General features: G+C 46.2%; 2 protein-coding genes across 2 annotated transcripts; one reads left to right on the plus strand and one right to left on the minus strand.

The window, feature by feature from the left end:
- Positions 1-35,773: 35,773 nt before the first annotated feature.
- LOC125943434 (uncharacterized) lies at positions 35,774-42,177 on the minus strand. The gene is made up of 4 exons (XM_049662747.1): positions 41,894-42,177; positions 40,487-40,634; positions 39,198-39,570; positions 35,774-35,839 (listed from the first exon to the last, which is right to left on the minus strand). The coding sequence occupies exons 1-4, from the start codon at positions 42,084-42,086 to the stop codon at positions 35,774-35,776; spliced, it is 780 nt and encodes a 259-aa protein (XP_049518704.1). The 5' UTR covers positions 42,087-42,177.
- Positions 42,178-47,386: 5,209 nt separating this feature from the next.
- On the plus strand, positions 47,387-56,283 carry LOC119440964 (uncharacterized). Its single transcript, XM_049661372.1, has 8 exons — positions 47,387-47,483; positions 48,472-48,728; positions 49,505-49,542; positions 50,370-50,460; positions 52,183-52,260; positions 52,392-52,439; positions 54,181-54,403; positions 54,489-56,283. The coding sequence occupies exons 2-8, from the start codon at positions 48,630-48,632 to the stop codon at positions 54,590-54,592; spliced, it is 681 nt and encodes a 226-aa protein (XP_049517329.1). The 5' UTR covers positions 47,387-47,483; positions 48,472-48,629; the 3' UTR covers positions 54,593-56,283.
- The last annotated feature ends 15,806 nt before the right edge of the window (positions 56,284-72,089 follow it).

Raw genomic sequence — 72,089 nt, forward strand, 5'->3', positions numbered from 1 at the left:
CCGAGCAATGATATTGTGGCAAAACTACTTAATTTGTACTGCCAGGGCTCGGAGCATATTGCTGTCTATGCCTTGCTTCTAGACGTTCTACAGTACGGAAAACATGCTTTGCATGTGTCACTTTTACTGAAATCGAATTATCTGATACGGTCAGCCTGCAGGGGTGTCTTTTGCGCTCTACTTTGGGGAACTTGCACACGATGCCATTATTTGTGGTACTCAGTCCAAATAACATGCAGCCAGACACATGCATAAAACCACCGAACATCGAGCAGCTGCAGTGAAGAGCTAGGGAAGAGAACAGAGAATAAGCGCAGGGAATTTTTTCTCAGAAGCGGAAAAAAAAACATGACAAAGATGCAAGGCGGGTGACCACTTTCAATACTTGGATCAGATTCCCATCGGTGGCAATCACTTGCGCCACCTAAGGAACTAGGGAAAGGAGAGGCTATTTAAGCGCAGGTTTTAGGCCCTGATAATCAGTCTAGCAGCTGAACCTGTAATCTGCTGAGAAGCAGTCGGGGGGGGGGGGGGGGGGGGGCTGGGCCGCCTAGCCATGTCGAGCTCCGCATAACTAGTTGACGTACGAGATGACAAACCATCTGCAACGAAGCTCGCGGTAGTTCGCCGCAAGTTAGCTCAACCTACTTGCAGAGAAGTCGCCAGATCTAGACTTCACGGTTTATGGACTTGCTGCTGCTGCCCAGCCACACATATGACATCGTTGGTTTTCATTTGACCTTTGTTTTAGTGAAGTACTGTTAAGTGTATTCTTGTGTGTTTGATCCGCGCCTGGTTCGACTTTTATATCTACTGTTAATTGCTCGTCATATTTCTTTGTCGTCAGCATTGAGTATATTAAGTTTAGGTGTGTTAGTTTGTCTTGTGTCATTTTTTTATTATTTTGTTTTAATACTTTGTGTATCGTTGGCAGTCGATAAATATAGTTTCTGTTTAGTTTACTCCCGACTGACTCTTTCACTGTGTTCGCTTGAGTACGGAACGGCCAAACAGCTTGTATGCCCCGTTGATCGACTTTACGCCGACGGCGAAATGGGTACAGCGGTGACAAGTACAAATCGCCATGGTGACAAGTCACCATAATTTCGCCACGATATCATCGTTCGGGCACTTCCACTGTGACTGCAAAAGTGACACCTTTCACTCTGTCCCGCGTTCTGGTGCGCATACGGTTGAAGCGAGCGAACGAGCAAGCTGTCAGGTAAAAAAGGACGTGCTATCGAACTTATGTGTGAAGCCCTCAGAAGGCGCAGTGGTGCATATTCGATGCAGCTCGCGTGGCCTCTAGACTTTTGCACGCGACTGCACATGTCTTCCGCGCTGTGCTCGTGTTGCCATGAATTACAGGCTTGCGAAGCTCTTGTCAGCTTTATTAAATAAGTGATTTAATTCAGTTGAATCTAACCGTGCCTTTCAAGTGCCTGACTGTAACTTAGCAAGCATTAAACCATAATATTTTTATTGCACCTAAAATGCCTGCCAGGGAATTTTCATTAAAACAGCCAGGGAAACTTGGAAAAAGATCAGGGAACTTGGTGATATAAATATAGGTATACTGTTTTGTTATTTGTCTTACAAGGTTTCCAGAAAGTCTGCCTCAAACATATCTTTGAAGCATTTCACCTCAGAAAAAAAAATTGAGACAATGAAAGTGAAGCACACTGACATGACATTTTTACTCATTTTTTGCTATTAACTAAATGTCCTGAACCTTGAAACCCTAGAAAGAATAGCATTAATTATAACTGTAGTTTTAGTTTTGTTTCCCAGGAGATGCATATGTGTCGTGCTATGACACAGGAAATGCTCACATGGTATCAATGGTGCTCATATGGTATGCCTAACTTGCAACCGTGTCAGCATGCATGCCCAAGAGATCTCATTAACGTTAAGAAACATATCAACACAATCCATCTGCCTTCTATTGAAGTTATGGCCAATGATGTATCATTCAAGAGTATGAGAAAGCCATTGAAATGTGTATTAAGAAAAATAAATTACAATCGTTGGCTTGCTATACTGTCAATACTCAAGTCACTCTTCTGAGCATATCATTCTGCACGGGCATACTTAATTACGAGCCAAAAAATGTAAAGACAGTCCAACTGGTAACTAAGCTTGTTTCAGCAATTAACATAAGATCATTTGGGATAATTAAGTACATTAATGTGTCATATGAATTTGTCATAAAAGGTAACATACTGTTGGGTGCCAGCAGCAATTGTTACAGTTTAATTTTTCATCGTACCATAGAATGAAACATTGTATAATGGTACTGATTTGTATTTATAAGCACTCATTAGTCATATTAGAACCACATTAAGGATTTACTTAAATGGTTAATGAGTTTACAAAGAATACACATTTGTTATTTTTGCCTCACATTGTTAATTGCATCCACTTATTTGCAGCATACACCTGCAGCATCTTCAAAAACTCGGACACAAAAGTCAAGGCCAGCCTGGCGACCATGCTTGCCAAGGGGAAGTAACCAAATTTGTAGTTTCTTGAAGCATAAGACATGCATTTTAACAAATTAATATATTGCTTAATAAAAACAGTTAATTCAATATCGGTGCACTTGTTTTCATTTTCGCACTGCATGATTCAGCACTAGTGGAATTGCTTCAAGTATTTGCTTATGCTACATATGAGAGTGCAGCTGACTCAGGAGCAATACTCATCTGTCAACATTATAACATAAGTGCAGATGGGAAGCAACAGGTGCACAGGCATAATATATTCAATTTTTTTGCCGCCATATATATGTAAACAACACTGTGTAGATAGCAGTTTCACTCAAGCTGATTCATTGCATGTTACTAATATTAAATGTGCAGGTGCTCAAATGCTCATGCAGCCTTAGATAAAGATTCATGGCTACATGCATTTTAGATTTTTCGACTGAACTCCATCTGCATGCATGCTTTTCTATGTACAGTTCCCTATGTATGTTCCAATATGCATACTGGATACAATAAATTTTTATAGAAATTTCCAATAAACTCCTTATTAGCAAACCCCAGCAGCGAGTGTTTATAGAATAACAATGCCTGCCGAAACATAGTTGGGAAAATGTGGTGTATTATCTAGTATATATGGTGTCCCAGTAATTTTAGCCAAGCTGGTCAATGAAAATAAAAGGTTAAAGAACAACACGGTGCAAGATTTATGATCATAAAAAGACCTACAGGTCAGACCTCTGAATTCAAGGCCGAATGCACGCCATAGGTCTTAAAATCGGATCTTATTGCAACGTCTTTTCTTGATATTATTTTTCACTGAACAGCTTCACTAAATTTAAGTTAGCTGGGACACCCTGTAAAACTGTAAGGATGAAGTCTATAGATTAGCTATAGACTGATCTACAGGAACTCTCTGTATATAGCAGACTGTGCCACATTCTACAAAAAGTGTAAGTCCAGAAGTCCATAGACTGGTCTATAGGAATAGTTTATAGTCTAGAGACATTTCATAGACTTATGTCTACAAAATTAAAACTATATAAGCCTATAGACCTCTGTCTATAGACACTCTGCAGACATTTGTTTACAAAAGTGAATTTTTATTGATCTATGGACCGTCTATATAGTCAGTCTATAGAATCAGACATTTTGTAGACTAGTCTAGAAAAAGTGTATGGCCATAAGTCCATAGACTGTTTATAGACTGGTCTATAATTATAGTCTATAAATAGTCTATAGACTTCTGTCTGCAGACATTTTATAGACTTATTTCTACAAAAGCAGAATTATATAAGCCTATAGATTTTTGTCTGTAGACATTCTGCAGACATTTGTCTACAAAAGTGAAATTTTATTGATCTATAGACAGTCATTGATCTATAGACAGTTCTATAGAAAGTCAGTCTATAGACTCAGACATTTTGTAGACTAGTCTAGAAAAAGTGTATGGCCATAAGTCCATATACTGTCTGTAGACTAGTCTAAAGAAGTGTCTACAAAAAGTCTGTTGACTTCATAGACAGATGTCTATACACTTTATATAGACTTTCTACAAAAATTTTTGTAAGGTCGGGAGCCGAGTCGGAGTTCTTGGGTGCTTCCTTGCTGCGTTGTTTGCGCCTTTTGACTGTCAGCCAGTCACCTGCGCAGTCGGTGGATTCTTCTTGTGGTTGCGAGGGAGAAGCATCAATATCCATGGTGGCTTTTATAAGCTTCGAGTGCCGGGGTGGGGCTCAGCCCCTTACTCCTGGCTAGGCCTAGCGGAGCGGTCTCCGCTTGGGAACTTTCGAGGTTCCACAACACCGATAAATGTGAATCACAGCCTGGATCTTGGTCTCTACGGACGTAATCCATCTCGCTGCGTCCAATGGCACTATTTTCAAAGGTCTGGTACGACTTCGCCTGGAGATAGCGTTTCTTGAATCGGGAGCCCATGCAAGCACGGCCGCTCCTCGCTGACTTCGTCTTCCTCCACATCACGGGCGTTCACACGCAAAAAAAGAAAGTTATTGTGAAAAAGTGAAGCGCCACCTCGTCGGCGATGGGTACAGGGTAACTGCACCGTTGCTGGAATCCCACCTGGTCTGGATGTGGTGGCACTCAACGGCCACGTGCGCTGCAAAGACCCTCTCTTGTGTTTGTTAGAAACCACGGATCGCTCGGGCTACCCAGTATAAAGAGACTTTCCTGCGGTTTTTAGAAGCCATCGCAAGAGGCTTGCCAGTATGAAGGTGCATCGCAAAGTACAAGAAAATAAAGCGTAGTTTTCTGACCCTTGTATGAGTGCTTTCGGGCATTCCTGAGTGCTTACACGTTAAGCGCGCGGCAAACCACTTAGGCGCTAGCCGACGCTCACTTCGTCTCGCTGCTGGGGCAGCTGGGGTTCCTCGATGCGCGCGCGCGCATCATACTCGCAGCCTTTCTTTAGCGCGAGCAACGAGCGATGTGTTAAAAGCCCAGTGTGAAAACCAGGTGCACACCAATCTGTGCTCGGAAATGGGAGCGCGAGCATGTAGCGAGCCGCACCAATCCAATCCAGAGGAAAGAGAAAGAGCAACGAGAGATCTGTTGAAACCCCAGGGAGAAAACCAAGCGCACACCAATCGGTGCTCGGAAATGCTAGCGCAAGTACGTAGCGAGCCGCGCCCATCGAATCCAGTGAAAAAATAAGGAGGACGAGCGTCCCCTCGTGGTATAACGCGAAACGTATTAAACTACAAATTAGTCTAATACACATTCAGTGTACATCTTGTAAATTTTAAAATGCTTATAACCCACGTAATTTGACTAATATTATTGTACTAAATGAATTTATTTTATAACTTGCTTGTGCCTGCAATGCACTCGGTCGAACGACAAACAAGAAGGCGCGACCATGCACAGACCGTATGATCGCGTGAGTCCCAGTGTGTCGACCGCCCACATGGCAACGCCCAAGGGTTGATAGCCACCCAGAGTGAATCTAGATCAACCAATGAAACTGGAGGCGTGCGGACAGACAAACTTTGTCTTGTTACCATTTGTTCTTTCATCTTGGGGTGTCGCCAGAGCTCGTGAAGACCCCGAGTTTCGCCAAACTCGGCGCATCCTGCATAGCACCCGTGGGCTATATCGCTGTTTGAAGCTACGTCGCTACCTGCGAACTTTGCCAACGCCGCAAGACGCCTCCATTGTCTCCCGCTGGGCACCTTCAGCCTACAGATATCCCCAGTGAGCCATTTTCCTGCATCGGCCTGGACCTCCTTAGCCCATTTCCAACCTCATCCTTTGGCAACTAGTGGGTGGCCGTTGCGACGGACTGTACCACGCGTTATGCCATAACGCGAGCCCTCCCTACGAGCTGCGCAACTGATGTGGCTTATTTTCTCCTCCATGAAGTGATCCTACATCATGGTGCCCCACATCGGCTACGCACTGATAGAGGCCGCTGTTTTCTTTCTAAGGTTATCGACGACCTTCTTCGCTCTTGCTCAACGTCCCACAAGTTCAATACGGCTTACTACCCACAGACAAACGGACTTATCGAGCGTCTCAAGCGTACACTCACGGACATGCTCTCCATGTACGTGTCTGATGATCACCGGGATTGCGACTGCACTTTACCCTTCGTAACGTTTACATACAATTCGTCGCGTCACGATATTACTGGTTATTCCTTGTTCTAACTACTGTATGGCCGTGACCCATTCGGGCCTCTTGACTCGCTGCTCCCTCCTGATGCCGACACTACCACGTTCTATTCTCACAACACCATTGTTCGCGCGGCCACAGCACGTCACATTATCCGTGACCGTCTTCTGGCGTCTCAGACTGTCCAAAAGCACCGTTACGACAGTCGTCGTCGGGATACTCATTTCCACCCTGGGGCCCTTGTCCTCCTTTAGTTACCCTACCGTCGCGAAAAACGGCTGCCGTGATGCGTCGGGTCATAGAACGTGGTAGTTTCGGCATCAGAAGGGAGCAGCGGGTCATACCGAGTTCTTCGCGAAGTCACCAGCCATATATCACCTGCCCGATAACACATGTGACTTCGAAGTCTTTAACCCACCAGGAACTGATATCGTGCACGTTTCGCGACTAAAGCCCCATAACTCGCACACTGATTCGACACCCAAAGAAGCATCGAGTCGATGCTTCTACCGCCGGGGCTTAATGTCACGTACGAGTTTCTGCAGCGGTGGGCAAAATGGCGTTGGGAGGTGAAGAGGAGGTTGAAGTCTCTCGGAGACCGGTAGATGGTGTTATCCTGGCCACTGAGCTTCTGCCTTGTAACTGTATATATTGTAAATACTGTACTGACGGCACTGAGCCATGGTGCTGGTGAAGGAAGAAGACAAGCAAGGCTTGCTCGTCCGCTTCGCCATAGCTCCCGTTGAGTTGTTTTGGTCTACCGTTGAAACGCTAGATCGAGTGCTTCTAGGCAAACATCCCCGTTGCATCTGGTGGAGGTGCGGGGTTTCTCTTCCACATCCTGGAATTTCGCAGTCGGACGCTACCACCAGCTCCTGCGATGAATGATCCCGGACCATCCCAGGCTGCTGCTCCCATACCCACGACCATTTTCTGCCCTGGCGTCATCCGGCAGCGCGATCCTGCTATATTTAGCGGAGCAGACGACTTCGACGTCATGGACTGGCTCGCCGAATACGACCGTGTAAGCGCATATAATAAGTGGGCCGAGCGCGACAAGCTCACTAATGTAGGCTTTTATTTGACGGGCTGTCGAGCCAATGGTTGAGAAATCATGAATCCAGCTTTACCACCTCGTCCGCTTTCACGAGCACTTTGACTGAGGTCTTCGGCCGTCCCGCCACTCGCCGCCTCCGTTCTGAGCAGCGATTGCGTGGTCGCGCTCAACACAATGACGAGAGCTTTACCAACTACATTGAAGACGTCCTCTCGCTCTGCCGGCGCGTCAACTCATCCATGAACGAAGCTCACAAGATCAAGCACGTCATGAAAGGCATCGATGACCATGCCTTCCAGATGCTTGTCGCCCAGAGTCCCCAGACGGTTGCCGAGGTAATTCAGCTCTGTCAGCAGTACGACGAGCTGCGCAAGCAGCGTGCCTGATTACGTTGTGCTGCTCAGCAGGATACCGCGGATCTCGCTACCTTGGATTTCAGCCGCGACGCTGCCGACATTTCTGCTTTATTGCCGCAAATAAAGCAGTTCATCCGCCAGGAAGTCGCGCGGCAACTGTCTCTGTGGTGACTAGCCCTCCTGAGCCGGTGACATCCTTGGCTCCTTCGCTTCGTCAGGTGCTTCAAACGCAAGTAGCTGAGGCACTGCCACCTGCCCCTCATCCACAGCCCGTTGTTGGACCACTGACGTACGCTAACGTTGTCGCCCGGCATTTTGTTCCTCCGGCTCCTGATGCCTACCAGACCGCCGGAACTTTCCATGTGCCGCCACCACCTTCACGTCCGGTTCCCGTTCCTTACTCGGCCGCTGGAGCCCCTGTTGTCAACCCGTGGCGCACACCTCATAACCGGCCAATATGCTATTCCTGTGGTTTTCCGAGCCACGTAGCACGATTCTGCCGCCGTCGCAACTTCCATTTCCCTGACAATGGGGGCGTCTCCGGCTACATGCCTGCTCGACTTCCGCGTCATGACGTGTCTAATCTTCCTGCGGACTCATATTCTAGTCCCCGCCCCTTCGATTCACGCCAGTCGCCCTCCCCACGTCGCCGATACATTTCCCCCATGGTTCGTCGACTCAGTCCAGCCCGCGAGGAAGACTAACAGTCGCAGTTCCCGAGGCAAGAACTGCGTTAACGACGAACATTTCAAGGCCTCATTTTTCTCCAGCAAACGAAATTAAACTGTCCGTATATGGCGCCACCGTACACGCACTTATTGATACCGGAGCCGCCATTTCTATTATTAGTGAAAAACTTAGCCGCAATTTGAACAAAGTGACCATTCCACTTACCTATCTATCGCTGCGTACGGCAACCTCGAAGCGCATTCAGCCTTCAGCATCATGCACAGCTCGGGTCGTCATTCAAGGCGTTTTGTATGTTGTCGAATGTGTCATCCTATCCCGTTCCTCGCACGACGTCATCCTTGGATGGAATTTCCTATCTGTAAATCAAGCTGTTGTCGACTGCGCTCGTGCCGAACTTACGTTATCATTGCCGTGCTTTGACCCTGAAGGGCCGTTTATAGTCCGACGGTACCGGCGCGCGGGCCAGCGTCGTTTGCGGCCGGTCACGCTACACAGGTTGCGCTAAAGCCCCTATATATTTAGGTTGCGCTGCGCCAGCCAAAACGCTATCTCCTCTATACTCCGACACGCGCGCCGTTGGCTGTTATCTTCGGAGCATGCGCAGAACGATCCCAATTAAGCCCGCGCGCGCTTTCAACGGCTGTCTGCGACCGTCGGCGAAGTGGCGTGGGCGCCTTTATTTCTTCGCGCGAAATGCATTGTGGGTCAGCGCAGTCGGCGCGACCAACGCGCGAATGAGTCAGGAGAAAGGAGGTTTAAAAATTTGTTTAAACCTCCTTGGTCAGGAGCACGGTGTAAGATATATACTCTTTAGGTGGGGACACTCGCGAGGCACGATCGACCAGATAAAGTAGCAACAGCTTGCGCCAATCGGCCCGGTGCCCGCAGCGGATACCTATCGGCGGTACGAGGCAACTTCAGGACAAAAAAGGTTTTATCTACCGTTGGTATAGCAACCGGACGATTCGCGCGAAATCCGAAATTGTTGCGCGACGCGCGAAAGGTCACCGTGGTGAGGGGCGCGAGGGAAGAGGGCATCGCCTCGACGGAGCAGATACGGCGGCGCGATCTCTGGTTGCTCGTGTTATCCGCGCGCTCCTTGTCCGCGCAAACTTTGGCCTGCGCTCTAAATGCGCCTCGGTAAGGCCCACCGTGACGAGGCCAAATCAAAACGCGCCAAGCGGCGTTCAAACTCGTAAGACGCGATTCACAGCATGGGACGGATCGTCGGTTTACTTTTCGGACTAGCGTGACGTGGCTCAGTGCAGCCGAATCAGGTCGCACGAAAGGAAGCCGCTGACGAAATGCTCGCGGCATGATTTGTTGAAGCTTAGACATGTCTCTGATTAAGCGGTCTAACCCGTCGTGTGAATCCGGCTTAAGAAATGCTTAGAGGCACTCGGATTTTGTGCTGTTGAAATCTTTGTAGCTGTTCTTCGCTCGCCTTCCGTCACATTGTTAGTTGCTTGCATGCTGAGCCGCCGTTCGCTGACCAGAAAATTAACATATTTTCAACATTGCCGTCTGCAAAATGAACTTTAGGTGGTCAGCAGTCATGTGCAAAATCTGACCAAACAACGGGACTACACAGCAAGCGACGATGGGCAGGAAATGCATCGTTAGAGGTTGCAAGTCTGGTTACTAGACTTGCAAAGAAAAATCAATTTTGTTGGATGTTCCTTCTGATCGCCTCAAAGAACGCCTCAAAGCCTGGGCTCAAGCGATTCCTAGGAAGGACCGTATGCTCAGCACAAAGGATGCAGTTTGCAGCAAACATTTCACAGACGATATGGTTTGTTACTTCTCAGAGCTCGGAAGAGAGCTCCTGCTTGACGAGCCAAAAGTGAGCGTTCTTTCGGAAGATGCAATTTCTTGCGTTTTCCCGTTTTCTCCCACACATCCTTTGCCGGACCACCTTGCACAGCACGCTGTTCGTCCCACTGTTCTGCCCACAGTGCTGAACTTTCTGCCATGTATTAATCATTTGAACCACAAAAATGTAATTCGGGACAACGCGAAACGGTACCTAATTGATCTACGCACAGCAATTGGTACCGGTACCGTAAGTGGTTGCTTCGCAACAGAGGTGCAATGCTTCTCGTTTACGAACAGTCACGCGCTCTCGTTGAAACTTCTGCGTTGCTGCCAATCCAAAGCATGCGTGTCCCCCTCCCTGTTAGAGCACTCGGAGAGCCCGCAGCGAGATCGCCGATGCGAGAGCACCGAGTATCGTCAGCGAGCGCGCGTAAACCAAACTCCTTAAGAAATAAAGCCGCAAAACAGGAAATTTTGAAAAAGCTTCGGATCAAGCACGTGTCTGTTACACGCGAATAGTAAGCTGGCAGGAATGGCGAGAAGCAGCTTCTAATGCCAGTATGTTTCCCATAAAGAAGCAGAGAGACCGCGCCTGCCGCATGCCTCAGAGTCATGCATGCCCCATAGATATGAGTAATCCGTAGCACTAAGAGCGCCCGTCATTGAATCCAAGTTTCCAGCGAAGCGCCGGTTGCTATAGCAACATTAGATAAAGCCTTTTCCGTCTTGAAGTTGCATCGTACCGCCGATAGGTATCCACTGCCGGAACCGGGCCGATCGGCGCGCACCTTTGCTACTTTATCTGGTAGATCTCGCCTCGCAAGCTTCGGTTGCTCAATACGTGCTACATAAAAGTGTTTTTCCGAGCGTGAAAGAAGCCCTCGAATACACGCAAAGTGCCTCGAGCGGCCAGTCGCGCGGCAATTTTGCGTGTATTCGCTGGCTTCTTTCACACTCGAAAAAACACATTTATGTAGCACCTATTGAGCAACCGAAAGCTGTATCGGGAGTTTTTCATGTTGCTCTACAACTTCTTCATTGACACTTTGATAATTTGGACAGTACTTCTCGAGTTAGATAAATAATTACAATTACCTAATTAAATCTCACTAACGAAAAAATTACTGGCGGCTACTCCACTGTACTGGAAACAATACGCAGTAGGTTTGCCTCGCGTAACGCCGTTCCTCTTTTTTTAAATCGTGCTGCATGGTAGCTGGGACACCCTGACAATGTTCACACCTGCACTTCAGTTTTGACTCTGGAATAGCCTCCTCGACCTTAACGGCACTTACATAATCATCTCTGCTTTAACCGAATAGATGTAAAAACTCAACCATTCAATTCATCTGCATTGTCTAAAGCAATTAAGCACTGGAACGAGCTTCCTAACAACTTAATCTCTTTTTCTCAGCCTGGAGAGTTCGAAAAACACCTCTGCCAACATTTATCGCTTTAGTATTGCTCTAAATACTGTTTTCTGTTGTACTATCTTTCAGTTGCTCGAAATGTTGTTTTGTTTTGAAATACTGTTTCACTTGTACTAGGTTATAATATTTTGCCATTTCGCGTTTTTTTGTAAATCGTCGCGTTAATATGTCATATTTATGCCCTTTTTGAAGCAACGTTGTATTCCTTTTGTGCATTTGTCTTGCACCGCGTCTGTTGTGTCGTTACTCCGGCTTATTTTTTCTGTACTGTATTTCATTTGATATGCCCCCCTCACCTGAATCTCTTCAGGGCCTGTGATGCATAAATAATTAAATAAATGAATAATTATCTAATAAAATGGCACGTAAAAAGGTTGAGAGCACTGCCCATATATTCAACGCTCCCCTAGTAAAACAATATGACCGAGTGGTTGTAGGTCACGTGCAGGATCTTACAATTCAATTTTTCTATGGACTTTGCTAATAGAATGAACGCTGAAACAGCAAATATAAGCTGGACAGCAAACTCATGCACCACCCGCTGTAGTGAAATGCAAGACCATTGCGTTTTCCAAAGAATTTATGGCCTCTATTAGACACTGCAGGTCCGCATAGCAGCCTCCATGCAGCCCACCTTTCACCTAAACATATCAGCAGTGTCGTCATACGCTTCGCGGAAATTCCATAAGATCTCACACAAGAAAAAACAGCCAAGTCATTTTATTCATATGCATCATTTATCTCAGTCAACGACAGCGGATGCACGAATGCTCACGCGGTGGGCTCCTGGTCTGCAGCGCCCTTTTTCCATTGAAAACTTCACATACATCGGACGCGCCTTTTATCTACGACGGCGGAAGCCATGGTGACCAGCGGCTAATCTGCTGTAGCCAGCTGGACCATACTGACCCGCCGCATAGCCAGCGACACCGTAGCCGGAAGCAGTGCGTCCTCCGATGGCGTAACCACCCACAGCAGCTCCACTAGGGCCGTAGCCCAAGCGTCCATAACCACCGTAGCCGGCTCCAGCTCCGCGGCCGTAAGGGTCGTATCCGTATCCACCATATCCGCTCAATGCGTTGTAACCAGGGGCTGCCCTTGTGCCGTACGCAGCAGGTGTTACCGTCCCAGCAGGAACGGGCGGCACAACGGGCGCGGCGTTGAACACAACGTCGGCGCTGGCTCCCGGCGCGGTGCCCGGTTCGTTGGTGTCTACAGTGGCTCGGAAGCCATTGGCATCGGCGACGTAGCTGACGCGCCGGTAGAGACCGTTGACGTCCGTGTACCCATACGAGCCAGTTTTTACGTTATTCGCGTTACCTTGTTCGCTGCGGAACTGCCGGTTGCCGAACTCGTCAGCCGTGTCGTAGCCAAAGCTGTATGGCTGCGGTGGCTGCTTCGAAAAAGAGAATAAAGAGAATATCACAACACCTGTCGAAATGTTACAGCTTAGTCTAAGCGGAGCTTAATGGACTTGTCTGATGCGCATTTCAAAGGAAAATAATTTCGCTACAGGGTAATATAATAATACTGAGTAGTTTTCAAAGCAGAACAATAGCGAGTGAATAAATCCACAACTTATAGTGTTAATAGGGTCACAGAGATAGTGGATTGGTGTCACGGGATAATGCGCTTAACGGAATATCGTATCCCCAGTTGGGTACAGCACAACGCAATTTGCGGCTTTGTGTACTGTGAACGCCACGTATGCATTCTGTAGTTCTCGTGGCATCACAGCGACACATAAAAAAACGTTTCATATAGAATTCCGCGTAACTCTCCGGCCTTCGGTGAGGTAAGAGAAATAAAATTGCCATAAATATAAAACTGGTATTTCTTTAGTCTCATGTCAATTTGGCAAGGTATTAGGTACACAATTTCGACAACTTCTGCTATAAGTTCTTTGCTTTAAACCTATCTCGCTGAACGGTGAGCGCTACTACTGACGTGGGAGTGTTATAAGTTTCCGTCTACGATTCATTGCCACTGCCCATGGCATCACTCCAGATTTACTAAACGTCCATACTTAAGAGGAAGCTTTTACTCGGCGCCCACTCCGACTCCGCCTATTCAAATGTAAGTAAAACACAGAAATGTTTTGATGAGACATCCGCGATTGACTGATTTGAATCAAGCTTGTTCCATTTGAGAAAGTTAAATTCTACTGACTCTAGAAAGCAGAACTTTGATTTAGTGTTTGAAATGTTTCACAAGAATTCTCGAAAACTGGCAAGGTTTTATTGACGAAGCTTGCAAACGAAATAAAGAAAAAAAATTGTTTCCTACAGTCACTAGATTATTAATTTTTTGTTTAAGTGCAACAAACCTCATCAAAGTCGCTGCCGTAGTTGCCCAGAAAACGTTTCCTCCCTTTCCATGTCTATGGAGAGGAGGTCGGGACTTCCGAGCTACAGTTTCTTCTTGAAGGCACATTAAGTTAACGAGAGTCGCAGCCGCTCTACTTGCTCGCCTTGCAAACGGTCGCATTGTGGCCTGAGTCCAATGTTAATGGAGACACTATAAGTATTGCACAGCGAACAAAATGGCCTTCCGGCTGAGTGTCATCAATCTGCTGTTGTCATCGAGCCGTGATGCTTCCCGTGAGGAGTGCTTATATATTGTAGGAGGAACGATGACGACTTTACCATATACTGTATGTGATTGCATGTATTTTGCGTTAAAAGGATTACGTGCATTGATTTAGGAAGAAAGCTGTCCTCACATCGATAGAAGCCGATACTTAAATTATTGTGCAAAAGACAATTCCGTTTGGATGTCCTCCAAGAATGGCACCAGTCTAAAACGATTATGTGAGCCATTTTCAGTTTTATCTTCGAAGCCTCAAATGTTACCCTAATGTCGACTGCCTTCTGCCGAGGGGTGGTAGGATAACAACAGCTGAATGCAGGTCAACGCAGCAAAAAGCTATGTTAGTGACGTAAACACTGCGCATTCCGCATTTTAATCTCATTTTCTGTTTCATGCTTATGCAGCACATTTTGGCAGAGAGCGATTGATGTAGTAACTTCACTTTCTCCTTCATCACACTGGGCGATGGGTAGTGCTAAGAGTACAACAGCTACTTTCTCAACTTCAGTAAAGACAGTTGTGCTGAAAAGTATTGAGCGAGCGCTTAATTTTATGGTTATAAAAACAAAGAAAGCTGAATTCCGCAGAATTACAGTGCAGTGATTACTTACGGATGAGTAATCAGCGTAGCCTTGGTAAGGTGGGCCTGCTGGAGGACCGCTATAGCCACCGTAACCACTGTAGCCGGGACCCTGGTATCCAGGTGCGGACTGGAGGTGATGCAGCGCGCACGCCTTTGCGATAAAGCAAAGCACGAGCAGTTTCACCTGCAGAGAAGAAAAAAGAGCACCGGTGACAATTTTTCTAGATAGCGGCACTAGGCGCTAAATCTAGCAAAACCCTCAAATGTCTCGGTGGTAAGGAATAAAACCACCTCAGAAACACCTAATGATAGCAATGAAAACACAAGTGTTAAAAGACCACTGAGACAGAATTACTCCCGGCATGTAGTCCATATTAGAAAGATTTTAACTGCGCTATGAACAGGGACAAAGAAGGACGAAAAAGACAACACGTGCGCCTGCGCAAAGTCCTGCGCAAAGTGAATCTGAAAAAAAAGTGGCCAGCTTTAAATGCATATAACTTTCAGTGTAACCATTCTGAAAACATGCGGACCATGCATGATAAGATCTTCTGCATTGATAAAGCAAAGCACGTGAAGTTATCTCTGGTAACGGGGCCCTATTTTAGGATAAAATTTCAATATGTCCTTTGTATAGCGACGTCCGAAATTCTATAGAACAGTTTTTTCAATAAACAAATTCTGCAACCCAATTCGTAAAACTTATGCGGCGAGCATTATCAATTGTGGGACTTGCGTGGCATGAAATAATCGTCAGAACGTCCGACGGAAAAATACTGTGCGATAATTTACCTTCGAGAACATTTCGATTTTCTCCCGGTGCCTTTACGACGTATGTTTCTTCTAATTGCTGTCTGAGATAGGATCTGAATAACGGAGACGTGGTTGGTATTTTGCACTGGGACCTTGCCCACCGCAACGAGCTTTTATATCATGTCAAGCGGCCGCTCAGACCAGACCTTGCGAAATGTAGAAAGAGTGTACGCTGAGTTTTTCGTGCGGCGAGCCGGTTGCATGAAAGTTCTTCAGTAAAAACGCAATACCTCTGACATGCTTGTTGGTTACATGCAATGTCAACAACCGTGAAAATTTCGTGGTTTGCGCCATGACAGCGCTCGAAAGAGAGAAGTCGTGACGTGCCTGTCTCACGCTTTGTTACTTCCTAAAACTCCTGAAGCAGCCACTGACTGATGTCTGAAGTTTGAAGTTGCTTGTAGTCTTTAGGGTACATTGTATTTAAAAATTTTTTGGACTCTACAAAATTGTTAAATTGTCCCGAACCATACTAGTACCATGAAGAAACACATTAAACGGCAACAATGGGTAACAAGCATACTTGAAGATTATTATTAAAATCGCAAGTATGGACAGACATCAAATGTGGTAAAACATCACATGGTCTCTGTTATCGAACAATATAAGCATAAGGGATGAGACAAGTTGATGAAATTAATACAGACGTTCGTTATATATTTATAGGTTGGGAATCAGTCAAGCGTTGTATGAAAAGTAAACTGCAAGTTATTATGCAATGAATTAATTTATATAGAGTGCATTCTTTATATATGCCAGGAAATAGTGAAGAGACAGGGCTACCTTTACATTAGTAGAAATGCGATTCCAAAATATATTTCCTCTGAATTCCAAAGTTTGGTGACCGTAATTAGTAATAATTTAAGTAGCAAAAGTCGATGGCGTAAAGTACACTTGTCAGCGCGAGGTGACTGAAGAAGAGACATTGACAATAAGTTGAGATTACCTTTAAATATCGTTTATATTATAGAAGCAATGTTATAAGTAACTAGACTGTGTACACATAATACATTAAAGTATGTAAACAGATCATTGCTTCTGATATTTATATTACTAGGTGTTATTGAGCGAAGAGACATTTTCTCGAGAGTTACAAGGGACTTAAGGTGAGATTTGTACGTGCAACTCCATATAGCAATGCAGTAGTTTATGTGTGAATGAATAAACGCATAATAAAAATTAATTATCATTTCTGTTGGAAAAACGGGTCGGCATTTACAAAGAACATGCAATCCGTAAGAGGCTTTCCAAACAACGCTGTGTGGATGCAAATGAAATTTTAGGTGAGAGTCTCTAACTACTCCCAGAAATTTTGTGTGATTGGCATGCTTTATTAAACAGTTGTCGTACGTGACGTCATTATGCGCCTTTCGGAGTGAAGAAGAATGAAGACAGTCTTCGTAGGATTAAGTGTGACGGCGTTAGTTGTGCATCGGCGATGAGGATTCTGGAGTTCAGCATTAACTTTGCTAATTAAGGAGCTTTAGTTACGATCTGGTAATTGATGATTAGTGTCATCCGCGTGAAGTATCGCAAAGGCAAATTAATAACAAACAAATGAAAAATAATGGTCCAAAATGGAACCTTGAGGCACCCCGATAATCATTGATTTAGCAGATGATTCTGACTTAAAGACATTAACGATTTGTGTTGTATGTTTTAAACAGCTGCTGATAAGCGCTAAAGGTTTTCCCATAATTCTGATCAAGTTTGCGTTTAAGGATATCATGATTTAGAGAGTCAAACGGCCCTTCCAAGTCAATAAAGACTCCTGCTACTATTAAACCGAAATCGGTAGATTTCCTGATAATGTGAACAAACGTTTAAATTGATTTTGTTGCCGAGATCTTTTTTTCTGGAGTCAAACTGATGAGGAGAAATAATTTTGTATTTCGCTAAGTAACTTGTTAGGCGAGTGCAGATTATTTTTTCGGGGATGTTATGGCAAAATGGAAGCACCGAGATAGGTTTATAATTTTCTATCCTCTCTTTTTTCTTTGATTCGTACAATGGTGATACTTTAGCACTTTTCATCTTTGAGGGGAATATGCCCGTTCTAAATATGGTGTTTATTATATGAGTTAGCACTGATGAAATAATGTCGTTAACATGTTTGTCGGAGTAAGCTTATATTATCACGTACCAGTTTCTGCCGCTGTGGACAAAATGTCGTTGGGAGGTTAAGAGGAGGTTGAAGTGTCTGGGAGATCGGTAGATGGTGTTACCCTGGCCACTCAGCTACAACCTTGCAGCTGTATATATTGTTAATACATATATTTTCTCCTCGTAACATTTCGGTGCACGTGCTGGGTAACTGCGCCACAAGCCGGACCTGGATCTTCACAGCGGGGTTCACATCGGTCCCCTGTTGTGGCTAGTGAGGCTACCCCCGCCGCTCAGACACCAGCGGAAGTAGTGCTAACCCAGCTACGTCACCCGGGAATCTTCGTCGGCTATGGCAAGGTCGAAGTCGAAGACTGGCTGACGTCGTATGAGCGCGTCGCTAAGCACAACAAGTGGGATGCCACACTTTTGCTGGCCAACGTGATCTTTTACTTGGAAGGAACTGCGAAGGTATGTTTCGATATGTATGAAGCCGACATTACAAGCTGCGACTCCTGCATGGAAAAGCTCCGCGATCTTTTCGGAAGACCTGTGGGACGTCAAATGGAGGCCAAGCAAGAGGTAGCGTCTCGTGCTCAGACATAAACCGAATCGTACGTCCCGTATATTGAAGACATTCTGGCTCCCTGCCGTAAAGCGGACACGGACATGCTGGAGGACGATATGGTTGGAGACATCTTGAAGGGCATCGCGGACGATTCGTACAACCTCATGCTTTGCAGGAACTGCTCAAGGTTCAGTCCACCATTAAGGAATGCCGGAATTTTGAGCAAGCGAAGAGCAAACACATTGCACAACGCTTCGACCGACTTTCGAATACGGCTGCCACTTCCTCCTGCAACGAGCCTCCGGCATCACATCCGCCAACAACGCCAAGCTTGACACAGGTCATCCATCGCGAACTTGAGGCTTTGGTTCGAAGTTCTCACTCCCCATACGCACGACAACATGAGCATCTCGCTCATTCAAGCTGTTGTCCGCCAAGAAATTGCAAACATGGCCATCCAGTCTGCCGTCCACCCTCGTCCCACCCCGTCCGCTCCTGTCATTGCTTCTGCTGCACCTTGACAGTCGTTCCCGAATCGATATCCGAACCCCTCGGAGTGACGAACACTGGGTGACAGGCCAAGTTGCTTCGCTACTCCTGGGTCAGTCACATCCCCCGCCACTGCCGTAGTAGACTCTGATACTCCTCGCCTCGACCATATGCTGATCGCCGCACCGACCGAGACCCTCGGCCTCTGTCGCCCCTCATCATCGAGAAAGAAGACCGACAATGCCGGTCTTCTTTCTCGATGAAACACCACTAGGCGCTTGCCATCATCGCAACGCCGTCTGTCCCGTTTGCCTACTCCTCGACCTCCCTCGTCCCCGTGCTACGCGGGCCTCTTCCCGGGAAACTAAGTAATGCAGCCCCCGGAGATGAGGGTGCATTGGCGACTCAGACTCCAAAACCCCTGCTGACCCCTGCTGCTCGAACAAACCTTGTTTGAAATTTCTGTGGATGATGTACCCGTTAAAGCCCTCACCGATACTGGCGCTCAGGTGTCTGTTATGCGATCAGATCTTCGTAGCCGTCTCCGAAAAGTCCTGACATCTGCTGAGTCGCTTGCCGTCCAAGTAACTAATGGCAGTACAGCAGCCGTGATGGGAATGTGCGCCGTCCGTGTTACCATTGCTGACCGTCCAGTGTTAGTCCTGTTCACCGTACTGGCCGAGTGTCCCCACGAAGTGCTTCTTGGAGTCGACTTTCTGACTGCCAAATCCGCAGTTATTGACTGTGCAACCGGCACCCTTCGCCTTGAACTGCCCCATTACTTTGCCGGCTCGACCAACGACCACAAGTCCCGACTTCGTTCTACTGAATTTGTTCTACTCCAACGTGATGCTGCGACCGACGTCCTCATGTCGCCTTGTGCACCACTTTGAGATGGTCCTTACGTGGTGTCCCCACTTTGCGATGTCCTCTTGGCACGCCAAATAGCACTACCAAGCTCAATTGTAACTCTTGACACCAATCGAGCGTGGCTTCCTCTTCTGAACATTGGTTCGCGTCTGCAAGTGTTTCTTGAGGGCGTATCTCTCGCTGTGCTGTCCTCTTTGGAAGACTGTGGAGTAGCTGCTCTAACACCCGAACCACGATTCAACACTGCTGCAGCTTACGACCCTCCTACTCCACGCAACGACAAGTTTACGACAATGATAGCTACTGACCTACGACCTGCTTACGCCGACGCCCTTCGCCGCATTCTGATGTCCTATGAAGACATCTTTGATTTCGTAAATCGCCCGCTAGGTTGAACCAGTGTCGTCACCCATCCAATCCACGCTGGTGACGCTCCTCCTATACACAGGAGGCCATACCGTGTGTCAACGGCTGAACGCCAAGTGATCCAAACGGAGGTGTACAAAATTCTATCTTAAGGTATTATCGAGCCTTCCTGCAGTCCGTGGGCGTCACCTGTCGTTTTGGTTAAAAAGAAGGACAATGCCTACATATTTTGTATCGGTTATCGTAACCCCAATAATATTACCAAAAAGGACGTGTATCCGCTTCCGCGTATTCATGACGCGCTGGACTTGCACGGTGCCAGTAATTTTTCGTCTGTCGATTTGCGCTCTCGCTAGATGAACGAGATCGTGAAAAGACCGCCTTCGCCACCCCAGATGGTCTCAAAGTCGTCAAGTCAAATTTATTGCAACAGTCATGCTGGAGTTACATTGTTACAGTATTACAAGGAGGTCCCAGAGTTTTGAAAAAACTTTCAGGGGGTCCTCCTATGATTACATAAATAGGGTTATTATACAAAAAAGAGCAAAGGAGTATGGTCACGTGAGCAATAATAATAATAATTAGGTAATGTTGATCATATATAACAGGTAATTGGATACATAGGTTAATTGCAATGGTAATTATTTAAAAATATGAAAAATAATCGAAAGCGTGGGAACAAACAGACTAACAACAAATATTAACAATTATAATCAATTCCACATAGGAGACCAAACTCGTATTATCAATAATCAATTTCCTCTACAAAAACAAAAGGCAGCAGCAACAAAAATTGATAATTAATTAGGGAATTCAGATGAGTCGGTAAATTCCTGAATGAAATATTTCTTGGTGCGCGTGATTAATGTATGGATGTTGTGTGATGATTTTGTTCCGAGAGGTAATGAATTCCATATTGCTATGCCAGAGAAGAGGGCGTGAACTTGCCGTAATTCGTCTTTAACGACAGGGAAAAGAAGATTATTGCGCAAGGATGTTGTTAGTAAAGTGTTCAGGGTCAATACATTCAATGATGATGTCATGTGTGATGAGTCTATATGTAATTATGGGTAGTTTCTGACGGAATAATTTTCGTAACGGGAGAATGTTAAGTTTAGGGAACAGTGACCTGCAGGACAACTCAAATGGTGTGAAAGTCATTAGTCTTACAGCTGGATTCTGAAGTCGCTGCAGACGTTCAATAGGGGTAAAATACGTATTGGTCCATGACGATGCGCAGTACGAAAGATGGCTGTGAATATAAGCAAAATACAAAGATCGTACGATGTAAGGGGGAAAATAAGTTCTTGTCTTGACGATAATGTGGATGCCAAATGCAATCTTTTTCACAAGTGATCGGGTGTGTTCATAAAATTTTAGTTCAGTAGCTAATATGACACCGAGAAACCGCGCTTCGTTCGAAACATGAATGACGTGATCATCAATGTTAACAGAAGGTGGGACGTCCATTGAAATTCCCGGGGAATAGAACACCATAAATGTTTTAGTGGGAATAATGTGCAGATGATTATTATGACGCCATAAATAATATCATTTAAGTCGGTGTTAAGGTTAGACTGGACTTTGGCAATTGTTTTACTGGATATAAGGACGGTAGTGTCATCAGCGTAAAATATGCACTTGCCCTCAGCAAGAATAGTGGGTAGGTCATTAATAAACATCAAAAATAAAAGTGGGCCTAAAATTGATTCCTTTGGGACTCCTACGTTAATTAGCTTTAAAGATGACAGATGGTCGTTTACCTGTACGTACCATTTGAGACCAGTTACTCAAGTAGTCTTTAATATAGTTTAGTGGAGGACCAGATATACCGAATGATTCGAGTTTAATAAGTAGTATGCGATGGTTTCTTGTGTTGAAGGCCCTCGTCAGATCAATGAATACACAGCCCACAATTAGACCTCTGTCAATTGCTTGCCTAATTTCTTCAGTTAATGAAACAAGTGCCAGTTCGGTTGAATGTTATTTTCCAAAATCGAATTGCTGAGCAGACAAAAGGTTGAATTCCATTAAGCAGCGCATCAATCGAGTGTGTAATAGCTTTTCAATCACTTTATCAAAGAAAGGAAGGATACAAATTGGCATGTAATTTCCTACTGAAGTCTGATCACCTTTCTTGAAAAGAGGAACTATTCTACCAGCTTTAACACAGCTTGGAAACACCCCTGCTGAGAACAGTGTGTTGATGATTGGCGCCAAAACTGAAGATATTTTTTCGAAATTAGTTTTACTTTACATGGATCAATATGGTCTAATCCAGCGCTTGTAGTCTGCAAGGATGTGATGGCCTGGTGAACTTCATCTGCAGTCGTCGCATGTAGGTAAAAGGAATCACTACATCGAGGTATATCAGATCAAAGACACGCCAGCTGGTGCGTATACATAGATGCGCAAAAATGCTCACTGAATGCGTCAGCTATTCTGAGAGGGTCAGTATGCGTTTCGTCGCTTTGCTTTATTTTTATTGTGGTCTCTGAGCAATTATTTTTGTTCAGAAACTCTTTTATGATTTTCCAGCAGCGCGCCGTGTTGCTTGTGTTTTTAAGAATAAGGTCCTGGTAATAATTGCGCTTAGCGCGCCTTAATAAAGAAGATAACGTTGCAGAATATAAGTGAAAGCGGGATTTTCATGTAGAGTTAAAGGGCTGCGACTTTAATTTCTTCTGGAGGTTATTCTTTTTATTAAAGGACCTAGCAGTGAGTTACTAATCCATGGATTTCCAGGTGAGCGAAACAACTTCGTCACAGTAGTGTAAGTGGTGCAGTTTTCTATACACATAGCTATTGTTTCCTACAAAGACGCAAAAGCCTTTTCTGCGCAATCCTCCTTAATCACCGATGTCCAATCTACTGAACGAATTACCTGCACAAATTTGATGGAATCAAATCGCCGCTTTGTCAATGTATTATAACTCTTGATATTTTTAAAGCCTAAGGTGAAAAACATAGGATTATGGTCTGTAATGCAATGATCTAGCACTCCTGCAATTTGATCAGAAGAAGTGTTGGAGATAATATGATCTATTAGTGTACTGAAGCCCAGTAAATCATTCCTACGCTGTTAGCAAATACCGGCTTAAAAGAACGCATATATGGCGATAAGTAGATCAAAATTTCGACGCTTATAAATGGCTCACTGTAAGCGGCCTACTGCGTATGCAGCTCTTGCATATGCGGCCCATAGTAAGGCCGCTTGGTGGACGTCACGCATAGCCCCAAATTTTTATGCGGTATTTCGGATCACATCGGTCCGGCTTACTAAGCGGCTCAAATCTTATGCGGCTCAAAATCATGCGGCCCAATGGGTATTTCTTTACGAAAAAGTTATTTAATGACAGGTGCTGTCCAGAGCGGTTTCGCATGCTGTTTCATACAGCATAGCATAGAACCACATTATAAGAAATTGATAACACAGGACACACAAACAAGGCAGCACGATAAACGGAACACTGGGAATCGAACCCGGGTACACCGCGTGAGAGCCAAACATGCTAACCACTACTCCACATCACTACGCGGTCGCGGGGAACTCGCATAACTCTTTGTAGAGACAGTTGTGTTTCCGAGGCTGTCGTATTATGTCGGTCGTTCACCGTGGGCGATCGTGCGTGATATACATACAGTTTGTGTAGCTGTTACCAATGCATAGGTGGATGGTGATAATAGGTGTATTTAAATGAGTAGCAGTATACGAAAAGCGCTTTCAACAGCTGTGATGTGGGGCGGAAAGACTAAATGGGTAGGATTACGGATGTGATGAAAATAATGTGTAGTGCTGTTAGATTGTGATGAAAATGTAATGAGGTTTGGGCCCAGGAACACTCACCAAGGAACGCGATCGACCACTCGAGTGCACACAGACACAGAATATGTATTAAAAGCACAAAGACGTACAGACTTCACGATGGACATGTAATTAAGTTATGCTAGCGCATGCAGTCCCGAAGCTGCTACTCTAGAGTGTCCTGTTGTATAATATAAAGTCTCTCGCCGTGCGTTCCCTATGCGTGGAGCCCGTTGAGGCGTCGAGGCCGATGTCGGTCCCGAAGGGTCGGCTGACGGCTGGACTACGTCACCATGGGTCTACCCACGGTATCATGGGATCTGCAGCTGCAGCAGCGACGGTAGCAGACACCGCCATGGTAGCCGTGCAACAGCTCTCGCTAGTGCTCTCGCCTCCGGCAGCCGGCTGGTTGTGGCAGTGGCCCGGGAAAGCGACCACCTCGCCTGGCTCCCTGGACCGGTTGTCCAGCAGGAACATAGGCCCTTCAGGCTCCCTGGACCGGTTGCCCCGCTCGCCTGGCTCTCTCGAACGGTTGACCCGCTCGCCTGGCTCCCTGGACCGGTTGCCCAGCAGGAACACAGGTCCTTTGCGTCCGAGGACGGCGTAGTGGGCGATCTGGGTTCTCTGGACCGGGCGTCCAGCGAGAACCAGCTGGCCTTCAACGCCGAGCAGCTCAGAACACTCGCACGCACCACGCGCCACGCACCACACGATCGCACCACTTCGTCATCGCCCCCGCACGGCCAACACGGCAATGTCTTTTTGTTTTTCGAGCGCTTCCGTTCATATCATGACAACCCCCGGTCTTAAGAAAGTTGTGTACAACTTTTCTAATGGGGAAGAAGGCGGAAAACAAAGGTCAACGTGTTGTGCGAAGGTCGACTTTCAAAACCAGTTTACTGCACACGTATACAACTATTGTTTTAAAATGAAACGTCTTCTTGTCCTTCAGCACACCAAAGTTTAAAATTTTCAACTCTATGGTAGTATACACTTGTTAGTTCAGCGATTTAAACACGGCTCAGGTAATCCGCTCTGACGTTATCCGACCCTTTGATGTAATCAACGGCAAATGAATACTCTTGCAAGAGTAAGCTCCATTGCAAAACTCTGTTGTTAAGGTGTTTGGCGGACTGCAAGTATTGCAAAGGCTGATGACCGGATTGTATGACAAATTGTTTGCCGTACAAGTACAAGTGCAATTTTTGTACTGCCCATACAAGTGCCAAGCATTCCCGTTCAATGGTGGAATACCTTGTTTCTCGAGGCAACAGGTTGCGGCTAGCGTAGGCAACAGGATGTAAGACCTGATCCTCTCCTAGCTGGAGCAGTACGGCACCAAGACTAGTGCTTGAGGCATCGGTGCGGAGGACAAATTCCTTTCTCATATTGGGTGCTTGTAGAATGGGAGCGTCGTCAAGCTTATTCTTCAGAATGGTGAAAGCTTGCTCTTGAGCCGGTCCCCAAGCGAGACTGCTGTTTGGTCCTTTCCGTGTGAGGTCTGTCAAAGGCTTGGTGATCTCTGTTTATGGCAGAGACCTGCTGCACTTGTAAATGTTCGCGTTCCTCATATTTCTTGAGCGTATTGATGCGGAATATTTTTACCCTTCCATTGCATTAGCAACTTGTTGGAATCAGTCGTCAGTAGAAGTACTTTATCGACAACATTTAACTTGAGAGGACGGCTCTTCCGGTCAAAGTAGGTTTTCTGCTTTGCGCGTGCCTTCTCCAACTCGTCATGGGCGAGTTTGCATGTCTCCTCAAGGCGATTTCGAAGATCGACAAGATAGGTGTAGGTTGTACGAGTTTCGCCGTCGATATCATCATTGGTCCACAGCTCCTTGAGCACCGTGAGTGGTCCTCGTACGTGTCGACCATAAATCAACTGAAAAGGCGAGAAGCCCAGGCATGCTTCCGGCACCTCTCTGTAGGCGAAAGCAGTGGAGCAAAGTACCTGTCCCATGATCGAGGTTTGTCCTGGCACATCCACTTCAGCATGGTCTTCAGGGTCCCGTTGAACTTCTCCACGAGCCCATTCGCCATGGCATGATAGGGAGTTGTTCGTAGAAACCTGATGGCAAGTAGACGGCCCACCTCTTCCATGAGTTCCGATGTGAAACTTGTTCCTTGGTCGCTTACAATCTCTTTTGGTAGACCAATGCGAGAGAAAATCTCAATCATTCCCTCTGCCACATGCACAGCATCAATTACAGGGAGAGCAATGGCATTCGCATATCGAGCGGCAAAATCTATGAGGGTGAGAATATAAAGGTTGCCACGGTCCGATTTCGGTGAGATAGGGCCGATTAAATCGACCGCAACGCGCTCAAAAGGTGTACGTATGATAGGCATGTTGCCCAGAGGCGCTACACCAATTTTGCCTTTTGGTGTTGTTTGCTGGCACTTATCTCAGGACTTGACGAAACGTTTCACGTCGCCATGCCGATCCGGCCAGTAAAAATCCGCCAAGACTCAATCTGTCGTGCGCCGAATGCCTTGATGTCCGGCCATAAGACCTTCGTGGGCGACTTCAAGTATAGGTCTTCTAAACACCTTCGGCACGACGAGCTGGTTAAATGTCCTGCCGGTAGCAAGACAGTACTGTCGGTAGAGAAGCCCACCTTTTTGAAGGAACGAGTTGCAGTGGCCTTTTGTTGACTTGAACTTTCTGTCGACTTTAGCAAACAGAGATTTCAACGTTTTGTCTTTCTGCTGTTCTTCTGCTAACTCATCTTTGGTAGCGTCGCACCACTTTATCTTTGGTACATACAAGGGAGTCGTTTTATGCTCTTGTGGCTTGACCATGGCGGAAACATAGTGAAGGTGCTCCACAGGTATCACTTGCACACATGGAGTTTAGCGACGCAGTGTCTCTTTGGTTGACTGAAGCGTGCTTCCAGTTAATATCTAGCTCGTGAGGTCCTCTCACACCCGGTAGATTTCCGAGCACAAGATCATAAAGCGGCTTGTTCATGCATAAGGCTGTGATTTCTCCAGTAAAGTACGGTGTATGTAGGTGGAGTTTGGCCTCTAGTACATCAATTACAGAGCCATCAATAAGCAGGACTCTGCTACCCTTTCCGGTCAAACGCTGATCGGGAACTAAGTCTCTTCGGATAATTGCAGTATTGCTTCCCGTATCACGAAGAACCCGAATTGTTCGACCGAGCACTTGCCCTTCAACTACTGGCATTCCTTCCACCAGAAAAATGGGTTTTATTTGATCCCGTTTTTTATCAAAAGTGTCACGATTTTTTCCTTTCTTGTGTTTTCCAGTTGGGTGACACAAGGAAAAATCATCGCGGTTCTCGTTGACCACGCAGGCTGAACTTTTCTCTTTATGCGCCTTCGTGCTCCAGCAGTCGTCGCTCTTGTGACCAACCTTCCCACAGAACTTGCACATCGTCACTTCTTTAGCTGGGTTGCGACATTCATGAGCTTGATGCCCCAGGCGCTTGCAAAGCATACACCTTGGTGGTGGTTTCCTTGGAGCGTCGGTGGGATTTGTAGTGATGTCTCTTGCGTCCTCCGGAACTTTCCCGAGATTCGATAGGTGCTGAGCTTCAATGAACCGATCAGCCGCATCAGCTAGCTCTCGGAGTGACTTGCATTCTCGTTCTTTCAGGAATATAGTAAGCTATGGATGACAATACCGGATAAACTGTTCGGCGACCATGTGATCTCGAAGGCTGTCGATCGTTCTGGACACGTTAGCCATGTCAATCCAGTGGTCGAAGTACCCTGAAAGCCTAGCAGCTAACTGTCTCCCGGTTTCTCCATCCTCTGCCCTTGCCTTGCGAAATTTTTCCTGGTAACCTTACGCAGTGAATCGAAACCTCTGCAGCAAAGCTTTCTTTACTTTCTCATAGTTTAATGAATCAGCGGCAGTCATTCGGCCTATTACTGTTAGCGCTTCACCACTCAAACACATGCTCACAGCTAATGCCCACTTCTCTTGTGGCCATTCTTGTCCTGTTGCCACGCGCTCGAACCTTTGCAAGTACGCATGCAAATCATCGCGTCGCTCATCAAACAACGGAAGTAACTTTTCCGGGTTGAGAACTGAAGAGGGGGCACTCGGAAGAGGCATCGAATCAGTGTTGATTCTTGCGGATTCACTCTGAGCTCCTTCTTGGAGCTTCAATTTGATCTTAACAATTTGTCGAGTTCTTTCAACGGCTTCCTTACTTGCTTCTCTCTCCGCAGCTCGTTCCGCTCTTTGTTTTGCCTGTTCATTCTCAATCCACGTACGCAATTCCACACCTGACAATCCTAGCTGTGATCCAATAGTGGCTAATCTTTCGGTATCCATCATTTAGCTTTCTGTGAGCGTGCACTCGAAGGAGGATAATTTCCTTCGATGATTTTACGAGCGGTATCCTGGCAGGCTCGCCAGATTGTGATAAAAACAATGTGTAGTGCTGTTAGATTGTGATGAAAATGTAATGAGGTTTGGGCCCAGGACCACTCACCAAGGAACGCAATCGACCACTAGAGTGCACACAGACACAGAATTTAAACAGCACAAAGACGTACAGACTTCACGATGTACATGTAATTAAGTTATGCTAGCGCATGCAGTCCCGAAGCTGCTATTCTAGAGTGTCCTGTTATATAATATAAAGTCTCTCGCCGTGCGTTCCCTTTGCGTGGAGCCCGTTGACGCGTAGAGGCCAATGTTGGTCCCGAAGGGTCAGGTGATGGCTGGACGACGTCACCATGGGCCTACCCACGGTATCATGGGATCTGCAGCTGCAGCAGCGACGGTAGAAGACACAGCCATGGTAGCCGTGCAATAGCTCTCGCTACTGCTCTCGCCTCCGGCAGCCGGCTGGTCGTGGCAGTGGCCCGGGAAAGCGACCACCTCGCCTGGCTTCCTGGTCCGGTTGTCCAGCAGGAACACAGGCCATTCAGGCTCCCTGGACCGGTTGCCCCGCTCGCCTGGCTTCTGGACCGGTTTCCCATCAGGAACGCTGGTCACTGGCATCCAAGAACGAGCTGTCCCGTTCGCCTGGCTCCCTGGACCGGTTGCCCAGAAGGAACACAGGTCCTTTGCGTCCGAGGACGGCGTAGTGGGCGATCTGGGTTCTCTGGACCGGGCGTCCAGCGAGAACCAGCTGGCCTTCAACGCCGAGCAGTTCAGAACACTCGCACGCACCACGCGCAACGCGCCACACGATCACACCACTTCGTCATCGCCCCAGCACGGTGAACACGGCAATGTCTTTTTGTATTTCGCACGCTTCCGTCCATATCATAACAACGGAGCATGGGAGCTGCAGGAAAAGAAAAACTGCTTCGCCAGGCAAATGTTGTTCTTTAATGTTTTATCTCTATTCGCTATGATGCGGCTGCAGTCGCCGTTTAACAGGGAACTCGGCTTTGTCTCAGAAACTTTCAACCTCGTTCAGAAGGTTCAGGTAAAACTGATCCGCGGTTGCGCTGCCTCGATGGTGTAGCGGCAATACGGCTCCGATATTCTGACACGTCAAATAAGCGGGCGGGATTTCACCGGCCCGTCTAATACCCGTGTCACACGGGCATTTCGAAGGCCTTCCAACCGATAGTCAGTTGACTCAAAGGTCAAGTTCGAACTGCGACACGAGCGGTTTCGAAGGCCGTCGAGTCAATAGTATATCGAGTCAACGGAGCACTCCACAACTCTATCGAAATCTCGATGACCTTTGAGCTACGGAAGCGGAAACAGCGCGAACATGCCCTCTCGTTCACAGTGTGCTCGTACTCATGGTTAGAAAGAACAAATCGAACCAAAATGCTCTAAAATACTATATATGAGTGCTATTAATTATTCAATAAAGTATTTTTACCACTTGACATGTGCAAACTGTACATACTCTCGACAACAGCGACGTGCTTGTGTTCATTCCTTTCTCCATGTTGTCTAGTAGACTCTCCCTCTACTCAATGTGCTGCCGGCTGCCGTCATATCGCCGCCATTTCGCCGTATAAACAAACATAAAAGAAATTATAGTGCTTTTAAGTGGTTTTAATGTTGTTTAACTTTTGGTGACATGAAAACGAAAATAAAGATGCGCAGCGCCACACAATTTTGCGAGAAACGCTTCAACCGCTCAACGGCCTTTCAAATGTGCCGTGTAGCAGCGCGACAACTCCTTTGAGTCGATAGAGTTGTGGCGTTTCGAAGGCCGTTGACTGGAAGGCCTTCCAAATATGCCCGTGTGACACAGGTATAAGTTTCTTGAACCGACAAATATTTCCATTCACCTCCGCTGGCTTTAACAGGGATGCCCTGTCCGAAAGACAAACATATATAGCTTTTGTGAGTATCAAGATGAAGGCTCTCGAACCGATCCTGTTATGCTGCTCCGTTGTAGTTAATGAATCAGTGTTTATTTTGAAGCAACAAGGCGCGTCGGTATCTCCGCCCATGAGCCTACCGTAACAGCATTGCAACTATCGGAAGCTTCACTGCTTTGCACGCGCTAGCTTGTTTTCACCTCTTCACCTGCCAGGCGCATGCAGGCGACGTTCCAATGAGCTACCGTGGCCATACCTGCAGTTGCATCGAGCTTAAAGGAACGAAGGGAGGTAATAAATCGAGGCGTGGTTAAAGAATTTATATTATGGGGCTTAGCGTCCCGAAACTGCTGTGGATTACGAGGGACGCAGTAATGGAGAGCTACGGATTATTTGTGGCCACCTGGAGTTATTTAACGCGCACCGAAAGAACGACACAAGCGTTTTTGCATTTCTGTCGGAGTGCGACGGGTGCGGTCGAAACGCTAATGTCACCTTGTTACTGCGGTGATTGTCGTTGAAAGAACGAATCAGCTGTTTGAAATTTCGTATAACAAAGCGGGATTTTGCCGGCGTGTGGAAGCTTACAACGGCTCCATTCCTACCCTTGCAAGTCGATGGCTTCGACGCAAAATGAACGTGGAATAAACGCAATTTGCCCATTGTATCTTGTGCTGCATTTGTATGATTAGCACCACCGCAATGAGCACTCTTCTATCTGGATGCAAGTGAATCTCCGTGCGCAAGACGAGCCGCATTCCTGCACAAACTACTTTTAGTTATCTCAAAAAAAGAAAAAAGAAAGCGCCGTGCAGACTGTATAAAAGTGCACGCGCTGTATTAAGTGGGCATGCACAATTGTGCTGTGTCCGGCAAAGGAAGGTGGGCCATGATTGGTTGCAAGCAGGTGAGATAGACTGCCCGCTAGCATACCTAATTATCTCGAAGGAGAGATCGAATTTAGGTATCGTGTACATTAGCTGAGTGCCCTCTGCCTTCGTTATATCAACTGTGCCCTACATGCACAGTTATTAGGAGCATACGTTTTACTCCTACAACGTTAAGTATGCTTTTGCGGAATGCCCACTTCATCCATGTACGCCATCTGAAAGCATGCTGTACATTCACGCAGACACGTACGTTCATGCAGACACAGACAAAGAACATATTTTTCAAAGGAGAATGATTTGTTTATGATACAACAAAGTGAAAAGTGCCCAGCATAGTTTCACTGTAGGTTTTTAACACAGAATGTGGACTTAAGTACCAAGCTCTGACAGTAACAAGTAAAAGGCAAACTGCAACAGGAAATACAAAAGCAGACGGGCAATGTTAATGTCTGCAGCTTTTAAAATGTGAAACAAGCATAACGCATTAACTTGTATGAACTTCATGCAGTTTCGACCAACAAGAGTTGGGCGTCTGAGTTGACCGTTTTCTCGTTCATTTAAGTTTTGTTCTAAACAAAACTACGTAAACTAGCAGATAACTACAACGTGACGAACAGAACACACATATCTACTAAACTTACTGTAAGGTCAGATTTTCTATGGATCAGTTATATAATGAGGAATTTAGACAGCTAAGTGCTCGCAGCTTTAATGAAAAAATAGTTATCCATGACTAGCATCAAAAAAAGAAAGAATGAAAGTGCTGCATGAAAATGTCGCTTCCGTGCTATGGGTGAGTAGTTTGAGCATTTTGAACAAGGCAGAATGTCTGTTGGTGACGATCTCAAGCCTGGCCGACCTTCCACATCAACAGATGATGACCATGTCGAGAGTGCGTGCTGTGATTCGTGGAAATCGTCGTTTAACTGTTCGAGAACTAGCTGACGAAGTGGGCATCAGCATAGGATCATGGCATCCTATTGTGAGTGACAATGTTGAAATGCATCGTGTCAGTGCAAACTTCGTGCCGCATTTGTTGACTGTCAATCAGAAACACCTGTGTTGAGATAAGCGAGGAACTGCTTACCACTGGCAATGATAATGAAAACTTCCGTAACAACATCACAAGAGGCAATGAGACGTGGGTTTATGGCTCTGATATTGAATCAAAAGTGCAGTCATCGCAGCGGGTGGCCGAACAGTCTTCTCGTCCAAAAAAGCACGCATGAGTCGGCAAAAAATCAAGGCAATGGTGGTGTTTCCTGACTGCAACGACATTGTCCATCAGGAATTTGTACCACGTGGTCAGATGGTAAACAAGGCAGTCTACCAAGGAATTCTACCAAGGATACTGTGTTTAGTAAGAAGCCTGAATTGTGGGAAACCCATACTTAATTGTTGCAACATGGCAATGTGCTACTTCATGCGTCGCTCCTTTTCTGCACCTATCTAGCAAAACATCACACTCTCGTGCCTCATCTACCTTACTTTCCAGACCTAGCCCAAGAATCCTTTTTCCTGTTTCCCGAACTTAAAACCACGTTGAAAGGACGTCGTTTCCAAGCCATTAAAGAAATTTCAAGAGAATGCGACACGAGGCCTACGCGTCATCCCGGGAAAAGCATTTCAGGAGGCTTTCCAAAAATGGATGAGATTATAGGAACAATGTATCGCCAGAAGAGGGGACTACTTTGAAGGGCACATGCCTAAAATGTTGTACAATAAACAATAAAGATGTTAAAGCAAACGTTTGCTTTCTTTTCGAACAAACCTTCTACATACTTGAATTGAACAACTCTTTTGGGAGCCAAGCAACATAAAAAATGTTTGTCCTCTGGAGCACACTCTGTATACATGCCGCAGTGGTTGGGTGAATGCAGAGAGACCCAAGTGAAGTTTTTTATGTATAGATTTTGACAAGAGCAAAAAAACATTTTCAATATGGGTTTCATTTTGACATAATTGCTCCGTCATCACAAACACATTAGATATTGCTACGCGAAGGACGAGTCAGTAAGACTACCAACTATTTTATTTACAGGTTGTATTTACAACAGTGGTTGCAGCGCTGACCGGGTAGATTCCCCTATCGAAAAATCTCGTATGAAATTATACGAGCCTCGTATCTGTTCTTACGTGCCTCGTATCCGTTCATACGAGCCTCGCATCCATCCTTACGTGCCTCGTATCCGTCCTTACGAGCCTCGTATCCGTCCTTACGAGCCTCGTATCCGTCCTTGCGAGCCTCGTATCCCTTCTTGCGAGGCTCGTATCCCTTCTTGCGAGCCTCGTATCCCTTCTTGCGAGCCTCGTATCCCTTCTTAGGAGCCACGCAAACGTTCTTACGAGCCATCTATCTATTCAATATGTGCCACGTATCGAAGCATATTTGCTACGTGTGGATCCAAATGTGCCTCGTAAACATGTCTTTGTGCCTTAATTGTAGATCGATTCATGTGTACCTGGTATGCACTTCTGTGCTGTATGTCTGGCCCCAAGCGGATGACTTGCCAATTGTTTGTGCTTTGTAAGAGCTTTCATGCATATCTGCATGGTACAAATTGTTACAATTGCATGGTACAATATGTTCAAGTGATACATATCACTTAAATATCTGTGTCTGCGAACTATTTACACAGCTAGCCAATTAAAGCATACAGTAAGCTTATATTGGCGATAGCAGCTAGTGCACAGTAAGGTTTTATGAGAAGCATATAGTTACAAACGAAGTTTATCTCCAGTCAAAAATTCCAAAAGTGTATTGTTGCATCATTCTTATTCTGCACTAGTTTTTGGAAGGTATGACAGCAAACACTGAGTAAATACACAGATCAAAAAATTTATTAACATATCACTGTTGACAGACAGCTATATATAATTGGCCAAAAGAATATCACAGTACAGGCCGGTAACAATGAATTTGTGCCAACAATAGTATACATATCTAAAGATACCAAAATGCACTATTTGATCATGATACATCTACATTACAAACAAAATTAAAAATTGTTGCACGGTGTAAATGTTTGGCATATATTGACAAAACTGTGCAGTACATATATCACAAAAATCAACACCTGATATGCAAACAAAATGCGACATTTCATCCAAGACGATCAAAAAGCTCCATTCTGTGATAATTAGCTTTTCAAAATGTGAAACTTCATATTACCTGCACACAGAAAGCTTGGCTTAGGACAAGGTTCTTTGTCTACAAGGTCTTTCTTTGTGGGGTTTTCACGTGCCGAAACCAGTTCTGATTATGAGGCACGCCATCGTCTCCAAACAAAAAAGTGAGGAGAAGCTGTAATACTGGAAAACCGTGAGAGGGAACTTTGAGAAGTGTAATATATGAAATCACATTTGAAACACACCATGTGGACATGTAGTTCACATTAAAAGGCACTATACTGAATATCTTCAGTATTCATCTCTTCATATTACAATGTACATTGAGAAACAACAAAATATTTGATGGTCGTCTAGTTAATAATAACTACACGATAACTAGAATACTGGTAATATTACCAGTATTCTGTTGAAAGGAAATAGAGGCATTATTCTTAGTAACACGCAACTGCATGTACCATCTCTGAAGTCATAAAAACAGAAGCCCAGGGAAAAGCAGTGATTCAAGAGAATGAATTGCTGAAGGAAACCATGAAAAGAATGCATTTGCTACGTCTTCCAGTGAACCGCTGGCATACGGACGAGCCGCATGGAGAACGACCCTCAGCAGACGATTAAAAATTTGTTAGAGTGAATAAATGTTCATTCGTTGAGTGGAGTACTGTATGCTGCTGTAAGCTTTGTACCCATGATGCAACAGAAAATCACTACAGTGAAAATACATGCTTGAAACGTTGTGCAATGGCTCATTTTGTGATTTACACCAACATTTACATATAAAATAACAGATGCAGATGTTTGCCCTTTCCACACCCAGACACCGATGACACGAGTGCAGCACTGAAGCATGCACTCTACACACAAGTTTTAGAAAGCTGTCCCCCCAGCACTAAAGAATTGGTGGGTTTGATGCTGGTGGACGACGACTTGTTTAAGGTCAAGAGCTGGATCCAGTATGGCTGACCTTAATATATGGAAAAGCAAGACGAACAAATTGGCCATATTTTCATTAAGAAAATCGAAATGTCCATGTGTCGTGACTTGGTAGGCTGGAGCCGACTACCAGTGCTGGCAGCAGCAATATGTCACGTGTACCACACGTCTTGGATGAGCACGTACACTCCGGCACATGGCGGCAACAAAGAACTTAGCCTGAACATTGCTCTCGTACCCAGGAATAGACTGCCATTGAATGATTCATATGGGGCTGTGTGACATATATATGCACACAAGCCAGCACAATGTCACCAGCACAGGCACCAAATATATGTCCAGGAACTGGAGATAAATGGCCATGACTCTTCATAGACTGCGCAGGTTCAATTAAGGAAGCATGTTGCTTATCATAATAGATGCTGAAATAAATGTTGTGAATTCAGACAATAATGCACGCCACAACTGCTGAAGCAATGTGACAAGTCCTTACGTACGTAGTTTGGTTTACCTTGCACTGCAAAGACAATTGGCAGCAATTCACAGCACCAGTTTCTCAAGATTTTATGAAGGGAAAGAACATCAGACATCCCGCTACAATACCTTATCACCCTCAATCAAATGGCCTGGTTGAGAGGGATGTGTGCACAGTAAAAGATGGAGTGAAGATGGTATCTGGCAATAACTTACCAATGCGGTTTTGGTAAGCTATTGGTAAGCTTTGGTTTGGCGCAGTTTTGTTTGCTGATACTGTCACAAGTGTATAGTCAAAGGTGGCTAATCCCTGTCAGATATATGTTACTGAGTTTTCTGATTAGAACAAAGAACTGCCGTCCACCAAATGAGAACCAAGAATGCAATGGAGAGCTTAATTAAGCTCTCATGCATGCATTCACATGCAAAGAAATCCAACATCTGCTGGACTGCCAGTGCAGAGCCCGACAACCCAAACGGGCGCCTGGAATTGTGAGGTCAACCCAGAGAGCACGAATGTCAACAGTAGCGATTGAGCAGGGGGTTGAAGGCAACATGCAAATCACGTGCAAACTCACATTTACAAGCGACAGGATATGAACAAACCACCATCCACGCCAATAACTGAAGTGGAATAACCAGAAGCGGCAGAGCATCCTACACCAGAGAGACCTGCAGAAGATCAAAGCACCTGTAGTGCCCACAGATGCCCCAGATCTGCCCTTACGAAGGTTCTAAAGAACTAGAGGACATTTGCAACAGTTTCACCCATAAGGAGTGAAACTGTTGCGGCTTCCAAGATGCCATCAGCATTATGACAAGCCCCGCGTACAAGAACAACCATCAGCAGACAGTTAAGAATGTGTTCGAGTGAATACAGGTTCATTCATTGAATGGGATCTGTATGTTGCTGTGTGCTTTGTACGCATGATGCAACAGATAATCCCTACAGTGAAAATAGACGCTTGAAATGTGCAATGGCTCATTTTCTGATTTATACCAACATTTACATATAAAATACACCCCTAGCAAGTTCACATAAACTGTTCAGTTGCATCAATAACATGTTTGACCGAAATCATGTTTAACCCCTGAACCGTACGTTTCAAACGAGCCCAGCTCGTCTTTGCCGAACTGTCCCAAAACTGTCTTGGGCGAGCTCGTCTGCAGGAGGCATTACCTCCTTTCGAGTGTTTTGAACAAGACACGCTCGTTGGCGGGCTAGCTGGTGTGGCGCTTCGCAAATGGCAGCACTGCGCAGGTAATTTCTTTTTTGTTCAACCTCCCTTTCACATTTATTTGCGGCACAACTCGTGCTTCAAAAAATGCCGTCCTGTGGAAACGACGCATACATTGGAGGTCTGTCATCACGAAAAAGAAGCCTTTCCCCATGATCTAGCTCTTCGCACAATAGTAATTCAGAAACGGAAGTTCGCTTCGTTTCTGGAAGCGAAAGCGATGACTAGGAAATTAGCAGTTCATCAGCTGAGGAAGACTACCCAGAAGACACTATTGCCAGTGCACGTCATTAATGGCGCATCGACATGAATGACATCCCCATGAAGTGTCCTCACGAATGCATGGTACGGCATTCAATATAACATTGCCTGACAACTTGATAAAGCTTCCCGAACTGAGCTTCTGCTGTTTTTTTATTAAATACCAGCAGATAACTGGCCTCCTTTATCATGAGCAATTATAAAGTCAAATATTAGAAGGAAAGTATTCAAAATAAAAACTTCTTTAAATAAGCAGTTTAGGCATGCAATTGTCAAAATAATAAAACGGTTAAGGGGTTAATCAGACTATTAGGTGCACTTGTTAAAACACTGTTTAAAGGGGCCCTGAACCATCCCTCCTGCTTGGAGAAATAACATCGAGCAGGCGTACCATACGCTGTTGTGAACATCTCGGCCAAGTTCTGCTGTCGTGCGCGGTCCGTGGCGCTCGCAAGCAGAGGGCGAAGTCACCTCAAGTAGCTAGCAACCACTTATTCGTCACATTATGGTTATTCGCCTGATACTGTATTCTTTGTTTCACTCACACCTCATTTTCTTTCATTCATGGCATGGCTAGTGAGAAGCAGTTTGCATCTGCATGGGCAAAACCAGCGATGACATCTCTAAAATGGCATTTGAAGGAATGAAAGGACGAAGGCATTGGAACAAACAGCAGACTCTCGGTGAGGTGCGGTTATTGCTTGAAGCATATAAATCACCTCAACAAGGAATGGTATGGTAGAAACAATATTCAGGAGTATGAGGCTATGTAACTTGATAAAAGCAAAAATACAGAAGCAGCAAATTCAGGAAGAAGGGAAGACCTTCAAGATGCTTTTCCAAAGACAGAACATCGCCAGTGCGAATTCAACAATGATCTTGTGAAGGCCCTTGTGTCTGCAAATATTCCATTTACCAAGCTTGGTTACTCAGCCATTAAGAAGGTCACCTTTAAGTGGTTTCGACAAAACTGTCCTGACACGACTTGAAGTAATTTACAAGAAAAACGTTGACCACATTCGCGCACATGCAGGTGTCTCGGCCATGCATTTTCAAATGGATGGAACAGTTTATCCCTGCCACCACTTTGTGACCACCATGCTTGGTGTATCCACTCAATAGATGCTGTTCCCAACCTTCAGTCCTCTGTGTTAGCTTTGTGGAAGAAACCAGCTGCCCGTACGAAAGAACGATTGCCATAACAACCAAGTTTCATATATAAAAGCTGCATTCCAAAATCTCAAATGCATGTTTTGAAATTTCAAGCATTTCACTTGCATTCCTCACACTCTTCTTTGCATTTGAGAAGGTTCACAATATGCACCCAACCGTAAATGTGTTTGCTTCAGTGAATCAATATCTTTCTTACAATATGTGTCTCTACAGCAAACCTTCTCTTGCCTCCTGAGCCTGTGGTAACGCACTGGGCACGTTCTTACAAGCAGCAATGTACGAGGCAGAAAGCCTGCAAAAAAAAAAGATGAAGCTGACAAATGCTGTCGCGAAAGCACTTCAAGAAAGTGTGACCAGTGATACCCTTTCCAGGAGGCTTTACAGCATTGAGCAGTATGGATTTCTACCAAACGCAATTGCGAAGTTGGAAACAGCAAGGCTGCACATACAGGTGCAGTTTTACACCTTGGATTCTATATGAGGAAAGTTGGACAGTGCTGCTATAAAGAAAAGCTTTTCAAGTCGCTCAAGAAAAACCCTGACGTTGAGTTTGCTAGGACATGTTTCTGGGCTTGCTGCTGCTTGCTTTGGACATAACACAGCTAGCACACACACAGTTCACAGTATGCACAGAACTCGTTGCAGTGCCGAGTGCATTACAGTTCACAAATCTAGTACCTTAAGAATGGCAATCAAATGCATAATATACATCTATTAGTAAAAAAATTGTATAAAATGCTAACAAGGTGCCTTTTCGTAAAGACCTAATGCACCATCACGAAAACATGTGAATTAGTCCCGTTCAATGAGGTTGGGGACTTTACACACAAATTTCTCGTCATCACTAAATGATATCAAAATACAGGGCTTTGAAACACTGCTGAGTTTGAGAGCTACGAGCGGGTACTGCAAAGAAAAAAAACATGGCATTATGTGACTTGGCATACCGACTTCAGGTTCCTCACAAACAACTTTTCGGCAAAGCAAAAGAACTTCGCCATTGCTTGGAAACCTGTCATCAACAACTTTCAAAATTCTTTTAACAATAAAAAACTCGCCACCATCTGACTCGAAAATGCTGCTATCACTTTTGCTGCTTCTTTTGTATTCCCTGCTATGAAATATCGTTCCCCGATACAAAAATCGAAAATGTTCTTGTACATGAGGTACATGGTTCAGGGCTATCTTCAGACAATCTCTTTCTGCAGGCAACACCACAGGCACATCATTGGGTGCACCAAACATGCAAGCACCTTGTATGTGCTGAGCCTTTTCTACATTTGGATAGTGCAGGAAATCATGGCACAACTGCTTAGTTGTCAACGGTATTGCTGTTGAACAAAGCAACAGCTTCAACTCCTGGGAGAGAATCACACGCTCCAGGATTTGTTCAGGCACACCATTTGCTGCTGTAACTAACTTGACAAGCTGGCCATTCCCACTCTCAAACCCAAATGCTGAATGAGCCCACAGTGGGCCAAAGTTGCGGGCAGCCCGTGCTAAGTGCAGGAGTTGACGCACGTTGAATGTCATGCACCTATCACTGTACAATGCCGCAGTAAAAGTCCAGAAAAATATGAAAACAAAAACAAATTTGATACATGTTCTGTTGTGCTCAGCATATATTTGCAACAGTGCTGCAACAGATGTGGAGTTCAGTGCATAAGAGGCCGAACTCCAGGAGCCATCACAGCCAGCGGTGCCAGCGGTGCTGTTAGGTACCAGAGCATGCACAGCAATTCATCCATTGTGGTATCACACTGTTTCAAAGAATACAGCACAGCAGCATGCACCCCCTATGATTCACAGAACCACCTTAATTACAAACCAAGTATTCCCATCTGGATGTTTGTCGCTGCCGAGCTGGCCATGCATGCGCCGCCCTTGCTTTACTCCTCTCTCTACTGTGCTTCTCTTTCCTTCCTCATTCCCTTCCTCTAAAATGCAGTTGAGGTGTCGCCTAATGTGCAAGACAGTTACTGTGGTCTCCCTATGTTCAAAACCACTTCTTCCTCCTCCACATTTCCTGATGTCACACAGTAGATATCAAAATGGCAGTCACTGTCAGTGGGAGATGTTCAGGGGCTGTCACTTTAAGGTAAAATTTCTATTAGAATGCACGCTTAAAAGACGAATTTTTTAGGTGCATGTCCATTATGGGCCTATTACTCTCAGTTTCAATGATAAAGTGATAATATAGGACAACTATGTCACAGCTCCTTGAATACAAAAATGCATGTTGTTATTTTTTTGTACAATCAATGTACAGTTTTTCAAATAACCCTACTGAGTACAAAATGCATGTGTGAAACCTGCTTGATTAGGATACACAAAATTTCTCCTCACCTGCTTGGGCAATGGCCGTAGGTGAGAGTTGCTCTTAAAGGAGCAGAAAAATGGCCTCGGAAAGAATTGCGAAGTGCTTCATGTAGGGTGATGGCAGAGTATTTTGGCAGCACGGTAGGCAGTAGTACAGAAGCCAATTTCGCAACTCATGGGCCTTCCAAAAGTGCCTTTCCTGGATTGAGCGAGGCAGGCGTGTAATATGATGTGGCGGTTGAATGCCCTTCAGGCGCCGGTTCAGGAAATTCAGGGTGCTTGGTCGTCCTGCAAGACCATTTCATACAGTTCAGATCATGTACATTTCTGGAATGAATGTCTGTAAGCCAGTGGGCCTCTTCAATTTTAGGTTTGGACAGCCCACTGGCAGCCAGACAGCAGCTAGCTAGTTCTGGCCCTGATAGGAATAAGCATCACTGTCACAAAAATTGGGATCCCAAGACAACCTGAAGATGCCCGAACGGTTGTAAAATCAAATGCTAGTACAACTGGCCAGTAAAAATGTAAACCCGCTGCTTGAATAGCAGCGGCCAGTGGGATCAGCAGTTTGGTCATTCATGCACTACCCACTTGAAGATATCTCATTATTATTGCCAAAGAGCTCAAGTGATATTATTAAATGGTTGCACTAGAGAATACATCACTTCTGCAATGTTCTGTATGATCAACACAGGTTGCGTGCAGTCCCGCCATTTATTTTTGCACAACACTACATACGCTGTCAGACATATCCGGTACTACGTGAAATCTCATGAAAATGGTCCTACATTCAAAATTGATTGCTCCAGGTCTTTTCTCAAGGATAACGCTGACCGCCAGCTTTAATGGTTAAGGAAATGACCATAATTTTACAAAACTGGAAAAGCAGGCTGGCCACAGGATACCTTTATATATGTGTAAACAATTGTGACAAGCTGCTTAAGCTTTGATTTCAGAAAGTTAACGCTCGTGGTGACTCTGGTACACAAGCTGAAAAAGCTGGGGCTGTAGTTGACGCTCGAATGCACTCAACACAGTCTGTGAACCGCTAAAAAATCTAGGCTAAAAAGCAGAGCAATGGGTGAAACAAGAATGAATAACCTGCAAGACAACGCAGCATGTTTGAGTGCGTTGTATGCGGTTCACGCAAAGCGATATTTTTGCTGTTTCTTGTATGAAACCATCGTGCAAAGCAAAATTGGCTTTAGAAGGTAAAGCTAGAAGTAAATAAAAGTCAGCTGAGCTCACTTTTGCTTACTTTTATAAAAAACACTATAGCCACCGAAAGCGCCTGTTGGAATGAGCCCATAACAGCTTACGCTGTAAAACACATGTGCTCCTGAATTCAGTGTGCACAACAATCCAGGAAAAATGCATGTCTGGTTCGTTACAAAGTAGTTTCTTGGGCTAGTTGATGCTCTGGCAGTCTGATAATAGCCAGAAGTGAAAAATCGAAACAGCCCACTCAATCAATATGCACAGCAAATAAGCTTCACATGCACATTAGTTGCAAGATCAAGAAACTGCCAAAACAACAGAATACTGACCTATGTAGAACTTTTCATGGCAGTGAGAGGAATCGAACCAATACTCCGTGAACTGCCTGGTCACCCCAAGTAACACACAATGCATGTACTCCACAGTGTAGCACTCGACAAGGTCCAGGTACTGCAAAGGCCAGAAAGCTGATGGCCCTTTCAGTCCATTGACTGGAGTCTGCAGCTCCATGGCAAGTTTCATGTCCCTGCGTATGCCTGCTGCTGTCCTCTCTGGTGCAGGCGGCTCCGAGTTGATGTAGAGACGACGTCCTGAAATGCAGATAGACACTAGAGTTAGATCACACTTTTAATGGTGCTGCTATAATCTATCTACAGACTAAAAAGCACACTTACAGGCTTCCTCCTGAGCATGCAGCTACTTTTGAGTCAAGTTTACAAGTTCAGTGGTAAATTTGCATAGAAAAGAACTTTACTAACAAGAGTGCTTCTACAGATTCAAACAAACAATGCATGATGCATATGTAATGATCCTCAACACTAACCATACAGGAAATGATGCGTAATATTTCATGGTTACTATTTTCAAGGGCCGAAAACCCTACCACATCCTTCAAGTAAAACAAACAATAAATTATGTTCATGGTATCACAAACAAAAAAGAACTAAATCAGCTAAAATTTATTTTGTTGCCACCTTCCCATGCAGGTAGGCGTAACTTATGATTCACACTAAGTCTTCGAACCCTTACACCCCTGAATTCTGCAAATATGTAATGTGTTTTTAATACAGTTCGGCACTTGTCACATTCATTTTTACCATCCTTGCCTTTTTTTGTGCGGCTTTAATCCAAGAAATTTTCACCAATGCCCTCAGTTTTGTCAAATTTTTTTTATGTATACATTCTGAAAGTAATCGGACAAATTACCAAATTGTGATATGTCTGCCAATATTTCAGCATACAGTGCAAGGCTAACACAGTACCATAATAACAAGTATGAAATGTCATCTAACAATAAATATTACTGCAACGAACTTACCTTCTTGCAGTGTTCCACATGCTAGGCACCATGGGCAAACAAAGCAGCCATTGAACTGTGTCTGGTTTCCAACAGCTGCTCTGGCAGGGGCATCAACGCAGACACAAGCTAGGTATACTCTGGAGATCAGGTCCACAGCACCATGCTGCCACACAATCTCCCCAACCATCTGTAAGGCTTTCACAAACTTCCCAATAAAAAGAGCCATATCAGGGTGTTTCCGCCCAAACCACAAGCCGGCGAGGAAGGTATTTGCATTTCGATGGGGCTGCGGAAGCTCGTTGATCGACAATTGAATGGGCCAAATGGAGGCATTGGAGGACTTGTACAATGGGCTCCCATCTGTATTCACAGTTAATGTTAAGTCACTCCATTTCATAAGACCCATTTGGCGGAGTCCTTTACAAATTGCCCCATTTGCAATGTCTGTCGTCACTACATTTCCTGAACTTTGTTCGTCTCGTAGCATTGATAGACTGCTGAAAAGGAGCTCCTTGACTCTTGCTATTATGTGTTGAAGCTGTTCTTTTATGTCCATAATAGCAAAGAAGCACCCTTTCTTCTTCACCTCACTCACATCGTATGATAGCTGGCATATAGTGCAGTGGAGACTCCTCTTGTTCTCACTCATCTCAAGAAGCGACATACACAATTCGCAATAGTAATGTCTCTGGGCTATCTGTTCACATTTGGGAGCCCAAAGCTTTCGAAACAGGTATTTTGAGCGTGGGAGACCAGATGGCCGATGCCCAAACAAAGCGTCAACCAACTTTAACAAATCATCAACCGCCGACCAAGTGAGCCCATGCGCCACAACAAACGCCATAATCAACACAACAGCCTCAGCCAGTGTTGTTGATGAAGAAGGCAGTGTTTTGTTTCCGAAGTGGCGGACACATTGAGCTAGCAGCTCGGTGTCATGGAACTGTGGCACAGGCCCATTGGCGGGGTCACTTCGTTCTTCGTCGGTATGGTCATTGTCTTCACCGCTGCACGGCATCCACAAATTCCGTCTGCTCATCGTCGAATAAGTCGTCACTGGTGATGCCAGCTTCACTTGTGGTTCTTGGCGGCTGTGCGTCGCTTAAGTATGCCAGGGCACTGTCGTCAGTATCAGCGCTGGAAGCAGCTACGCCGATCCCTCGCTGGCGATTTTCATCGCAGTTGGCAGTATCTGCGGTGTCTGCAGCGTCGTCGGGTAGGGCGTCAGTCAAAGGCTGTGCCGCCGAGGTGCTCGGCGTGATGGGCCGCTGGTTATCCTACTTTAAAATATGTATCAGTCTGTATAAACGTACACACACATTATTCACAAATAAAATTTTAATCAAGTTTAGGACTGCAATTGCAAGTTCCGTGTCGTCTGCTAGGTAAGGCCCGGTGTTCGTACATCGAATGCAGAAGAGTGACAATGTCCAAGTGACCTTGCACACATAAATTTGAAACATATGAATACGACAAAGCAGCTGAGTTTACTTGCTGCCTAAGCACGAAGTTGAAAGATGACGAACACAGCGCGCATTCTCGCTGCCAGCGCACAAATGAACTTATGAAATTACAGTTGAAGTGACAGTTCATTTCAACGAATGCCTCTCATGCTGCGTACTACGCGCTGGAGGTCCCTGTCTGGACTCGTTTCGGGCCGATTCTAAAGAAGTGTTCGATCGTGTACCTTGATTGGTCTGCCAGCACGTACAGCAGCCCGATGCTGCCGATGCTGTTCTATAGCCAACGTTCATGGAAGCTAGCATCTATAAACGTTGGTTTTAGCTACCAAGCATATGAAACCTCTTTGCCAACGCCCGTTCACATGGACGTGCACGCACCAGTTCAACGTTATTACAGGTATGATAATGAAACTCGTCAACAATACCCAAACTTAACGGAGTAACTTACATCATATTTCTGAATGACCACGTCCTTACGTTGAGTGAATTGACCCTTGAATTATAGAACAAAAACTGCAGGACATAAAAAACACCACAAATAATTTATTACTGCAACTTTTCAACGTTACAGCCAGTTTCGGTTCGATTTCTCAGAGGTCCACCACAGAAAAAGATATACACGGACACAGGTGAAGGGAAACAGACAAGGCAGTGTACCAGCTTCCTTTTAACGCAGATGTCATTACTCCTTGTGAGGGCTGTTGTAGGAGCATAGCGATCGAGCGACCGAGCGAGATAATTATCTGTATGCCGTTGCATCGATCATGCTGTAATTTAATTAACACCATTGCGCACACCATTTATATTGTTACAATGCGTTGCCTATCCGTAACAATATATGTTGTAAGGACAGTTAACGTACTACATCGTTCTATATATAAAGAAACAGTCGTTCTTGGTAATTTCAGAGCCCCCAACGATGCTGAATATATATAGCGGGAATATTGCGGAAAAAAGCGCCTAATAAAAGCACTTCCCACAGTTCAATAGCGTGTGACCATGCCTATCTTCTAAAGGCTCATGCATACCGGGGACTGGCAGTGGTTGCGCGACCATTCCCGACTGCAAGCGCGATCGATGTGTTACCACCGGCTAGCGCGACCTGGGGCCGTATTCGGAAACGTTCGCCTAGGCGAACGTTTCAGAATACGGCCCCTGCCGTTCACCACACCAAATTCCTCGCGATAGTGATGTCGTTCACGTCTGTTCTCTCTGCCATCACCTCGTGATGCCGACGTCTTGTTCCATTTGCGACTATTTGCGAACAACTTACGCAGCGGGGCTGCCACAGTACTTATTTTAAAATAAATGATACGGCCGTCAAAACCACAAAATGATTGTGAGGTACGCCATTGTCAGAGGCTACAAACTATAATTTTGACCACCTTGGCGCCCTTATGCGTGTTGTATGCATGGCGGAATTGTATTCGTGCGCTGCGCATTTGCGGTGTCTTTAACTGCAGAGTTTCCCCAGATATACTGCTAAGTGAAAAACTAGCACTATGCAGTGGATGATGCAGTCTGCAGACGTGGTTGCGCGAAAAGGCCGTAGTTATAATTGTGACGGTTTTCACATGGCATGGCAGATGCTATCTGGAAACCGGTGGGGTTGGGGGGGGGGGATCCAAGCTTCTCGCCCCCTTCGAAATAAAGTCTTGGGAATCCTACTAACGAACTGCGTTTCAAACAAGCTCGAAGCTGCTCGAAGCATATCCGACCTCGCGAGGGCGCCCGCACCTGCCGCGTGCATTGCTGCCGCGTGCGACTGCCCATTTAAATGGTTGTCACTGGCGCAGTCTACAAGGTGCGTGTTTTTTATAGAAATGGTTAGGACTTTATTTATTTTATTATTATTTCTTCTCCATCAGGGCACTGTGTGGTGCCCAACAATGCAAAGGGAAGCACGATCATCGTCGTCATCATGTATTTCGTAGTCAATCCAGGATCAATCCGGAAAGTGGCGAAGTGAAGTCAGTGCAAATATCGTGCTACACAACAATGGCCACGTCGGGTACGCGGAGCTTTGCTTTCGTGAAATACCACGACGGTGCCAAGGCAATAGTGCATATTTCACTGATAAAGAAGTATGCCCCTACGTCGGTGAACGAACTCTGCAAGAAAAAATTGGTGTATTGGTGCGACACTGGACTGCTGTCGGACCACAGCAATGAAGACTATTACCTCGCGGACATTGTGGAGCTTGGTGGTAAGTGATTTTCATTTGAATGTATCAACTGTTTCGACTTCGACGCTGTACCTATGCTTAGATTGTGCCGCATGCGTACGGATAGCTGTCGCGCACCGCAAGTTAGGGGACGTAAACCGCCGGGCATGCAAAACGACGCTAAAAGGGATACAAAATATCGCAAGGAAGACGTGGGGCTTTCAGTGCTCAAAAAGGCTCCTGTAGCACGTTTAGTGAAATTACAGCTTTCTTGGTGCGTTTACAAACTTCACGGATGACTAGACTGTGCGAGTTGGCAGAGTTATCAAAGAAGCAGTTAACGAACGCAAAATGTGGAATCATGCTCGGTGTCACTTTCAATACTTTGAACACACCTATGTTCGGTTTCTGCGAACAGACCCTGTCGCATCTGTCGTAGCTTCAGATGAACAAGACAGAGAGAGAGAAAAAAAGGAATTGACTTGTATTTCGTGGGGAAGGCTGCGGCGTCTAGAGAAATGATGCAGGTTATATGTAGCCCAAAGCGTGCACTTTCGTTTGGTGATTGCCAGTCCTACAATGAATGAACGCGATTGTATTTTTCTCTTCGTGGTTGTAGGGACGCGGGTCTTCGTTTATCTTGTATTCAATGCTCATTCTATCAACTATGCATTGAATCCATCTTTTGAGCAGTATGTCTAAATGCATATAGTAAATAAATGCAAAATCTTCTATGGCACATAATATGCAACAAGTACAAATAAATTGTTTAGCTAACCATATTACAACGGTTAATGTAACTGCTGTGCTAGCAATTCGACCAACATGTTTAATTTTTGTATGCTTTCATTCTTGATCTTGTTTTTTGTTCTCTTTACTGTGCTATAGTAACAAAGGCACACCTCATACAACGGTTGACAAAGCGGAAGAAATCCGTGCCAGAATTTATTTTTGATGGAGACTCATCTGCAACAAGTGGTTTGGCGACGAACGTATGTATTAGAAAACAATACTATCTTTGTGTAAATCAGTGTAGTAATGGTATGTACAACATTGGGCAAACTAATAAGCAAACAGTGAGGTCCCTTTCCTACTGCCAAGACATTCACTTACCATACTTATGCTATCCAAATTTATTTTGGATACACAAGCCACAAATTTGCATGGCTTACTGCATAATAGGAAGTGATTCGAAATAAACAGGGCAAGTTTTCTTATGTTTACAACAATCAGGCTGTCTGGGAAGAACAGTGCCGTGTGGCTGCTGCAAACTGGCGCTCGATCCTTACAGATGAGATCAAGTGCATGTGCCCTATGGCTCTAAATTCTGCCAATAAACAGGATTTAGAGCTGTATATCTGGAACTATATTCTGCTGCAACAGGATATGACCTTATTTTTTGGAGCATGCTTTTAGCCTCCGAAGCGCTGCAATTTATTTGCGAGATAGAATACAAGTCCACACTTTTTGTTCTGTTTAATGGGCTTCTCACTAGATTTGAGTATTGCAAATGCACGAGCGCGTCATGTAAATCATGACACGCTTGTGCAGCACTGCAGAAGGTGAATGAAGACCAACTAGTACCTATCCATATTTCTCGCTTTATTGAAAGCAGGGTGTTCAGACCCATTAAACTTAACTGGTTTACTGAAATGGAGATTAAACGATCTAATGTGCTGGCGTCTAGGAAAATAGTAATGTATGTGTTCTAACAATTGTTAAGCAGCAACAAGCATCCCTGTGTTGTCTTTTATGTTAGCTGCCAACTACACTTGCTTGTACTCCATGTTGCAAGTAGTCTTTTGTGGCACTGGCAATGTCACAATGGCACAGTAAGCAAAAATATTTAAATGTGCCTTTGTGCATTCTGTTCCAAAGGCGATTTATGTTTAAAACTTGCTGATGAGAAATATGAAAAGGGTTTCTCTTTCTTAATTTCTGCAAACTTACAATTTTGGGGGGCTTTTTTTGTTTTTTTAGTCGCAGGTTCCTTCAGCGAAAAAGGCCGCCCGCAATGTGCAAGCCGCAAAACGCCGCAAACTGGCGAGGTTAATGTCCGATGATCAGGGCACGAGTTCTGATGATGGTGAAGATGATGTTGTTCCAAAAAAATTGCTCTTGGCAGAGCAGCAAAAAAAATGCAGCCCTGTGTCGGAAGCTGGCAGCACTCCGAAAAGAAAAAGATGAGCTGCAAGCACGTCACGACCGCCTGGAGGACCACCTTCTCAACAAACTGGGTGAGCATTAGCTTACAATATTTAAAAATGTGTTGGGCTGCATGCAAGGGTTAAAAGAAATTGCAAAATACCTACACTGTACATATTCTTGATAACATTTTAGCAAGAATGTGTCTTAGCAAGAATATGAGGCCCTCGTTTAGCAAGAATGATGTAATGTAACACCTATAACAATATTCGGAAAAATTAGTGTTGTTGCATGCGGGCAGGTGCATATCTCTTGCAAGAGAAAAATAGATGCATCACTGCTTGCAGTTGTGCTGCTCTTTCACTTGCAGAAATCTGTAAATGATTCAGGATGGACCTGCCATGGTGCATGGAGAAAAGTTGGTGCATTACTGCTTACAGTTGTGGTCGTCCTTCACTCGCAAAAATGCGTATATCATTTAGGATGAACCTGCCATTGTGGTTTAGTAGCTAAGGCATTCCGCTGCTGGGCAGGAAGACGCAGGTTCATTTGCTGGCCATGGTAGGTGTACTTCAAAGGGAGCGAAATGCAAGAATATCTGTTAATTAGATTTAAGTGCAAGTTAAAGATCCCCAGGCAGGCAAAACTAATCCGGAGTTCCCCACTACGATGTGCCTAATGATCATATTGTGGTATTGGCATGTAAAACCTAACAATTTATGCAATCTCTAGCTTTCATTTGAATATGAGACTGGTTGCTGTCATATTTTTTATAACCAGTTCTCTTTGTGAATGGTTTACGTGAACAAGCAATAACAAGAGAATAGATGATGTATGTGGTGGTAATAGTTGCTTTGTTTCTTCCTAGATTCCTGGTTCACAGCAACTTGCCAACGTTGTTGCAAGGTATGTACACTCTCTTTGTGCAAATATAAGGTGAACTTAGTTGGCTCAGTCATTTTCAATAATTAGAATTGTGATGCTTTTAATTGAGTACAAGCTGGTCTTTGTAGCTAGCTGACAAAGGGAACATCCTTGGTGACTTAGCAGCTAAGCTGTTGTGCTGGTAAGCATGAGGATATTGATTCAATACCAGGCCATTGCAGCTGCATATCGTGGAGGGCAAAATGCAAAAGCTCCTGGGTACTCGAGAGTTAGGTGCACAGTAGTGCACCTAACCCCAGCTAGTGAACGTTACTCGGGCGTCTCACTACGTTACTACAGCATGCCTCTAACCATATAGGGGTTTTGGCATGTAAAACACCATAATTTTAATAGCTGACAGGAATGACTTAGTTCATCTCGACTTTTTAAGCCAAAGATTTACAACAGTAGGCTTCAGGGAACTCTAATAACTTCAGAAAAGGGGCTGGGAAACTGCTGCTTAGCATTACGAAAAGTAAGTGCTGTTTGCTGGTATGTTATAGAGCGTAATCTTTGTCTCTTGTCAGCAGGAAGCCGTACATTTTGCTGCATTTTCGGAAAAGGTAGGATTTAGCTCCCTGAAGTTTCGTTTACTGCCTTTATCGTGAAGCGAGCGTTGCCCGGCGTTGGCAGTTTCGTGGCCCTCGCTCGCTATGCGTGCCGTGATATTTCACGACTCGCACTCAATATTCTGGTTTCAGCCGCACTGGCTCTTTATTCGCACCACGTGCCCTTCTCATCCACTTCGTCTCTCTTTTTTCCTCGAGCACTCCTTGGGCGCCTTGTGTTAATGCTGCCTTTCTTTTCAGGAAAACAGTGTACCTTGCCCGAATGCCACACCTCCAAATATTGGTGCAGATGACAGTGGAAGCAGCAGTACTTGCTTCCCAAAGCTCAGAGGTATAGTAATGAAGCTTCTATTGACCGTAATTTATGGCATGCCTTTTTTCAGTGAAGACAATAGTTGCCCATGGGATTATTCTCTTTCAAAGAGCCTCTATCATGCAGCAACCTGCAGATGAACCGTGCGAGGTTATGTGCAGTCAAGTAGGGTCCTCAACGTTTCCTAACTTCTGTTTGCCTGGCATTATGTATACATGCAAGGAAAATAACAAGCGCTATAAAAATGACAACTATGAACATGGCAGACATTTTTTATCGCAAGCTCGACTAGATGTGGTAGTCGATGCCAAAGCTACATCCTTGTCAGAACTTCAGAAGTCATTCTCGTCAGATGTATCATGGCTGTCCTTGGCATCCCAAACGACCTCCTCAGCACCATTGAGTACAATCTGTGTGCAGCATTTCTGAAATCCAATCTGGGTTGTTGCCGCTGGTAGGCGTCTTACGAATCCTTTACCCGTGTCACAACTTTGCAGAGACAAGAGCCTTCTTGTGGTGTTATGGCGGCATCGTAGCTTGCCGATTGGTCTCTGCTACCCCACAGAACCCGTGTCTCGAAAAACCAGAAAGCATGCTGCTACCCTTTGCGCAGTAGATGGACAAATTGCTCCTGCATTTTGTCTTCTAATTGTTTGTGTGCTCATTTTCTAGTGTATGTTTAACCGGTGGGATTGAATAACTAATTAGCTTATACCTGAAACACATATTGCAGAGCTAGAATGTGTTGGCTGCAGAACTTGATAATGACAGTATTGTTGTCATTTGCAGGAGTCTGACGTTGCAGTGCCAGGGGCCTCTATATGCTGCAACCTGCAAATCCACCATCGCAGGCCGTGCGCAATCAAGTAGGGTCCTCAATCTTTGCTAACTTCTATTTGCCTGGCATTATATATTCATGCAAGGAAAATAATAGGTGGCTCAAATGTACTGAGAATAAGATCAATATACCTAGGACATTGGCAGATATATGATAAACTTTATTGCTACTACCGTATTCACTCAGAAGTAGGTCAACCACTAGTATAAATTGACCCCTATATATTGACCTCACAGAGGAAGAAAAAAATATTTAAATATAGATTTGCTTTAATCTTATGAAAACCCACCATAATGTACAATATAGATTTTTTTGTCTTGCCCTTGCGGCAGTGGCCACAGCGGCCCTATAAGAATGACAACTATGAACATGGCAGACATTTTTTAACGCAAGCTCGGCTACTAGATGTGGCAGTCGATGCTAAAGCTACATCCTCGTCAGAACTTCAGAAGTCATTCTCGTCAGATGTATCATGGCTGTCCTTGGCATCCCAAACGACCTCCTCAGCACCATTGAATACAATCTGTGTGCAGCATTTCTGAAATCTAATCTGGGTTGTTGCCGCTGGTAGGCGTCTTACGAATCCTTTACCCGTGTCACAACTTTGCAGAGACAAGAGCCTTCTTGTGGCGTTATGGCGGCATCGTAGCTTGCCGATTGGTCTCTGCTACCCCGCAGAACCCGTGTCTCGAAAAACCAGAAAGCATGCTGCTACCCTTTGCGCAGTAGATGGACAAATTGCTCCTGCATTTTGTCTTCTAATTGTTTGTGTGCTCATTTTCTAGTGTATGTTTAACCGGTGGGATTGAATAACTAATTAGCTTATACCTGAAACACATATTGCAGAGCTAGAATGTGTTGGCTGCAGAACTTGATAATGACAGTATTGTTGTCATTTGCAGGAGTCTGACGTTGCAGTGCCAGGGGCCTCTATTATGCTGCAACCTGCAAATCCACCATCGCAGGCCGTGTGCAATCAAGTAGGGTCCTCAATCTTTGCTAACTTCTATTTGCCTGGCATTATATATACATGCAAGGAAAATAATAGGTCGCTGAAATGTACTGAGGTTGAGGAAATACTTGTTAATGACAGTATTGTTGTCATTTGCAGGAGTCCGACATTGCACTGCCGGCAGTTTTTGCTGAGGTTAATGGCAAGGTGAGTTTCTCTTTTGTTATTGCGATAGCAATTATACGGACAGTCCAAGCTAAAATTTGGGGCTGTCGATGTGGTGGCTCGTACATTAAGGTCCAAGTGCAATAAGATCCTATCAAGAAAAAGCATTTGAGAGTGCACAGTCTTCATGCGGGCGGGGTTGGGATGACACTGAGTCTGCCCAAGTGGGAGGGCGCAAGTCGCTGGTGAAGCATGTCTGTCTTCTAGTCAGCCTGGCCTGGGGTGGTCAAGTTATTGCTTCTTGCTGCAGACGTAAAAAGGGGCCTGGGTGTGCCCTATCCTAGAAGTTTTCTGCAGTATTTCTTAAGTTTGAGTGAGCCGAGATGGCTCTTCACTTTGTATCAGTCTCTCCGCCGGCATCCCTGGATTTCTGCATACCTAATGTTGCAGCTCACTCTATCTCAAGGAAGCGAGAAGCTACTCATCGAGCGAGATGTGTTTGTGTTTTGCCTGTGTGTGCTGAGACCGTGCTGATCAATTTAATTAGTATGAGAATGTTTGCTGCATTATGTGGGGCCGATTAAACTACTAATTATTTTATAGCTGTTAGATGCTTTGTTATCGCTATCACTGTTTTGCCTTTCAAGCGAAACTGACTTTTGTTAAATGAAGAAACATATACTATTCTGCTTGCTTCTGTACAAGTGTGTGGCATTATAGGATGGATAGTTGGGCTAGTTGGTATTGTACTCCAAGAGAAACAGTGCAGGAATATCGAGACGAAAAAAGAGGTGACACATGCATGTGTAACTTAAGTATAACATTTATCTTTTTTTGTGAGGGTGCATGGTGCACAGGCTTCAAAAGTGTTTTGGAAGTAAATTGAACAGTTCTACTTTATTTGATTATAACTGAGTAATTGGAGCATGCTTGGGGCAAAACCATTTGTAGCATTTGTGTATAGTGATAACCTTAACAGCTTTTTTTGCAAGCCTTAGTTGAAGCATGAATGCCCTAATTGCACAACTGCATGTCCTGCTGTGTCCTGTGTTATGTACAGTCTGTTTCACACTTAGGGGAAATCTCGGAGCGCATTGCATCGCGATGCGGCGAGCGCTGGAGTCGGGTGCCAGATGCAGCTCGCGCAGGCGCAGACGCTCAAGGCGCGTTATCTTGAACCGCGTCGACTGCTCGACGCGGTTGGCGGCCAGCCGCGTCGAGCAGTCGACGCGGTTCAAGATAACGCGCCTCGAGCGTCTGCGCCTGCGCGAGCTGCTTCTGGCACCCGACTCCAGCGCTCGCCGCATCGCGATACAATGCGCTCCGAGATTTCCCCTAAGTGTGAAACAGACTGTACAGCTTGACAGCATGGCCTCCTTTAATGTGAAAGAATTATAGGCTCCATCACATGAAAATTCATTGTCGTCCGGTGTGTCCGAAAGACTGTACCAAGAGTGGTCGATTGCGCAAACATTAAAAACACGTAAAAAAATGCTTGGATGTCAGATTTTTCAGGTAGGCTCCTGTAAACAAAGCAAATTGCTTTGATGAGAAAGTTTGACGGACTGGGTGGGAAATAGAACCTGGTACCCCGGGGTGCAAAACAAGCATGCTTACCTGATGTTATGGCGGCTCTTTGGTACGGGCTGATCTAAATTAAGGTGTGCCTAGTGCGTGTGCCATATTGCGCGCGTCACAATTGAAGCCATTTGGTTGACTAAAGGTGCTTTCAGGTTCCCACACGTAAACAGTCTTAATGTGTCTCTGCCGTCCTTTATTGCAGGTACACCTAGGAAATGGTGTGTTGGTTGACAAGGAGAGGTGGGACCTACTCCAGGGCCGTGGCCGGGACTCCCTGTTCTGCAAAGAACTGGCGAAACTGGTGTGGGGAGTCCCGGCACTCAGGGGTAGGAGCGTCACTGGGGCTCTTTGTCGCCGCTTTCTTAAGGACACCAATGCTGTGGAAAAGCCGGCTTTAAGCCCCCATAAATTGCAAGCTGTAGGCAGTAAGTATCATTCACATTCTTTCAATTTTGTTATTGTAATGGTTGTAGCAATGCATGTATAACACCGAAATGACTAATTTTTCAGACGCATTCGATGCATACCTTAGAAGATGTGCCCCTGAGGAAGAGAAGTTGCGGCGCTCCAAAATGAATAGATACCTGGCAGACATGCTGAGGGATCTAAAATAAGCATGCAATAGTGTACACATACAGGGTGTTTCAGCGAACACTTTCAAAAAAATCACAGCATATCCACGGGGTGAATGATGATGAGTGGGCGAAGCTCCGGAGGGAATCATCGGATCTCCCGCTTAAGGGGATGCTAGCACAAACGCGTTAGAAATGTGCAGTACTCGCTAGTAAGGTGGAGCGGCCACAGCGTCTTACGCAGCCATTTACACATGCCGGAACGTGCACCGCGTTTGCCGACGCCATCACATGACTGCTGAGATAGTATACCCCCCGTATTCATAAACGCTCCTCGACTTGAACTTGACTTGCCACCGCTTTGGGCAGCGCGTTCGAAAAGCGTTGAAGGTAAGGCGGAGAGGCCACAGCGTCTTACACCAGCTTCTTACACGGGCCGTAACGCGCTAGCACAAACGCGTTAGAAACGCGCTAGAAACCCGGCCTTTCGTTAATGTTGGGTATTTATTGCCATCGTGGTGCGTGTGTCCATGTCCGCTTCGTGGCGTAGTGGGCTAACGCCGCGCGCTCGGAAGCGAGGGGTCCCTGGTTCGATTCCGTGCTACGGACACAACTTTCGGAATTTTTTTCTCATTTTTCTCAGACTGGTTACACACTACTACAACGACGAGGACGAACGGGTGCCGCTATAAGGAGCTTCGCCCCTAAAAATTCTGAAAGGTTGCCTGTGGCAGATAGCACAATTGTAGCTCATGAGCTGGTCTACTCGATGAGGCGAACATTACTTGCACAAGAAATCTTAAGGCATAATCAAATAATTAACAGAAATTCAGTGATTAAGTTTAACTAATTACCTGATGGCCCATATTGCAATTCACAAATTGTAGCCGTGGAGTTCGCAAGGCGGATACACTTGGAACGAATTCCCGGGATGACGCCAGTTTCGAGATATTAATTCCCGAATATTGCGGAGAAATGCATTGGCGTTCCAGTTGGGTTCTTAACAAAACATCGCTTTATGCATTGAAGCACAAAATTAACTGGAACGCCAATGCATTTCTCCGCAAAGTTCGGGAATTATCTCGATACTGGTGTCATCCTGAGAATTAATTCTAAGTGGATCCGCCTTGCGAACTCCTCAGCTACAATTCGTAAATTGCAATATGGGCCATAAGGTAATTAGTTAAAAACTTAATTAGTGAATTTTTGTTAATTAGTCGATTATGCATTTCAATTTTTTGTGCAAGTAATCTCCGCCTCTTCGAGTAGACCAGCTCATTAACTAGAATTGGGCTGTCCGCCACAGGCACCCTTAAATAAATTTTGAAAGTGTTCGCTGAAACACCTTGTATATGTAAATGCAGTAAACCTCCTTAATTTGAAGTTGTAGGGGCCATGGAAAATCTCAGGATTAAGCAAACAATAATACGATCCAGACTAAGATTTAATTACAATTTTTTGTTGCTACTTTTCTTTGCTACAATGTGGTACTTTTATTTGACGAATTTTGGATTACTGAAAGTAATCAGTGATGCTGGTTTGTCGCATCCAGTAGTTCGTGGTTTTGAGGGTAATGTTTGCCAGCAGGCCAACTACCGTATTTACTTGCATAATGACCGCATCCCTGAACTCTGTGGCATAAAAATTTGTTTCCCCTCCTTCATGCCCTGATAACACCCCGTACGTACCGTCATAGCAGGTAACAACGGCATTAACGACACGTGTTCACTATTTTTTAGTTGTGGTCCCTTTTGTGGTCAATCACGTGAATATAGGCTTCGCGAACAAATCAGAAATGGTCTATGCGCCATATATTTACGGCGCTGGCTGCATCTCAAGAATTAAGTGCTCTAATTTTCTAACTTACCCAGCATGTGCTGGCACTCTATGGGAATAAGGGAATCTTTTTGTTGCGCCAATGGCTTTTGTATTCCGTTTCTTTTTTTCCTTACTCCGACGCGTGTATACTACCGCTTGCACATCCAGGCGTGCAAACACTTTCTGCTCATTTAATGCTCACAGGGGCGCGATTACATCCGTTCACAGGCAGGCACTGGTACACACAAATGATGCCGCCGTGCCAGCGTTTACTCTTTTTATTTTTGAGGCTCGCGCAAGCTCATTGCATCTCGTTGGCAATAAGATGAAGGATTAGCAGAGGTTTCTCACTCTTTGTTTTCTGATGGACGCATATCCATAGAGCTTTCCTGAATGCGCTCGCCTATGCAGTTTGATTACGTTATGGTCAGATTATGGTATACCAAGGCAAAAGATATTTTTTTCTCACTTTAGTTTCGCTGAACAAATTACGGTAATAATATTTTGAAATAAGTCTCTGAATAATTTATAAACGTGCAGTAAAAAAAGCTACCCGTGGGGGTCGCATTTGGCAAAAAAAATCCACCTTCAGAGGGTTTTGCCCTGGATCAGTATGTGCAAGTTGCACTCAATATAAAAGCTTTGGAGTGTGCACTTGAGCACAGCAACCATGCTTCCGGCATGCAAGCACGAACAGAACACTATCCCGCATTATTTTTCTTAATGGTGACATTAGATGCACCGTATCATTAAACAGCTAGGCATAGACAACAAGAACCCATGGCCACAGCAGAAGGTTCATATTATCGAGGTTTAACTGCATGTAGTTGTGTAAATAAAGTGTATACTGGTGTGGTAGGAGGACGGCAATTTAATGTTTGTGCTCGGTGTGCGGGGCCGAGAGGTGAAATGCGCGGGCTTTTCAGTGCTTGTGTTCGGTGTGCGGGGCCGAAAAGTGCGGGAGTGCGCGTGGCTGGTGCGCGTGGCCGGTGCGCGTGGTCGGTGCGCGTGGTCGGTGCGCGTTCCACGACAGAGCAGCTAGAGCGACGGAGCCAACAAGCTCAGCGGAACGGGCCAGCTCGGTGGGCTCTCGCCAGGCTCTGCTGATCGAACGGCGGGCCACGTCTCGACGTCAACGATCCCGACCCTGTTAAACCGGGCTTCGCCACGGTTCGCTGTCCCTGGAGGCCGAGCTACCGGACGGATCCTGCGATGGTCGGGCTTCGCCCCGGCTCCCTGACGTTCCGATACGGGCTGTGCTGCGGCGTCCAGCGCCGTTGCGGCGTCCAGCGTACGGGCCGCCTCCTTGCATCAAGGAAGACGACGATCGCCGGGGGGCGCTGCGCGTGTTCAGCCATCTTGGCCATCTCAGCCAACAGTCCCTGTTGATAAATCTTGTCCCGCTTCTACGTGTTTGACACCCCGTCACACATTGGTGGAGGTGCTGGGTATTCTCGCCAGACGACGGAGCTGCGGTGCGACCACCATGGCACACCCAACCAGAATCTGCTTCTGCGCCGCGGACACCGATTGTAGAAGTCCAACCCCGAGACCCTGGAGCGTTCAACGGGACCGATGGTATCAACGTTGAGGAATGGTTTACGCTATACGAACGGGTGAGCGATTCAAACCACAGGGACCTGACAGTCATGCTGGCCAATGTGGTGTTTTATCTTAGTGGAACGGCGAAGTTGTGGTATGACAATCACGAGGCCAACTTTGGGAGCTGGGATACATTCAAACAAAAGCTCCGTGACCTGTTCGGTAAGGCCTCCAGTCGAAAAATCGCTGCGAAGCAACAGCTAGCTGTCAACGCGCGCCCAGACGTCCACGGAATCATACTTGTCGTACATACAGGATGTATACTGGCGCTGTGCCGTAAAGCTGACAGTAACATGTCAGTCTGACAAGGTTGGCCACGTCCTGAAAGGGATAGCGGATGACGCATTCAATTTGCTGATGTGCAGAAATTGTGCTACTGTTGATGCCATGATCGAGTGTCAGCGCTTCAAGCAGGCTTAGAGCCGCCGTATTGAACGACCATTCGCCCGGCTTCCCAACACGGCTGCAACGTCTTCATGTGAAGAGCGGCCGCAATCTAACCTTTCGGCCGAATTGACGAGGATTGTTCGCCGCGAAATCGAGGCAATGGCTCCCGATAGCCTCTTTACCAGCTCTAATGCCGGCTACTCGAGCGCACCAGCGGTTTCACTCGTCCAAGCCATCGTGCGAAACGAACTCGCGAATCTCGGGGTTCACGCTGCTTGCGCCGTTGTCAGCCCGACTCCCGCTTCCGGGGCCCCGACATCGTTCTCTCGGTATCCACGGTTCGCTCCACGATCTCGGAACCCTACTGATTGGCGAACTGAAGACGATCGGCCTATCTGCTTTAACTGCCGCCGTGTCGGGCACGTTGCTCGCTACTGTAACAACCGCTGGTCGTTCCCGCAACGTACTCCATCCTTTGGCCATGCTCGCCGCCTTGATTGCAGCCCTTTTGAGCCACTATCTGCGGCACACCATTACAATCCTGATGCTGCCACGACATGGTCCAGCCGCTCTCCGTCACCTAGAGGTCACCAGTCGCATTCGCAACCATACTGCCGTCCGTCCTCCCGCTCCCCGCCACCTCGTCGCGCCCCGTCGCCAAGCAACCGTGGCTCCTTCACTCCGGAAAACTAAACGATGCAGCGCCCAGAGGTAACGCTGCATCGACGACTCTGCCCCAAAACCCTCTAGTTACTCTGCCGACTCGACGGTGTGTGTTCGACGTTGATGGCGTGACGAGTTCTGCACTTGTCGACCCTGGGGCTTCTATTTCTGTCATGAACTCTGGTCTTCGCCGTCGCCTAAAGAAGGTGGTCACACCTGCTGTTTCCCACGTTTTATATTGGTAAATAAAGTGTTTTCAATGTATAACGGCTCATTCCTTAAATGCAGGCACACATATATTCCCCAAGGTACATCGCAACTCTAAAGGAGTTAAGTTCTAGAGGGCATGGCAGGTATATGCCCGGGCCAAGTTGAATGCAGAGAATCATTTCTAGAAGGCCTTCTATAATGTATACCTACTCAATAAAGAGCTACACTAGGCAAAATTAATACAGAGCCCGTCACAACAGGGCTTCTTCATGTAGGTGGTGCATGAGATACCAGCCTACAATTAATAAATATTTGTTGTGCAGCACACAAACCCAATAGTAGCATAAGGCAGTGCATGCAAGGGATACGAGGCAAGGCCCTCGTATGTATGGCAGTGGATACGAGGCCCTCGTATGCATACGTGGGATACGAGGCCCTCGTATGCATACGTGGGATACGAGGCCCTCGTATGCATATGTGGGATACGAGGCCCTCGTATGCATACGTGGGATACGAGGACACATATCCAATAATCTCGTATATACGAGCCACATATAACACGTACATACGAGATTTTTCAATAGGGTCACAGCGCGAGCCCAGCTCCTTCTTTCTCTTCTTTTCTCGAGTGATGGCGCCCGCGCGCCTCGTTCAAACAGCCAAATACCACACGCGTGTAGCAATATCATTCATATATATTCAGAGTTATTGGTCCTGATGACTCCTGGACCTCCAGGTGACCGTTGTACCTGTAAGGAAGAAGAATTTCCACTCAATATTAGATAATTCCAAAGACTGCGTCACCTTGGCCATCTTAGGGCTATGTTCGTTCAATAGTTGTTCGAGGCCAATATAGTAGTGATGTTGCACGAAAGAGATCTCAATGTTAATAGTAAACTACTGAGGCTGTGAAATAACGATCCGAGGTCTTTTATTTGACTGCCCTCATTTCGGTGTGGCTAGAAAACTAAACTTGACTGCGCTTAATTGCACCTTGTTGGGGGAGAGCACCATTGTTCAGACTGTGTTCAACACCCCAGCATTGCCCTGCTACTTGACATGTGGGTTCTTGCTGTAGTGCACGGCATCGCATTGATGTGCACACATTATCTTCCTTTCTGTTTTAAATCTCGGCTCACCTGCTTCCTTTCATTCCCTTTATACCCCTTCCGCAGCACAGTCACTTGTATTTACGCTGGTGAACCTGCCTGTCTTCCTACCTTTCTACCTCCTTCCTCCAAGAGCATGTGTCAGCATTATAAAACTAGCTGTCCATGATTTACTACAGAAAGCTGAACATTTTATATCAGGCACTTCACATGTGAATAACTCATAAGGGATTGTGAACGACATGCTATGTGTCCGATCTTCGAAGTTACAGCATTGTATTTCAAATTTCACTGGCATTATTAGCACTAAAGTCCATCCCTAATAAATAAGAATATAATGAGTACATACACACTGTAAACAAAGTAATCACGCCATGACAATATACACAAACACATAATGCTCTGGCGAGACACTAAAGAGATAAGCATACGTTCAGTTGCATTGTTCACGTTATGTACAAACACATTTCACATACTTGGCCTCTTCGCAATCAACTCAATGTGCTTGGGTTTATGGATTATTTCCCAGTCCACCTTCGACCAGACCGCATTGCTTGCGGCAATGAAGGCATTCATTCGGGAGGAAGTAGCGCGCCAACTCTCCTTGGTACCCTTTGCTCAGCCGCCGCATGTGCTACAGCCCGCTTCGACTATCGTGCCTCCGCTCCGCCGCGCCATCGAGCAAGAATCGCCGAGGTATTGCCGGACCAACGTCACCATGTTCCTGTGCCTGTGCACTGAGCTACACCGAGGTCGTGGCTCCACCGCAACTGGCCCTGGCACCAGCACGGCTCAGCTACGCTGAAGTCGTTGCGAGGACCCACCCACTCTCTGCGTCTGTGCCCCTCACTTATGCCGACGTCGTGGCTAGGCCACCAGTGCAGCCCGCAATACATTCATATCACCAGCCGCTCCATACAGGGCGTGCTCCGACGTGTACGGGACCAGCCACAGCGAACCGGTGGCGTACGTCTGACAACCGTCCTATATGCTTTGCCTGCGGCTACGCCGGTCACGTGGCTCGTTTCTGTAATCGTGTGCAGACGCCCAGCGTCGCATCATCCATGCCAAACCGTTCGCCCCGTCCATCTTACGTGCCACCTTCCGGTGCGTCACCGACATACCACCCGCCACCGAACACCCGCCGTTCGCCATCTCCACGCCGGCGCTCGTTATCGCCTATGCGACCTCGTGCCGCCCCTCGGGATGAGGAAAACTAACAGTCGCAGTCCAAGAGGCAAGGGCTGCGTCAACGTCGAAGTGCACAAGTCCTCACGGCAGCCCATTCAATGTGATAGACGTGTTTGTCGACGGTGTCCGCGCGTCTGCACTCGTGGACTCAGGTGCAGCCGTATGTGGTATGGATGCTACACTTTGCCGCTTACTTCGGAAAGTCACGACACCCCTGTCCGGACTATCCCTTCGCACAGCCAGTGCTCAGCATATTCGACCCTTGGCGTCTTGCACTGCTCGTGTAGAAATTCAGGACGTTGTCTACGCCATAGAATTCTTCATCCTTTCCTCCTGCTCTCACGATGTCATCCACGGCTGGGATTTTCTCTCGCGCCACAATGCCGTTATTGATTGCGCACAGGCCGAAATAGAACTATTGCCGCTGCTAGATTTAACGCCCACTGACGCTCCGCCGCTTTCCAGGAAACTGATCGTCGAAGCCGACACTCAGGTTGCTCCCAACGCCGCAATGATCGTGTCCATGCACTGCAGTGGCCTCTCGGACGCCATTGCATTACTTTCGCCGTCTGGCCGTTTCCTCGCACGGAAGGGCCTGTTGCTACCTTTTGCGACGGTGGAAATCATCCAGGGCACTAGCACAATTTTCGTTTGCACCCCGTGCCCATACCCTGTCATGCTGCTCCGAGGAGTATGTGTTGGTACCGTGGAATCCATCGACGGCGTGGAAGTTATCGACGTGCCCGACTACCCGAATAGCGCCACCTACCGTACGCTCAGTGCTGTTTCTACATCTGACGCATTGACTAGAGATGTATTTGGTTCTTCCATCGCTGGAACCCTTACAGTGGCTCATCGTTCCCAGCTGCTGTCCCTCTTGGAAGAATTTCGTTCGTGTTTCGACGTGGGGCAAGCTTCCCTGGGTCGGACTTCAACTGTAACGCACCACATCGACACTGGCTCTCACCCACCATTGCGACAACCCCCGTATCGCGTTTCTGCCAGCGAACGTCGTGTGATCAACGAGCAAGTCGACGACATGCTTCGACGCGAAGTAATTCGACCCTCGAAAAGTCCATGGGCTTCTCCTGTCGTACTTGTTACAAAGAAGGACGGCTCCATAAGGTTTTGCGTCGATTATGGCCGCCTGAACGCGATCACTCGCAAGGACGTCTATCCCCTGCCACGCACGGACGACGCAATTGACTGCCTTCAAGGAGCCGAGTTCTTTTCATCTCTCGATTTGCGCTCCGGGTATTGGCAAGTGCCTATGGAAGAAGTCGATCGACCGAAAACAGCCTTTATCACGCCCGACGGCTTGTACGAGTTTAACGTTATGTCATTTGGACTCTGTAATGCGCCCGCGACATTCGAGCGCATAATGGACACAGTTCTGCGTGGCTTAAAGTGGCACACATGTGTGTGCTATCTTGACGACATTGTAGTTTTCGCGCCCGACTTCCCCACGCACCTCGAACGCCTCCGGCGTGTTTTGACGTGTTTATCGAACGCCGGCCTACAATTAAACATAAAGAAGTGCCGTTTTGCTGCACGGCAACTCACGATACTTGGCTATGTCGTATCCAAGGACGGAATTCTCCCCAACCCCGACAAACATCGCGCCGTTGCCGAATTCACCAAGCCAACGTCCATCAAAGAATTGCGCAGTTTCATCGGTCTATGCTCATACTTCAGACGCTTCATTCGGAATTTCGCCGCCATCATATCGCCCCTGACGAAGCTCCTAGGAAGCAACAGGCTCCTCACTCACCTCGTAGTCATCAGAGCGCGGCGAGGCGTTCACGAGTCTTCGTCGTTTGCTGACTTACCCCCAATTTTGCGCCACTACGACACGACGGCCGCTACAAAGGTAGACACAGATGCCAGCGGTGTTGGCCTTGGAGCTGTCCTCGCGCCACGCAAGCAAGGGTTCCCTGAGTATGTTGTCGCTTATGCCAGCCGAACGCTTTCGAAAGCTGAGCACAATTACACCGTGACAGAAAAAGAATGTCTCGCGATCATCTGGGCTCTAAGTTCCGGCCATATTTGTATGGCCGCCCATTTGATGTCATCACGGACCACCACGCACTATGTTGGCTGGCGTCATTGAAAGATCCGTCCGGTCATCTTGCACGTTGGGCACTTCGCCTGCAAGACTACGACATCCGCGTACTCTACTGCAGCGGGCGACACCACTCGGACGCCGATGCCCTCTCGCGCTCTCCCTTGGCTGACAAGAATATATCTCGGTCGATTGTGTCTTCCATCGACCTTCGCACCATCGCTTCCGAGCAGCGCAAGGACCCCTGGATTGCGTCGCTTATAGGCTGGCTCTCTGATCCATCGACCCGGTCAACAACCCGCGCGTTGCGCGGTCAAGATCACCATTTCGCGATTCGCGACGACCTGCTTCACCGGAGCAATTACAGCTCCGACGGCCGCCAGTGGTTGTTAGTAGTGCCTCGCAGCCTGCGTTCCGAAATATGCCCAGCTTTCCACGCCGATCCCCCATGTGCCCACTCTGGCGTTTTCAAGACTTACCAGCGCCTTCAACGGCGGTACTACTGGCGAGGGATGTACAGCTACGTTCAAAAGTTCGTATGCTCTTGTCCCGATTGCCAGCGCCGGAAATCTTCACCCCGCCTCTCGCTAGCTGGGCTGCAACCTTTACCTTGCCCCACCCGGCCCTTTGGGCGCGTCGGTATAGATTTGTACTGGCCCCTTCCCATGATATCACCTGGAAACCGCTGGGCCATTGTGGCGGTTGACCACCTTACGCGATACGCTGAAACTGCGGCGCTTCCGGCAGCTACAACGCGCGACGTTGCCTCCTTCCTAATTCGTCGATTCATCCTACGGCAAGTTGGCGGGAAGAGGACACGTATGCAAATATCCAAGTACGTCCGGCGATTGCTTTCGAACGCTGTACCAAAAATAACAACATCGCGCTGCTCTGACCCACTAGACCATAGACTACCCAGTGATCAAAGTTGTAGAAAAAATGGCACATATGCAATGTCAGATGCCTGTGATCGAAGTTGGTGCCATGATTTCGTTCGAAAGCGGTTCCCTGATAACAGCAGCGCGATGGTGTAAACCACTAGACCATTGACTATCCAGTCATCCCGTTGGCGCAGAAACGGCACATATGCAATGTCAGATGAGTGTGGTCCAAGTTGGCCCGACAATTGCTTTCGAGCCCGGTTCCCTGATCACAGGAGCTCGATGCTGTGAGCAAAGAACACGTTATGTCCGGCCATATCATATCTCCTATCACTGTAGGGGACAACTTATAGTTTTTGCTACAGGCCTACCAGCACTTCCACGGCCGCATTCCCGTTTGCAAGGACGCCATCAACAAACACATATACCCCCGAAAACTGTGATGTGATCACCAGCTTCGTGACGAGATGCGAAAAACGCTCGTTAATTCGAAGATGGGAGGTAGCGGATTCAAACACCTTGTGGTGTATATTGTGAACCCACTACCGGTGAAACCGTGATTACGTGCAGCTGTACTTTGCATATTTGTGTGGAGAGCATAATTAGCTGCACGGCGAACTAGCCCTGGACATGATCAGTATAGAGGAGGCTGTTCGGCACGGTGTCACTTTGATTTCGACTGCAGAGTCGAATCTCGGCAGAATAGCGTGCGTGGCATTTGGGCAGGAGAGACTTGGGGTGGGAACAGGTGTTAAGGGTACAGTGCCGCGCAAACGAGAAAGTCTCTGTTGAGAAAACACGGCTTGCTGCTCCAGCTGCAACGTCGAATGCAACAACAAAGTAACTTGGCTAGCTGGTTCTCCCAAGCCCCGCCAGCGACACACAGGCTAAGTTTGTAAGCAAACGGATCAAACGCAATCTGTTGTGGTTCGTCAGCAAATGTTGTGGTTCTTCAGCACATACATGCTTTTCTTTTAATGCGTTCGCATTCTTAGCGTCCTTGACGCATTTTACAGGTCCTGTGTGTTTATGGATTGTGCATTTCGGAGGCCACACGCTGGCTTCGCGGCGGCAGTGATCGATGAAACCAAGTATTGTTACGAAAACGCGATGCAGGAGTCCCGGCGCAGTAGACGCCTCAGACATCATTCGTTCCAACGGTGGCAATGCGTTGAGTCGCTATATTCCTTCAATTCTAACGCATCAGCGTCTACAGTCATAACAAGATGGTTTTTGTCTCGATTTTTTCTTTATTCTACAATCTGCAGGAATGAGGCTTTAGCACGATGAGGCTATGAAGCACGTGATTCCGGTAGACGCACGGAATTGGAGAGGTATATCAACCGCCTAAATAAGTTCATACAGCTGAAAGAACATCCTGCACCCAGCCATACGCATTCTCCCTGGCGGATTTTAAAATCGTGGGAACGGACAACTTCTCAACCCATCATGCCGGGCATCAAATATGAGCTCTGAATTAGCATTTGGTGACGCGGCGGCGGAGTGCAAAAATTTTTGCTGAACGCAAAGACAATAAAATCAATAATATACCTAGGATTTGTGGTCAGGAAATGTGCGATATGACTCAATGACCAAATTAGCACCGCCCCCCACACACAGTTGCACAAACCCGGTGAGGCAAATAACATCAAAATTTTAGGAAGTTTCGCACATGCCTAGTTTCATGCGCCCAGTAATGCAGGTTGGGAAGAACGACGTTGATTGAGCGGTGGAATAGAAGTAGTAGCACATTCCAAGGAACAGAACTTTGCGGGAAAACGGCGCATATGCAGTCACATATCCTTGATCAAAGTTAACCCGACGATTCCTTTTGAGCCAGGTTGCCTGATCACAGCTGCGCGATGCTGCGAACCACTAGACCATAGACTACGGCAGTGATCCAAGCTGTGATTTTCGGAGTGGCTGCATCAACTGCATCAAGTTCATTTATAAAAACACTCGACATACTAGCGCAGCCTTGAAGGAGTGGGTATTTGTGCCACCAAGGCCTATCATCTAGCTATAAGTGCCACAGGCATTCAAAGATAATTATCCAGATTGTAGATTTATTATCGACTGCATCGAAGTTCGAACTGAAATGCCATCAAATCCTACTCATGCCAGCACATACTCTACTCTAATTACAAGGGAGGCTGTACCTTGAAGGTCGTTGTTGGTATAATTCCAAACGGAACTGATAGCCTTCATGTCAGGGTATATGGTGGGCGGCAGGATTGATTCATTTATTACCTAGGATACTCTGGTTTTCTGAACCTTGTACAAGAAGGAGCCATTAACTTGAGCGATAAATGTTTTCTGAGTATCCGGACAGATGTGAAGGACAAAGGTGGTGTCATTTTGATGCCTCCCTTTAACTTGGGAGATGGCCAACTTTCTCAAGAAGACATGGATGCAACATATAAAATTGCATCTGTGCGTATCCATGTCGAGCGGGTTATTCGCAGACTGAAAGTGTACAGGATCCTGCGCAACACAGTGCCCTTGACTTCGGTACCGCACATGGACAAAGTGTTCTCGGTATGTGCTGCCTTGGTCAACATGGAGCCACCTATAATTCGAAAGAAAGAATGAGTGCATTGTTCGTAATACTTTGCAACTTAGTTTAGCATGCAAAGCGAATCTAACGCATAAATCATGATTACCAGTGTTATGCCTTGCACACATGCTAGTGGAGTTATCATCATCATTAGCCTATATTTATGTCCACTGCAGGACGAAGGCCTCTCCCTGTGATCTACAATTACCCACGTCTTGCACTAGCTGATTCCAACTTGCGCCTGCAAATTTCCTAACTTCATCGCCCCACCTAGTTTTCTGCCGTCATCGATTGCGCTTTCCTTCTCTTGGTATCTATTCTTTAACTCTAATGCTCCACCGGTTATCCATCCTATGCATTACATGGCCTGCCCAGCTCCTTTTTTTTTCCTAGTGGAGTATAAAGTTACAAATGTGGCATCGTGATGCACCGGCGAATTTCCATTTCTAAGTTTTCAACGAGATCTCATGTAGTTTATTCATCTGTAAAGCGTTTTTAGTGGTGTGCTTGGTGCACAGCATGATTCAGTTAGGTTGTTCTGCCCTGAAATATTACTTTGTCTCCACTGTATACACAATTGTTTTTCTTTGCATATATATGGCTTGTGCCTTCAATAAAGATTTCATTTACCAGTGCAGTCACCCTGTCCTCTAACCGTTGCCAGATATTGTACCTGGAACCCTGAGGTGGACATTGAACAAAACTAGCCAGCTTGTCATCTGCTATCCTTTTATCCCTCTTGAAAATCACATTGTGTATTTCTTGATGTATTGTGTTTCAGGTATCGGGAAGCTTCTAGAATAGACAAACAATGGAATTATTGGGTCTACGTTTTTAATTTGTCATAGAAAAGAACGTTTTATGAAAAGCGGTAACCTGTAGAATTCCAAGCACGGTGCATTCTTGCAATGCTAAACACGCGTAGTAATGCGATTTTTAAGACAAAAGCAAATGTTTATGTGACATGATTAAACAACTATGCCACGCGCAGGTAGCAAATGTAAACTGGCATACCGAACAACATATTTGCACTAAAAATACTGCATGTAAGCATGGTATGTTGCCCAGCATCATAAATTCATGACAGCACATTTTTATTGATTTCACGTATTTCAGACTAAACGCGTAAAGGTAAGTACATTCAGAAACATTAAAAATGCATTGAAACATTGCATATAAAAGCAACTGCCCTGTCCAAAAGCGTAATGAAATATTAGATATAGACTAGATACACAGTAAAATCAAACAGGCACTGTACTTTCATTTTCAAAGCTTTGGCACATCTGTGCCCACTGAACAGGTAGTAACATAAGCATAAACACATATTATTCGAGTTTTTATACCTGGATGGACCAACTTTAAAAATATCACGAATAATAAAATATATAACTGCACATATTTTCTCCTGCCACGTGAGGCCACAAAACATTGCATGTAAGCTAGACACGTGACACATATTGGAGACACTGTATTGATATTTTGAAAGCTGTGGCATAGCCACGCCATCTCAACCGCTATTATTGTAGACCTAAGCACTATGTGGATGCAGTACACCTTATAAACATCAGAAATTATAAAATAAATACTAAAGTTTTCTACAGGACACTGTGACACAACTATATTGCATGTAGACTAGACCCACAAATCTTTATGAAGGCACTGTATTCACATTTTCAAAACTCGGGCATGTCCCATGCCAACTCGTAGGTAGTGACAGTAGAAAACACACTCTCCCACTTCGTCTACCAGTATGCAGCAAACAAAAAAACATCACACATGGCAGAAATGAATAAATGCATGTTTAATCCAGAATTGCGTGGCACTAAAATATTGCTTGTAGACTAAACACATCACACATACAAATTAAAATAAAAGCACTGCATTTTCAAAACTCTGACAATAAATGACTGTGCTTTAGAACATTCCAACTTTTCAAGTGCATATACCCCTAAGAATTTTTTAAAGCCAACTGAGAATATCAGATTGTGAGAACATAAACATTTTGCGGACATGATGCCAGCAATACTTCACAGAATGCCTCTTTAAAGTAGTGGACCTAAAAAGGAAAGCTCACGCAATGGAAACAGTAAAAATAATATTAAAACAGAGCTGGTACAAAGAACTTGAAATAAAAATACTCCATTTTAGGGATGAGCTCCCACAAAAACGCTTCATCCCTCTTTACAGCAACTATTACACACTGATCTTGACTATACACAAAGAGCAAAGCTTTCTGCAAATTAAGAACATACATTTGGACCTGCAACTGAGTGTAGTATTGATGTACATGTAAAACGCGAAAACGTTTTTTCTGAGATAACCCCTGAATCGATTTTAATGAAATGTGTTGCAAACAGAATTTCGATTAAGGGCCTGAAATAAAAAAATATATATTTCCGCGCCTGTACTCCGATGAATAAGGTACAGGTGCGGCAATATGCAAGTTTCGAAAAAATAGAAGCACGAAGTTTACGAGTTCGTAGCTCTGCGCCAAGAACAGGTACCGCATTTGCAACAAACTTGATCACATTTGGTGCAGTAGTTGCCGAGAAAACCGATTTATCCTTTTTATGTATTTAATTAGGAGCCCTTGAGACCAAAATCCAGAGAGCGCAGTACACGCAGCAAACGAAACAAAACAGGAATGTAATTATGAATGTGCAGAACATTGTGCTTACTCTAACTCCACGTCATAAACAGCGTCGTCCTTGACTTGCGAAACGCACTTCCCCTTGGCGAGGACGAAGTCGTCTCCGATGGAATGCACCGCGTCAACTATACATGGCTAAGCAGTAGCTGGCCTTTCGCCACATTGCAGCCGCGAAAATAGTTGTCCACCGCACAGATCTTCTTGAAGGCCGACCTAAGCGTGAACATCGTGCACGTGCGCGCTATGAGACCTGCGCAAACACGTGCAGTGCGGCAGGCAATCAAGGCGGCGTGAAGGAGAAACAGGAGAGGGTGTACACCCGCTCCTTGAGCATTTTCGCCGCACGTGACGCTCAGGCCGGCGCGCCAGCGCCACTCGGCTGTGCCATTGTGGTCGATTACGGGACGTAGCGCTCGCACGCGCTCGTGTTACGTCGTACTAACGGCCCTTGACGAGCACAGTTGTACTGAAGTTGTTGCTACCTCTGAGATCGACATCGCACCCTTCTCAGCCGCTCTGATCCCTGTGTCGTGTCTCTGTCGGGAACTCATCTGTTTTGTTTACGCCGTCAGCCTCTTGTGCGACCGGTCGGAACCTTCTACTTCCTTTTGCTGTCGTCACTTTTTGCGGCGGTTCTGCTGCCCTTCACGCGTGCATTCCCTCCGCGTGCCCTTCATCCATACTCCGGGGTGAGTGCCTGGGGAGCACTGAATCTTTCGACGGCGTCCTCCCGGCTACCATGTTTGACGATGCGGTATGGCTTCCGCTTTGCGCTGTCACTCATCCCTGACGCGACCGATGCTCCTGTGGACGTCTTGGCTCATGCCGTCGACTCAGCACTCACACCTGTCCAGCATGCGGAAATTATCAAGCTCCTCCAGCTTTTTCGGGCCTCATTCGACATTGGCAACCGTCCTTGGGTCGAGCGGCAGCAGTCGTTCACCATACCGACACCGGTCAACAAACCCCTTTGCGCCAGCGTCCGTATCGTTTGTCGGCCGCTGAACGCCGAATCATCGACCAGCAGGTTGACGACATGCTGCAGTGTAGCATCATCCAGCCCTCTAACAGTCCCTGGGCATCTCGGTGGTCCTCGTTAAAAAGAAAGACGTAGACCATAAGGTTCTGCGTCGACTATCGCCGCCTTAACCGCAAAACGCGCAAAAATGTCTATCCTCTGCCGCGCATCGACGATGCCTTGGACAGCCTACAGGGCACGTTATTCTTTTCCTTGCTGGATCTGCACTCCGGGTACTGGCAAGTGCCGATGGCAGAGGCCGATCGCCAAAAGACAGTCTTTGTAACACCTGAAGGCCTATATGAATTCCCCGTCATGCCCTTCGGCCTTTGCAACGCGCCTGCCACTTTTGAACGAATGATGAACACCATTCTCCGAGGCCTGAAGTTGAACACGTGCCTTTGTTAGTTAGATGATATTGTAGTTTTTTCTACCCACTTTGCGTAACACTTCAGCCGCCTCGAGCAAGTCCTTGCGTGCCTCACCGCTGCAGGACTGCAGCTAAATTTTGCGAGGGCGGCGCTCACAAGCTTACTATTCTCGGTCATGTAGACGGTATCCTCCCGGACTCTACGAAACTTAGTGCCGTGTACGCGTTCCCCAAACCAACTACCCTGAAAGAGCTTCGCACCTTCATCGGCTTATGCTCGTATTTCCGACGCTTCGTCCGCAATTTTGCCTCCATAATCGCCCTCCTTGACCGAGTTTCTTACAGGCCGTTCTGAGCTACCGGACTAGTCCCCGGAATATGACGATTCATTTCAAGAGCTGCGCCGCCTTCTCACTTCACCGCCAGTACTGCGTCACTTCGATCCCTCTGCTCCAACTGAGATTCGCACGGACGCCAGTGATGTCGGGCTAGGCGCTTTTCTTGCACAGCGCAAGAATGGCTTCGATGAATACGTCGAGAATATGCCAGCCGCACCCTTACTAAAGCTGAAGCGAACTACTCCGTTACTGAAAAGGAATGTCTGGCCATTATTTGGGCTATCGCAAAATTTAGACCTTCCGTGTATGGGCGCCCTTTTGACATCGTGACCTACCATCATGCCCTATGCTGGTTGTCCTCACTAATAGATCCAACTGGTCGGCTCGCTCGTTGGGCATTACGCTTACAAGAATACGACAACCTGGTGTTTGTCGCTCAGGCCCCGACGCCTCCGCTCCGACATCTGCGCCACTTTCCACGATGACCCACAATGCGGCCGAGTTCACCGGAGTTAGTTCGCGCTGACGACGCGCGAGTGCCAGCTTGTGGCATACACATTATTGGTGCTACATCTGCGCTATTGCTGACATTGCTGAGTGTGATGAATGAAAGAAAACGACGCCGACGACGACGAAGTGTGCACGCGCTCTTTCGCGGGTGGACCATGCATGTGAGTGATCTC

This window comes from Dermacentor silvarum, chromosome 2, assembly GCF_013339745.2.
Source record: "Dermacentor silvarum isolate Dsil-2018 chromosome 2, BIME_Dsil_1.4, whole genome shotgun sequence".
Lineage (NCBI taxonomy): Eukaryota > Metazoa > Arthropoda > Arachnida > Ixodida > Ixodidae > Dermacentor > Dermacentor silvarum.

What these genes read in the sequence shown, in the direction of transcription:
- LOC125943434 (XM_049662747.1), bottom strand. Translation starts at nt 42,086, where the DNA reads ATGAAACTTGCCATGGAGCTGCAGACTCCAGTCAATGGACTGAAAGGG. An exon ending in CCATGAAAAGTTCTACATAG is followed by an intron (nt 40,635 to 41,893) that starts GTCAGTATTCTG and finishes ATGGTCTTGCAG; the next exon opens with GACGACCAAGCACCCTGAAT. An exon ending in CTTCTGTACTACTGCCTACC is followed by an intron (nt 39,571 to 40,486) that starts GTGCTGCCAAAA and finishes GGCATTGTACAG; the next exon opens with TGATAGGTGCATGACATTCA.
- LOC119440964 (XM_049661372.1), top strand. Translation starts at nt 48,630, where the DNA reads ATGCAGCCCTGTGTCGGAAGCTGGCAGCACTCCGAAAAGAAAAAGATG. An exon ending in CTTGCCAACGTTGTTGCAAG is followed by an intron (nt 49,543 to 50,369) that starts GTATGTACACTC and finishes CTTTCTTTTCAG; the next exon opens with GAAAACAGTGTACCTTGCCC. An exon ending in TTGCTTCCCAAAGCTCAGAG is followed by an intron (nt 50,461 to 52,182) that starts GTATAGTAATGA and finishes TGTCATTTGCAG; the next exon opens with GAGTCTGACGTTGCAGTGCC.